Source organism: Grammomys surdaster, unplaced genomic scaffold, assembly GCF_004785775.1.
Source record: "Grammomys surdaster isolate TR1022 unplaced genomic scaffold, NIH_TR_1.0 129, whole genome shotgun sequence".
Lineage (NCBI taxonomy): Eukaryota > Metazoa > Chordata > Mammalia > Rodentia > Muridae > Grammomys > Grammomys surdaster.
The window spans coordinates 237875-300617 of NW_021604587.1; the positions used below are offsets into that span (position 1 = coordinate 237875).

General features: G+C 41.2%; 4 protein-coding genes across 5 annotated transcripts; 1 reads left to right on the plus strand and 3 right to left on the minus strand.

Moving 5' to 3' along the window:
* Positions 1-2812: 2812 nt before the first annotated feature.
* LOC114609659 (cystatin-9-like) lies at positions 2813-6494 on the plus strand. Its single transcript, XM_028754048.1, has 3 exons — positions 2813-3073; positions 5201-5305; positions 6206-6494. The coding sequence occupies exons 1-3, from the start codon at positions 2864-2866 to the stop codon at positions 6290-6292; spliced, it is 402 nt and encodes a 133-aa protein (XP_028609881.1). The 5' UTR covers positions 2813-2863; the 3' UTR covers positions 6293-6494.
* A 10644-nt stretch (positions 6495-17138) lies between these two features.
* On the minus strand, positions 17139-20953 carry LOC114609550 (cystatin-9-like). Of its 2 annotated transcripts, none has more exons than XM_028753912.1 (3): positions 20674-20953; positions 19117-19230; positions 17139-17423 (listed from the first exon to the last, which is right to left on the minus strand). In XM_028753912.1, the coding sequence occupies exons 1-3, from the start codon at positions 20911-20913 to the stop codon at positions 17346-17348; spliced, it is 432 nt and encodes a 143-aa protein (XP_028609745.1). In that variant the 5' UTR covers positions 20914-20953; the 3' UTR covers positions 17139-17345. The 2 variants fall into 2 exon arrangements, with proteins under 2 accessions (XP_028609745.1, XP_028609737.1); XM_028753904.1 differs by having other exon boundaries at positions 19117-19226; positions 20670-20953.
* A 7673-nt stretch (positions 20954-28626) lies between these two features.
* On the minus strand, positions 28627-40542 carry LOC114609690 (cystatin-13). Its single transcript, XM_028754087.1, has 4 exons — positions 40411-40542; positions 35928-36279; positions 31535-31648; positions 28627-28788 (listed from the first exon to the last, which is right to left on the minus strand). The coding sequence occupies exons 2-4, from the start codon at positions 36153-36155 to the stop codon at positions 28705-28707; spliced, it is 426 nt and encodes a 141-aa protein (XP_028609920.1). The 5' UTR covers positions 36156-36279; positions 40411-40542; the 3' UTR covers positions 28627-28704.
* A 12895-nt stretch (positions 40543-53437) lies between these two features.
* On the minus strand, positions 53438-60180 carry Cst8 (cystatin 8). Its single transcript, XM_028753964.1, has 4 exons — positions 60085-60180; positions 58786-59113; positions 54316-54429; positions 53438-53605 (listed from the first exon to the last, which is right to left on the minus strand). The coding sequence occupies exons 2-4, from the start codon at positions 59014-59016 to the stop codon at positions 53522-53524; spliced, it is 429 nt and encodes a 142-aa protein (XP_028609797.1). The 5' UTR covers positions 59017-59113; positions 60085-60180; the 3' UTR covers positions 53438-53521.
* Between the last annotated feature and the right edge of the window lie 2563 nt (positions 60181-62743).

Genomic DNA, 62743 nt, shown 5'->3' on the forward strand with positions numbered 1-62743 from the left:
ACCCAGCCACCACGTGGTAGCCCAAACCACCACATGGCAGAACAGGCCTTTCCTCCACTACTTCTAAATCTGCCATTAATGCCTTTTCCCCTAACAGGAATGCCTGGATCCACAGTGTTTGTGCTTTTCAACCCACAAATTTTTGCTTTTTGTTTAAATGTCTCCTTTTCACTCATGATATATTCTCAACATTTTTTCAACTTTTAAAATTTCTTCAAGGTTTGAAAGTCATCTAAATCTACTTCCACAGGTTAAATCAACATGCTGATCACCACCTTCCAACTTGTAATTAACAACTAGTTTCCTTTTACAGACAAACCGTTGCTGCCTACATAATTAATATGATTTTCTTCCTCAGTCAGCTAAAGCAGACTCAAAGGTGACTTCTAAGACTAAAATTTTCTCAAACACCTTTGCTTTCTAGGATGTCAATGACACACCATGACGTACCTGATCCCAAGTAGCCTAATGCTTGCTACACACCCTTTACAGACATCCCCCTGCTGGGGTGCCGCTTCCCTGTTGTGATTATTCTACAGGTGCTCCCACAAGTCCAGCAGAGACTTGTAGAGCCTCCTGGAACCTGCCTAGGATGCCGTGCTGTCTTCTTACAGCCACACCACCTGACTGCAGATTCCAGAGACACGCTGAGATCCAGAGACGTATGCCAAGATCCAGAGATGCTCACTGAGTCCTATGGACAGATTCAGACCTTCCAGCTACAAATGAACTCTTTTGCCAAAGTCAAGTGGCTAAAGTGACGAGTTAGTGAAGAAATCATAATGTCTATTTAGATTAATCAGATGTCATTACTCTCAAATTGTACAATATATATTTAATTGATTCACTGATCCCTTACCTTCCCTACCCCCCCCAAGTCCCCTTACCCTGTGACGTGATTACACTAATACCTCTGGCCTACATAGTGCTTTCTTTCAGCTTCCTCATACAAAATTTTCACAGTGACCCCCTTTTTTTAAAAAAAGTAAAGGGGAGGAGATGTGGGACTGCATAAGGGTATCCTGTATCATGATGGAGCAGGTGCCTAGAACCCCGAGACTCTATAGATTCTAGGTGGGATTCTGCATGAGAACCGGCAGGAGTTTGGCGCCCCCCCCCCCCCAGAACCCAGGATCCTGAAAAGCAGTCAGGTCTCCATAGAATTACATAGGCCAGGCTATAGGCCTCAGGCCCTAGGGATTTACATACTAATGAAGGCCAGAGGGCAGAGCAAATTAAACATGCCTCCCCCAGATCCTCCCCCAATCCTTCCCCTTTCTCCCTCCCTATATAACTTGGGACTGCCCTGAGTTTTTGGGGGTACGCCTAGATCCATCTATCATCCGCCATGACAATAAACCTTTTTGGAACCAAGGACTTCCTCGTGTTACTGGGGCCTGTCGCAGCCAAGGCCCCCAGGCTGCTGGAACTATAAGATTTCTCCCGAATGTGAGACCCGCCACGGTGGTGGAAGCCCCTCTGGGGCCTCACCACTGTGGCAGCCCTTTTAAATTTTCCCTACAAGCACTTATTCACCCATTAAGAGTTAGGTTTTCAGTGCTTATTGAAGCATACAACAGGAATAGTTATTAGCCCTTACTTAAGCACAGAACAGTAATGAAGAGTTAAGTTCCCAATGTTTAATAAAGCACAGAGACTTAAGGAGACAAAAAGCCATCAGCTTCTAGCCACAGTACAGTTAGGAAGAGTTACAAGGCCTGAGACCATCAGTCTTTTGGCTTTTGTCCAACTCTGTGTACCACCTCAAAATGCAGACTATGGACACACTGGTTAAAGTCAGCACTCACAGTCCCCAAATATTACAACCAGATGCTAATGCAAGCTGAAGGCACACTCCACCACGAAGACAAGGTCTCAGTCTTATTTAAACGAGTGTGGTGTTCACATATTCCTGTCCAATTTGCAGAAAGAGTTGAAAACTGTGACTATACTTCCTGAGCTTTGATAATTATGGCCACAAGAGGGCACCAGTGGCCACAGAACAGGCACACCCCTAACACCCCTAGGCAGCTCCTCTTCTCCCTCTCCTTTTCACATCCGATAGCTCCAATTCTAGAAGGCACAAATGCCCACCTCTCTATAGAACCTCAAGAAGAAATGGCAATAACATAACCAAGCAGGATGCCAGTACAGTTCGGTGAGGCCACTCACTCCTGGGACTAAGAAGCTGGGCTTAGATAAAAATTCACAGGAGTGCTCTTGACCTTGGAGTCCTTAACTCTAGACACCTCAGTTTTGGTGCCATCTTCCAGAAGCCTATACCAGAATGTTTGTTCAGACTGCAAGGTGATAAGGGAAGTTCCCTATCACAGAGGCACAGCAGAACATTCCTTAGGAACATCAAGCCAAGAGGGGAAACAACTGCTTCCCCCGTGTCACGCTGCAGCATAAATAAAAACCAATTCAAGCTGCTCTCTCTGTCTTCCTGAGTCATTGTCTCCCTCTACTGGCATGTCCAGAAATTACCTTTCACTAACACTAGTAGTTACCAGTCTCTGAGCATCTGACCATGGGGTGTCTTCTTAAAGGCTCTTCTATCCAGTGAGTCACAGAAGTAAATGTGGCGGGACTCAGATCAGGGCCCCTCAACCTCTCATCTTACTTGTTCTATCCAAACTACTCTGCCTGGCTGCTTTTGCTCCATCCAGGACAGGAAAAAAATGGACAGCTTTAACTGAGGGAGGTGGTACCAAGGGGGAAGGAACTCACAGTAAGAACCAAGGGAATCCCCAGAGGGAGGAGTCCAGGGCCCAGGGAATTAACTTAAGGGTTAGACTTAAATGAGCAGGGCTGTAAGAGCAAAGGCAGGAGACAGAACTAGCTCCTGTGCGCAGCGGGAAAGATGGCTGTGCCCTGGAAAATATTACTGGTACTCTCAGGTATCTATGTCCACGCAGCTGACGCATGGTGTTCGGAAACGGATAAAGTCTACATCGATAAGCCAGTCAGTGACCCTCACATAGTGAAGTTTGCTTTGAGTGCATTCAACAGTCAGAGCAAGGATGAATATGCATACAGGGTGATGCACATCATGAGTTTCTTTCAAGTACAGGTGGGTGACCTTGTCCACTATACTTGCTGTTTCCTGATGAAGCAGGCAGGACACTTAGTCTTGGCTAGATATTTGCAGTCCATGGCTGAGTTACATGTGAATCTTTTGGCTTGTATGGTTAGAATGCTTTCTTTACTTACACATTTTTTTTTTTTTGAGACAGGGTTTCTCTGTGCAGCCCTGGCTGTCCTGGAACTCACTCTGTAGACCAGGCTGGCCTCGAACTCAGAAATCCGCCTGCCTCTGCCTCCCAAGTGCTGGGATTAAAGGCGTGCGCCACCACCACCCGGCTACACATTCTATTAAATTAAGTCTACTCATAAAAATTTACTATGCAATATTATCGTGTTTTATGATAGTACTTACTTAATTAAAGAATACATTTTAGATTAGGCGTGGTGGTATACAAATATAGTTCCAGCATTTTGGAAGTGAGAAGAAGGATCTGGACTTTAATACCAAAGTAGTAGTAGTAGTAATAATAATAATAATAATAATAATAAACACTTTACAGGATAGGCATTTCTAGGGAGATCTTTCTATTAAACAAAGAAAATAATTACACAAAAATCCCATAGGCAAAGACTGAAAATATGTCAAAAGCACTGTTAAAAGTTTTTGCTAGCATATATTTTTTATGTGTAATAACAGATTTCATCATGACATTTCATAAATGTACATAATGTATTTTCATCCTATTTGCCTCCCATTACTCTGTCACGCCCCCTCCCATCCTTGCTTAGGTTTTTTCTCATACCTTTTGTCCTTGTCTATTTTGTTGTTGTTATTGATAATCAAATGAGCTTAATTGGAGTTTCTTACAGAAATATGCTCAAGTAATATTCAGATGAGTCTATGAAACTTGCAAACATATTTAAAAATTAAAATGCTTGGAGGGATGCAAAGGGATTTGTCAGTAAAGGGCTTGCCACACAACCCTGAGAACTGGAGTTTGGATCCTCATGTAAAAACCCCGACTCAGGGATGTAATCCTAGTGTAGGGAAGGCAGAGACAGAAAAGCCTGGAGAGGGCATGTTGTTGACCAGCATAGTATAGTTCAGCCACAGCTTCAGTGACATATCATATGTCAAAAAGTATGACGGGGAGCTGCTGAGGAACACTCCAGCTGTCAGTCTAGGCTTTATGCACACACGTGTGCATACACATGCACAAACAAGCAATTGGAAAAATTGAGAAAGTGAAAGGAAGAGAAACAAAGGGTAGGCTGCGAGGACTTACCGCCTGTCAGGACAAGCTAACTGTCCTGAGAACCACTTGCCAGCTCAGCTCCTTCTCTCAGTTAATTTCCTCCTACTCTGAGTTCTTGCCAGATTCATGTAGCTCATTGACTACCATCCTAAAGTGGTGATGGATCCCCACAGCATGTGGAAGAAAGGCAGAGGGACTTGCACAGAGCTGAGACCTCTGGAAATCTCTTTCGAGCACCTAGCTGGCCCTGTTAGGTCTCTTAGGCTGGAACCTCACCTGTGAGTTCCAGGTAGAACTACTTTGCTAGAGGCAAAGTTGGTCTTGTGAGAAGAAAGGACGGGATGAGTGGGAGGCTAGGCAAAGAAGCAAAGGGGATACAGTGGGGAAAAAAGCAGGAGGAAAATTTTAGAGTTCATGCTATATAGAAATTCACCATATAAGCCATCATTCCAATGCTGTGTGCTAGTGCATAGTGATTGTAACATGAGAATTTTCTTAATAGGACAGATGACAGCATCCTGCAGATCTGGCTTCATCTCTTTGAGTTGAACTATCAGCAGAGTCAATACCCTACCAGAGTCTGACCTCTGGGAATGTAGGTTAGTTCAGGCACATACAAAGAGTGAAACCTGGGTTTCCTTTGGGTGAATAGAATATAAGGATTTGAGGTGGGTGATACATAACAGTATGTGATTCAGGTGCTCATTTCCCCTAGCCTCTACCGGACGGCCTCCTCCTATATATTAACTCTCTATGTTAGAGGCCATCCCCTCCAAGACTTTCACCTTTAAGAAGGGTATAGTAGGTCTTGGAAAAGCTCCAGACTCAGGAGAAGCCAGGTCTCTCCCAATACTGAGACAGGTCTATGAATGGGCAGAAATAAAGGTCAGCTCACTTCGGTATTTTTCTGTCTTCAGGAGAAACCAACACAAACTTTCTTCCTGAAGCTGAGGCTGACAAGAACCATCTGTAAGAAATTCGAGAAAAGCCTAGATGCCTGCCCCTTATCTGAACTGGAAAATGTAAGACAGAACATGAGTGTCTATCCTTTCACAGTTGTGAGTGCTGCAAAGAGTCAGAGGGGGGAATACAAGAGTGGTGACAGAGCCATGCTTAGAGACCCGAGGAAGGTCCAGTGGCAAACTGCTCAAATCCCATCTTAAGTCTTAAGGGCTAAAGAGTCCCAAAAGGATGCAAGCTACAGAGACCTGGCCAACCTGTTTTCCCAACTCTGGCCACTCCCAATAGTAGCTGCCTGTTCCTTAGTCACCATGGCTTCAGAATGCTCATGTCTTCTCTAGTCCTGCATGTTGAGCCTGAGTAACAAATGCTCTTTGTCTGGTCTTCATTCTCCTCCCCTGGATTCAGGGGAAGGAGCCTACTGAATTCTGATGCTACTTCACTGACACACAGTCTGAAGAGGGAGTAAGAGAAGGGGCTCCACTATCTTCCCTTCAAGCCCTATCTCCTCATGAAGCCCCAGCACTTGTTCTGAGAAACAAGAAAAGGAACATCCTAAATCTAGGAACAGCCTCACTCAGAGGTAGTAGACCGCTTGCCAAAAATAATTAATAGCTTAACTATTGACTTATATCTGATAGTAGTCAATACCTTCTGGGACAGAACATCTCCTACTGGTCCTAGGATCTTGCATCACAAAGCAACAGTCCAAAAGGTTCTTTGGGGGCACTTAATGGGTGCAAACAATAAGAAAAACGCTGCTGGATCAAAGGGAAGCCCGGATGTAGACAGCCCACCCTCAAGCAGAGTTTGAGTTGGTGGTTACACCTGTAGACCAGAGCCCTCTTCTTCCAACTGCTAGCTAAAGAATGGGATACAGTTGAGTAGAGAGTGTTCCTGACAATAAACCACAAGCTTCCTGAGCCTCCCCCACCCTCTGTCTCATTTGATTGTTTCCTTAGATTCTCACCTGTTCCTTCAGCATCAGCAGCCCAGGCTCAAAACAGTTCAACGTGTTGAAAATGTCTTGTTCTGAGGGGCTTCTCTGACTGGGATCCACCACAAGGATCTGCCTACAGCATCGATCCAGGCCTGCTCCTTTTTCTGAAGATACCTGCCATTCATAGGAATCAGCAATTATGGGCTTAAGAAGCTCTGCAAGTGTCTGCAGTTTCATGTCCTGGCATTTTATAAATGTTCTTTTGTACAGACTCATGATATAGATTAGATCATTAAACACCAGCATGTAATAACCTTTGTGGGCTATGGGCATGAGGGTGAAAGCTGAGCACTTAGTGGACTTGTGTCAGCAAAATAGTTTGGTGGCCATCCTTCTAGACCTCGGGAGTTGTCCCAGATACCACCATTAAGGGCCATCTGACCTCTGGTCTCACAACATGACCCATATGGCCAGAGATATATGATTGCTTACCTGTCCTTCCTACCAGGGGATCACATGTACAGTGTGGTAGAAGGCAAGCCTCAATTCCTCTCAGCACAGATGGTCTCTGCTCTTGAGGAAATTCCTCACGTATCTTTTCCTAAGTCTCTGAAGTTGGTACAGGGAGGGTGGACTGTAGCTTCCCTGTTAGGGGAGTAGTGCCCCAACAAAGAACAGCAGCAGCATCTCCTTGTTACTGCTTAGTAATGGACAATACTGGAAACTACTGCCCTTGGAAAGGGAACCACATCTAATAATCTTTAGGGACATGTCATAATTCAGATTTGAGAAACACTGATGAACTAGAAACCACTAAGTCCTATCTGAGACATCTGTACCAGGGTCCAGCACACACTACAAAGAAGCCAGAGAATAACTATTCTGACACTTTGAGTATCTGGATATTTATGCCAACTATCTCCATTTTGCCTTTGTATCTTGTCAATCATAGACTGTGTGGAAATTGATGAGAGTGGCAGTGTTTCAATAGGACTGTTGAAAACTAAATAGTGACCACTTTGGCCTATGACCGCAGTTGCCCATCTCTGACACTGAAGAGACCCTTACTGTGCACCTGTGCCTGGTATTTGCAAGTACTGATTCTATCTAAAGCACCAGCACCTCCCTGATCTGTGTCAGGACATGGCACCAAAAGAATTCCATCAGCAGGCCATTTATACAATGCAGGTGTAGAAAGGTCAAATCTGGAAGCCACATACCACTGTGAAGAAGGAGGTAAACATCAGCCTAACAATTGCAGACCACCCAATTCCACAGAAAACCTCATATTAATCACCATGTTTTCTAGCAGGATAAAGTTCTGTGAGCTATACTCTGGACTCCAGAAGGAGACCTTCATACTCTCTACACTAAATAGCATATTCTTTAGATATTACTTAAGATTCTTTTCCATGGATATGTCTTCACTGTTTATCTGCACCTACTATGGTGGTTTGAATAAGAATAGCCCCCATAGGTTCATATATTTGAATGCTTAGTCATCAGAAAGGGCAACTGTTTGATAAAATTAAAAAGATTAGGAGGTAGTGACATTTTGAAGTAGGTGTGGCCTTGTTGGAGGAAGTCTATCACGGAATGTAGCCCCTTTCTTTGCTTCTCCCCTCCATACCTCTCTCTTGCCCTTCCCCATATCTCTCCCTCCCTCTCCCCCACTTTCTTTGCCTGTGGATCATCAAGATATAGGTTTCAACTACTTCTCCAGCATCATTCCTGACATGCCTCTTGCTATGCTCCCTACCATGATGATAACAAACTAAGCTTCTGAAACTTTAAGCAAGCCCACAATTAAATGCTTTCTCTTACAAGAATTGCTGTGGTCATGGTATAGTTTCAGAGCAATAGAACAGTGACTAAGACACTAATGAACTATAATCCCCTATATGCTTATTACAACTGAGTGTTTATTCTTCCCCCACTCCCAGACTACTGACCTAGTTGCATAACAAGAGTCAGAAATTTTTTGTTTTTCATTAGCCACAGGAAATAGTGATAGTTCCATTCTATGAGCCATGCTTAGAGTAACTCAGATTCAAGAGACACCCTGAGGTAGATGCAGTCCACACCACAAGTAGGAGTCTCTCATCTGAAAAGTCATTGAACAGAGCTTCACTAAGTTCTAGATGAGTAAGAATAAGAAGAATGTACCTAATGATAAGGAAAATGGAAGACTTCTCATCCACTAGCTATCTGTTTGCAGAGGAGTGCCTCTAGACAGGAGTTATGCTGCTTTGAACTCAAATACCCTGGTTTCTCAGTGGCATCGTATACCTGGGAGAGCCACAGAGTTGCAGTTCTCAAGTCAATGTTCCCAAATGTAGTTCGGGTTTTTCTAGTTTTTGCTTTTATAAATTATGGTGTGTGCTGGGTATTTCTTCTTGTATCTTCTTGTGAATGTATTTGATTATTGCCTCCTCTATCCTGACCCTAGATTAAAAATAGATATCGCACTCCCCCTCCCAAGGCTCAGGGATCATAGTAGAGGTAGAGGCAGAGAGATTGTAAAAAAGCCAATATAATAGATGACTGCAGCAAAACAGTGTTTTCTGGATGTGGAGGGGATGTTGTATATATGGACTCACAGTAGTGGTGACAGAATGCACAAGATCAGCACAAGATCAAGCCAGCCAAAATCTCAGCATGGGTGAAGGCCGAGTTCATGAAATCCCACTCCTACCAGAAAAGACACTAGTAACTGATGGCTGCTCAGGAAAGTAGAGGCAGTTTTCCTCAGGGTTGTAGCCCTTCGAGGCTGCCTCTGCTCAGGTCTTACATCCGTGCACATACTTATAGCACTAAGTGGACACAATGGATTTTTTTTTAAAGAGTGCATGAAACTGGGAGGTTAAAACGGGGATGAGGGTAGAGGAGGAACTGGGAGGGAAAGCATGGAGGTGTATTTAATCAAGACATATTATATGTCTGTATAAAATTCTCAAATAATTTTTTACAAAGTTTTTAAAGTAGGTTCACCTGAATGCCATACTCAGAATTCTTTCATAAGCAAACTGAAACTTTACTCAAGGCCATTTCTTTTCTCTAATATATATTTTAAAATGTGACTTGTACCAGTCACAAATATCTAGGCAGCCAACTCATTGCGTAACCAGGGACTTCTATCATTCCACATCCAAAAAAAAAACCCAGACACCTATAAGCAGGAGATAATGTAACTTGTTTGGTAGAGTGATTGCCTGGCATGCATTAAGCCCTGGGTTCAATTCCCCATACCACATAAACCAGTCATAATGACAATCCCAGCAATTACAAGGTTAACACAGAAGGATTAAAAGTTCAAGGTCATTCTGAGTTACATAAGTTACAAAGCCAGCCAAAGCTATATGAGATCCTGTGTCAAAAAAGAAAAATATCCGAGCTGGAGAGATGGCTCAGTGGTTAAGAGCACTGACTGCTCTTCCAGAGGTCCTGAGTTCATTTCCCAGCAAGCACATGGTGGCTCACAACCATCTATAATGAGATCTGGTTCCCTCTTCTGGTGTGTCTGAAGACAGCTACAGTGTACTCATATGCATAAAATAAATAATTCTAAAATATAAATAATGAATAAATAAATAAAAATTAAAAACAAAAAATTGGCTAAGTGTGTCCATTAACACCCAGTGACAACTACCACTATCAGCCCTAATCAGAGAAGCTTCTATTTTCCAGTCTTACGCCACACTCTGATGAGAAGTGTGAGCTGAGTGTTCAGTCTTAAACAAGACACATAAACTATACCACGGCTCAGAAGAGGGAATAGAAAATTGTTAAGAAATGGAAGATAGGAAGAAGGGCTATGAAATGCCATCTTTTGGACTGACACGGCCATTACAATCAACTTTCAACAACTTGTATGACAATATTGAATCTGTACAAGAATGGATCCATCAACAGCCAGGCAAGGATAAAGAGGGACTGTGGGGTCCTTATTCCTCACTGCTAAACTATAGCCTAAAGATATATTTAGGGAAACAGAAATTCATTGCTTTCAGTTGTGTACCCACCGGTAACCATATCTGGCTCCAGTGCATAATTCCAATCCAGTGGTCACACAGATGGTTTAACTAAATGGTCCCTCAGCAAAACTAAGAGTCATGAATCTGTGGAAAGGATGGGTAGGAATGAGAGGAGCTGAAATGAGTGGAAAGGAGATAAGAGAGCGTGTAGGGAGAAAGTATTCAAAATGTCTTGTAAATAGATATAAAATTGTCAAAGAATTAACTATAATGATTTTAAACATAAGAGGTGAAATTTATGATTTTAAGATAATATGTATTTTAAATAGTTATAACCAACAAAAACAACATAATATCAAATTAAAACATGAACTCACAGGTTGGGTATGGTGGAACATGTCTTTATTTCCAGCAGTTAGGAAGCAGAGGCAGGAAGATCTCTGTGAGTTGAAACCAGCTGGTCTACATAGTGAGTTCCTTGACAACCAGGACTCTGTAGAGAGACCCTGTCTCAAACAAACAAATAAACAAAAAACAAAATAGAAAACATGGACTAATATAAGAAATCAATAAAGTCAGTTACGTTGTCTTTAAGTAGCAAGCAATCAAATGTTACTGAGAATGAAAAAGGAGACAATCCAATGAAGGAACAGTTTGTGCCAGTGCACTGGAAGACTCTAGGTTCTAAAAATGTCCAGTTCCCCAAAATTGGTCTCTATATTCAACAAAATAAAAAAAATTCTTTGCGTGTATGAATAGGAAAACTAACAAATATTAGATTTTTATAAAACTCATTTGTCCAGGCAAAAAAAGAGTCAGTCACTGGAAAAGAAGCAAGATGTGCAATTGATGAGGCCTCACTGATGCAGGTAAGCAAGTGCATGAAACCTTAGATTTATGGTACCCATGTCATTGTAGATCATGAGAAACCAAGTGTCCATAGACAGTTTAGGGGAAACTGGGCTTCTCCTTTGCACCATCAACAAAAATTCACTCAAGGTGTGCCTGAATTTGTTTAAAAAAAAAAAGGCAATAATTTTAAAAGATAACTCAGGACTCTTTGTACATGTATTTGCATTTCATTTGCACTTCTTACACGTATAAATTGTCACAATAATAAATGATGAGAAAAGTTGCAACATTTTATGATAATTACTATATAAATGAATTAATAAGCATTTGAAAAATACAGATTAAATGATTCTGGAAATATAATACTTAGGAATAGCTCAAAAGTCAATTGAATATATAAATAATAAAAGTAATGTTCCTCAAAAAACTCAAAAATAAAATAAGTTTCCTAGGTCCACCAAACACTAAAGGAGAAAATAATCTCAATTTGAAACAATCTTGAAATCAAATTTTCTTTGATTTCAAGGAAAACAGGAAGAGTGCAGTATTTTCATATTTATAGAATACCATAAAAATAATTTTGACAGTAAATATAACAATGGCCATATTCTAAATAAATAAAGGGCATTAAGAATTCAATGATATTCAGTGAAATAAATGAAAAAATCACCAGAAAAGTATTAACAAGAAAAATTCAACAATATATAAATCAAGGGAAATAATATGACCAAATATGGTCTGGAAAAAAAAAAAAGAATCCCCAGGCTCAAGAATTAAGAACATGATTTATTCTTACAGAGGATCTGAGTTTGATTACTAGCATCCATGATAGGCAGTTCCCAACTACCTGTATCTCAAGCTCCAGGAAATGCCTCTGACCTCCTCAGGTACCTAGACCACATACAAATACACATACATACATAAGTACTAATAGTAACAACAACAACCACAACAACAATAACAACAACAACAGCAATAATAATATTAAAAGGATTCTATAAGACTCAGAGAAGATTGTGAAAGAGTGTGCAAAGAAAAAATGTAAGAGCCAGAAAATAAGGAGAAGAGAAATGACATATCTTCTGGGGCAGATGCAATCACTCCAATGACAAATGCAGTAGCTATGGATGCCTGCCCTGGGTCTACACAGGGATAAGCCCATTAACAGTCAGACATGGTCACAAGAAAGACTCAGGGTGACTACTCCTCACTGACAAACTATTTAGTAGAGATAGATTTGGGAAGATGAAGAATCATTGTCAGTTATGTATCCATGGAGGCCCCATAGGGCTTCAAGAAATCATTCCAATCTAATTGTCATACAAATGTCCCTGGCTAAACTAGATGGGTCACAAAACAAAACCAGAAGTTATGATTCTGGGAAAAAGATGGGGATAGTGGAAAAGCAGGGGGTGGGGGTTGACAGGGATGTAAGGAAGATAAGGAAAAAGTAAACAGAACACAGAACACTTGTATACAATTTTCAAATAACAAAATCAATACAAAGTAAAAACATTATCATCTATTAACAAAATAAAAGACAGAAATTACCTCAACCTCTACATGTTCAATGAAAAAATGATAAAACTCTAGCAATGTTGATAATAAATCTTTTCAGAGATTTAAAAAAAAAAAAAAGCAAATACGTAGTACCCTAGCACACCATGTCATGCCGGATCTAAATACTCCAAATTTCCTCCAATCTTCTATTACACCCTGTCCCCAGAAGGCAAACACTTGGGACCACCTATCATATAGTGTACAAACAATCAAATAGTTATCCATAGCCAAAGTAGTGTTTCTTCAGCTTGTTTCCCCTTCAGTCTTCAACATCTTACTGGTCACGTTGCTTGTATTGACTAGTTTTCTGTCAACATGGCACAAGCTAGTCATTTGAAAAGAAGAAACCTCAATTGAGAAAATGCCTCCATCAGATCTGGCTGTAGGGTATTTTCTGAATTAGTGATTGGTAGCGGATGGGCAAGCTCATTGTGGATGTTGCTATTACTGAGCTGGTGGCCGTAGGTTCTATTAGAAAGTAGACTGGGCAAGCCATGAGAAAGAAGCCAGTAAGCAGCATTCCTCCGTGGCCTCTGACCCAGCAATTGTCTCAGGTTCCTGCCCTGCTTGAGTTCCTACTTTGGCTTTTCTTAATGTACTATGACTTGAGATAAATAAGCTAAATGAACCATTTACTCTCCTAGTTGCTTTTGGTCATGATGTTTCATCATGTCAATAATAAGTTTAATAAAGACAATGCCGGAACACAGCTTACTCATTGAACATTGCCTGATGCATATTTTCTTCCTGGCCTAAATGAGTACTATAAATTTTATTTTTTGTCTAAAAAAAATCTTTGTCTTTGTTTTTGGCAGATGTGGGATCTAAGGAGGCTTCCAGCTACATAATAAGCACCCACTGAGCAGGTGATGCTCCCACAGAGCCCACTGTGCTCAGTGCTCTCTTGATGCAGTTGGAAGCCATGGGTGAGCTCCCTCCCATAGCAGGTCTCATTGATTTCCATGTTGAGTTCCCTTATCTTTATTGAGCATCTCCTTAAAGATGTCCCATTTAAAATTAGGTTGCATCCAATACATAATTGGGCTCAGCCTTACAAACTGCAGGCTTTAATACCTTTGCTAGACCATATATACACCTGATCAAAGGAGCTTTTCTGTGTTTTCATCAGCTGCTAAACCTTTCATGATCTAGAACCTGGAGACTGCACATGAAAGAACATATTGGAAAACTTGAACTTAAAAACCACTGTAAAAGAGTTATGGGCATGGCCTAGTAAAAATAAACCAAAATAAAAAAATAAACCAAAATAAAAAAATAAACCAAACCACTTGAATAGGCTACATTGAGTTCTTCTCACCACTCACACTAAAGCAAAACTTCAGGAACATAAGCCCTTGGCTCTCATCTCTCCACTCAAGAGAGCCCTGAAGATTCTCAGTACTGACGTTCATTGACGACCTACCTCAAGGCAATACTGAAGAAAGATTTTATTTTTCCCTAGAAGCAGAGAATATCCTAGACATGAACCACTACTCAAGATTATAGAACAAACGTTCTGTCCAGTACCCTCATGAAACACTTGCCCCCTTTCTTCTTAACTTCTGCTTGTTTCTATATTAAATGGTAGGCCAGTGCTATGCTTGGAGTTTCACACTCATGCCCTCAACAAGAAGCATGATTGAATACAAAAATGCCCCCATTCAACCCAAAGCCCTTCCTAATTTTCAAGACACTCTAGTTCCCTCCATAATAGTGTTTATTCAATTAGACAATCCATTGTTTAAATCTAACAGCAAACAAAAGAGAGAGACTGGCAGGGCAGTGGTGGCGCACACCTTTAATCTCAGCACTTGGGAAGCAGAGGCAGGAGGATTTCTTAGTTCGAGGCCAGCCTGGTCTACAGAGTAAGTTCCAGGACAACCAGGGCTACACAGAAAAACCCTGTCTCGAAAACGAGAGAGAGAGAGACAGAGAGAGAGAGACAGAGAGAGAGAGAGAGAGATTGATTGAGATTTGATTGAATATTTCTAGAAACTAAGAAAGTTAAAAGAAATAATTTGACAATAACACAAATACCCTATCTGCGAATAGCTTGTGACCTGCAATGGTTTGATAATGGGATATTGTATAAAAACTCCTGGGCTGGAGAGATGGCTCAGTGGTTAAGAGCGCTGACTGCTCTTCAAGAGGTCTTCAGTTCAATTCCCAGCAACCACATGATGTCTCACAACCATCTGTAACAGCGATCTGATGCCCTCTTCTGGTGCGTCTGAAGACAGTGACAGTGTACTCACATACATGAAATAAATAAATCTTAAAAAAAAAAAATTCTAGTGATTCTTTCCTGGCAACCTGTGACTCCGAAGGTACAGGAACCATCTGTTGGAACTCTTTAGAATGATTAGTTTAATTTAGAAAATTTAATAATAGACTGTTCCAATGATTATCTCCATTTCTCAATAAATAGGAAGAAAGTAACAATGTGGATTTGGGATTCTAACAGTATGACCATCAGTAGCAGGTCTTTTTGAAACACAACCATCTTTCTTGATCATACATGGTCTATATCTACATTCTACATATAAAGTCAGCTAAGGGAGATGAGAGGGGCATCACAGGATCACAAACACCATGGAGGTGACTCTGTTAATGTTGACAGTCCCTACTGAATCATAGCATGTAGTGGGTAGGGTCACTAGTTCACTGGTTTTGGAAAGTATCATAGTTCATACTGCAAGTAGACATAGACTCTTTGCTAAAGGGGTTCCAAGGCTTTCTAAGTTTATCTTGCATATTCTCATGTCTGAGAGATCACAAATGCTTAGTGGTACTGGCTTATGCCACTAAAACCTGTTGTCCTTGGCATTGCCTTGGACAAAGTTTCTATGGCTATAGAAAGCTTCTTTGCCATGGAATCACAAGAACCAATAACAATTCAAATTGTTTTTGTCCGGGCTAGAGAGATGATGGCTGCAAAATAGTAAAGAGTACAGGCGTTCTGAATTCTTGCTTAGGCTTCGAGGCTAAGCACTGCAAGGGAATATAAATGAAAGAAAAAAATATCTATCTGGGTTCCCTGAGGACAAGCCTGACTGCATAGGGGTTGATGTCAAAAGTATCCCCTCTCCAGGAAAAAGACATCAGGATGGGTATGGCCCTCACACCTCACTGGACAATGAAAGGGGGACCGAAGCCATTACAAAGTCCTCTTCAATTACTGGAGTTCAGGCCTCTATCCCCGCCTTCGCAAGATTAGAATCTCCACAGCCTTTCTTTACTTAGAGAAGGGAGGAAATGTCAGGGGCAGCCCTGCTTATACACTGAAGGCCTAAAATCAGCCATTGGCCTAAAATCAGCAATAGGCCTCTCATACATGTATACTAACACCAAGTCTTGGGTCTCAGTGGAAAAACATTAAAACAGATGGCTATAAGCTAATGTAAACAGGCAGTTTTTGTGGAAATTTACAAGCCTGAGTAGTCATAGACCTTATAAATAGGTAGCCTTGGTAGACAATACCAACTTAGATAAGGATAAGCGAGTCATAGGCAGAGTCATAGTGACTTGTCCCCTGAACCTTCACCCAGCCGATACCTGGCTCTGAAAGATATCTGCATTCCCCCTGAACACCCACACTCCAGTGTCATTCCCTTCCCCACATCCTGCCTTTCTGTGTTTATAACCCCTGTGTGAATGAATTATGATTTGAGAAAAAATAAATTATTTTTAAAAATGTTATCCTTAAGTCAAATTTATATATGAAGAGTTAATATTTTATATAATAAAAAAACAATAATATTTAACATAAAAAAATAGTAAAGAGTACTGGCTGCAAATCCAGAGGACCTGAGTTCGATTCCAAGCACCCACATGATGTCTCACAATCATGTGTAACTCCAGTGCTATGGGATCTGACCTCCCCAGGGACCAGGCACACAGAATGGCATACAGATATACATTTGGATAAAATCCATATGCATAAAAATAAATGTAATAAAAAAACATCAATTAAAAAGAACAAGATGTCTTTGAACCATGTGCATACATGGGTGCAAGTGCACACAGAGTCCAGAAGAGGGCCCTAGGATTTGAATTCAGGTTCTTTGCAAGAGCAGTACATGTTTTTAACTGCTGAGCCATCTCTCCAGCCAACAACCCAATGAGTTTTAGTAAGCATTAAAATGTCCTCTGCTATTAGTCTCGGGAATTGAGGTTTTCACATTCAACATTCTTAGCTATTTTATAGATATCTTGACTGATTGAAAAATCAAGGAACAAGTAATTATTTAGTAAATATAAACACAACTTGTTACTTTTTTAAAAAACCAGGGAATCATGCAAGCTTCTTTCTAGAAATCAGAGGCTGAACACATGTGCTGAGGTAAGAGTGTCAAAAACCTGGGCCCTATCTTGAATATTTAGTGACCTAGGTGACCACAGTCACCATTGTACTTCTGGAATTGTGTGGCAACAGTTCTTATACAGCTTACTTACTTATGTCTTCTGTGACTGCCTCAGGAGCATCAAAATGTGGGAAACATTTTAGAAACTCAAATTGTCCCCACCACTGGCCCATGGTACTTCCTCTAAAATCACACACAGAACATGTTCAGAAATGCAATATTTAATGAGCTATTCTAAATGATGAAACAACAGCAATATACATTTTTCCTGGCTATTATCCATATGTCCAGTCTTGATACTACACAATGTTGCAAAACAAGGAACATGAGCACAGAGGTTCTGCTAAGGATAACCCCTTCGTGAATGCAGAAAAATACACGGCCAGTCTGTGGATGACTCCAGTCAGAGGAACTATGAGCACTCACTCTTGAAAAGCTTGAATTCTGTTACCCAGGGGTAGATACCGACAGTGAACAGGCAGGTGAAGGTCTGAGGAAAAATAGTAAAAAAAGACAGTGAAAAAAGAGGATGAGAAAGTTTGTGTCTTGTACACTGAACAGCCTACATTTCACCCTTTCCCTTCCATAGACCAGGAGGTAGTAGAAGGAGACAAGTGTCTTCAGACTGCTCAGTGAACCCTTCAAGAATCTTGACTTGTGTCTTGATCTGAAGCACCATGGAAACCCAAGGGTACTTGATGCAACTTCCCCTCAGTAGAGACCTCTAGAGGAATATCTAGGATGCTCTTGTGTAATTCACATACCTAACAGTAATGGTAGAAAGCATTCTGTCAAGATTACCCACTGTGATAGTTAATTAGTTTTAATTGCCAACCTAATACAATTTAGAATCACCTGGGAAGAACATCTCAGTGAGAGATGACCTAGATCAGGTTGGCCAGTGAGAATGTCAATGGGGAGTTGTCTTGATTATATTAATTATGGAAAGACTCAGCCTATAGTTGGTGGCATCATTTCCTGGTTTTGGAACCTGAAATATATGAGAGTGGGGAAAGTGAGCTAAGTACTAAAAACCTGCATATACTCAGTTTTCTTTATTTCTGACTATGGATTGCAGAGAGAATTTCTTGTGTACTGTATTGATACACCATCTGTCATTAAAAGCGTATAGGAAAGGGTAGACTAGAAAGCAGGATATCCAGTAGGCAGAGAAGATTCTGGGATAGAGCCAGGTGTAGGAGGAGTCTCCTCAGGACATGAAGGAGAATAGATACATGAGAGCTGAGTAGAGGTAACTAGCCACATGGCAGAAATTAGATTAGAATATACAGGGATATTTAGTTGTGATCTAATCAAGGAACCTACCAAAGCTTATGGCCAAGGTTTTTGTAAATATAATTGAGTCTCAGAGTCATTATTCCAGGAGTTTGGAGCCTAGAGGAGAAAATCAGCATCAACAATGGATGTCATATGACTAGCTGCCTTAAAGTCTCTGCTGCCTTGAGGTCTCTGATATGGTGAACATAATTGGAGTTGTGAATAAAATAAACCTTTTCTCCAAAGAGATGCTTTTTTGTCAGGGTATTTTAACAAGGCAAGATAAATGAAACTAGAACCAGCCACCTTTAGATTTAGCCTATCAGATAATGTGTTAGCGAAGCCTCTGAGAAGATGTTCAACTGATGCTAGATGGGGTTGACCTCACAGTCAAGCTTTACCTTGTCCTGATTCCCCAAGAACAAGTGCCCCAAGGCAAGTCGGAGAAGGGATGAGAGTGGGGCTCCTCCTCAACTTTCACTTTCAGACATTGTGTCAGAGTTGGACCCTAAGAGCTACATATTCAGGCAAAAGTTATGTTAGAGCCTACCGGACTTCTTCTGCTGAAGCCAATGGAGGAAAATGAAGATGAGGCAATGGGCAAGCCTTTGTATATCCAGAACACAGGGTCAAAAGAAATACAAGCATTGCAAGGCTGTGGAATCTAGAGAGCAGCTACAGTGAATTAGTGGGTAGTGTTGAGAATTCAGGTTGGTTAGGCTCTGTATGTGCCTCACTAGGATGCCTGTCACCTCCACATTGTGGCTTACAGAGTCCCAAAGAGCTTAGCACCTGCACATCCTCAGGTCTCTAGGCATGGCTCTGTCACTTGTTCTTATACCCCACCCTGTCTCCCTGCAGCACCCACAGCTATAAAAATTAAAAGGGTTGGTGTCCTGCCTTACATTATTCAAAGCATGGCCCTCCTGAAAGGGGCAAATGTCGAGACTCTCCTCAAATTTCTTGCATATAGTTCTACGCAGCTGAAGCCTCATGGAAAACACGGCTGGAAAATCTACCTGTAAACAGAAAAAAATTAAAATTAGTAGACCCACTTGCCATGTAAGGGGCTATGTGACTGCACTCAATTATAGGAAGAGACCCAGAATCTTCTCCGTTTGGAGTTCCTAGAGGCCTGAAGACAGAAGCCAGGGTAATAGTTTCTAGATTAGAGAGCTAAGATTCAAGAGCAGGTACCTGTTAGAAAGCAGAGATGTCAAGATGAGTCCATACTATTATCTCTAGACTTTGTAGCCTCCATTCGATGACAGAAGACCAGACTCTCTGAAAATATCTGACCCTCTATATCTCCATTCCCAGAGTCACAGGACATGTTTTGGGAGGGTGGCTGCTCTACCAGTGTTTGCTGGAGAGTCAGCCCCAATACATGGAGCCATATTTCGAGATACTTTCTCAACTGAACTACAAGTCAAACACTTGCAGTATAAGCACATCCCAGCACAGTGTTTCAAGAGAAGCCTTGTTTGTTTTACAGTGTGTGCTTTAGAAGATCAGTCAGGAGCTGCATGGAGATCTCAGAGACCTCAGCACTGGGCAGGGCTAGAGTCCCTCTGCTTTTTTCTTGCCAGGGAAAGGGGGGATGGAATGCCATTCCCCCACAGCTAAAATTGCAAAGTTGGAGGTGAGCATTACCATCCTGACTCTACTCCACAGGAGCATTATAGAATAACAGACAAGCTCTAATGTGTTGGGTGGGCAGAGTGGGTCAGCCAGGATCCCAAGGCAAAATGGAATTGAGAGGAGGAACTGCCTGGAGCTCTCAAGAGAGTTAGTGGATTTCTCTGTGCTCCATGTGCACCCAACTTTTTTGTTTATCTTTATTCTACTCTCTCAGTTTTTACCAACTATCTTTGGGGAAAAAATGTGTCTTTAATATATTTTTAGCTTTATTTATCAGCATGTTTTATGTAAATCTTCTTCTTACTAGGTTATTTGCTTAGAAGTATCTGTTCTGGGGCCAATGAAATGGTTCATCAGATAAAGGCACTTACCACCAAGCCTGACAGCCTGAACACAATATCCAATATATACATGGTGGAAAGAGATTACTGACTCCCCAGTTTGTTCTCTGACAATCGTGTATGCGCACACACACACACACACACACACACACACACACACACACACACACAGAGACAGAGAGAGAGAGAGAGAGAGAGAGAGAATGAATGAATGAAATATAATTTAAGAATCTTTTGAAAGACATACCCAAGCTAAAATTCTCATTTAAACAGTGTGTCAAATCAAAAATGACATGTGTTTTTTGTATGAAGACAAGAATTTATCTAAAATTTTAAAAGTTTGTAAGGAAAACATATGTTAAACATTGAAACTGACTGAATTAGGTTATGTATAAATTGCAAAAGGTGGACTGCCTTCTCCCATCCTTCACTGACTAGTAGGTACATCCTGACAAGATAGGCAAGGATGTGGTCACTTACCATCTCCCTCCAGGAACTCATGATATGTTTCATCCTGTAGGCATACTCATCCTGACTTTTCTGATTGAATGTGTTGACAGCAAATTCCACTGTGGGAATGAAATTAGTAGATCTGTCTGTTTCTTCATTGGCCTTCAAGACAGGGATGTTGAGAACCTGAAAGCTCAGCAAAAATAGCAGCATGGTCTGAGGCAGAGAATTCTTTCCCAGTGGACAGGACATGGCGCCAGAATTCCACATCCTCGGCTTTGTCTGTCTTAGCCTGTCAGTCCCACGGGAGTCTATCAGGCAGAACTCCAACCCATAATCTCTTCAGCTTGGGCACAGACTCCTCCTAAGTTATCACATGCACATGCACACACAAACACCCACACATCATCTTTCATTGCTGTCCAAGCATTTTCTAAATGTCCCTAAGGAAAAGGCAGCAAAGTCAACATCTTCAACCATAGTAACGGTGCCTGGTCATGCTCTCAGAGAGCATCTGAGAAAGACAAAGGGAGACTGTGAAATTAAGAGAAATACTCAGGAAGTTATGATACTTTACAGTATACTGCATGCCTATAATCCCAGAATTGGGGAAGAAGAGACATAAGAATTATGAGTTCATGGCTACCCTTGACTATGTCCTGAGACTCTGTTTTCAAAAAAAAAGAAAAATCAACCAAATCACAAATGGAGATAGAGAGAGAAGTTACCATAGTTATCATCCATATGCACCTGCCACTGAGTCAGAATATAAAACAGAACCTGTAACTATGCTACAAGAACATAGCAAGCCTCAGCCATGTTAGGAGAATCTAAGACATCCTTAATTTCAAAACGCAAAGTTAGAAGACCAAGTAGGACAGAAACCAGAGAGATCAGGCAGATGCAGTCAGCCAACTTGTTTAAGTGATTTTACAGACTGTAAATTACCCCACCCAATGCAAGTATAAAGTACTTTCTACCTCTTTGAAAATAATATAAAACTTATAAGCTTCATGCTCTCTATGTCCCATCTCTCACTCTCTTCTGCTTTAGGGCAGGACTTGGAAGAAGGAAGTCCCATAGTTGTACACAGAGCAGCTCTGAACAGACCACCAAGGAAGGCTACCTGGGTTGAGCTATATGTACATGAATGCAAGAAAACCTTCCTACACTCAATCCTGTGGGAGGGTTTATTTCTTATTCCAGCATAATCAATTTTATCCCAAGAGGGAACTCTAACTTGAGTAGGCAACTAGTCCAAAGAGTAGAGAACTGCCCTATTCACATACATGAACCTGTGTGAACTTCTTAGGCCAAGACAAAGGACAAGGATAGGAGGCTACTCACTGGCTCAGACTAATGAGCATCTGGTTAGAAATAGAAACACTTATCATAAATCCAGCTGTAAGGAAGGGGATTACACAGAAGCCAACAACCACCACCACCCCTAGACTCCCAAGCCTAGCAGAACAAGATGATATAGGCCTCAGAACCAAGACAGGATGAAATTCATTGTATTCAAGGAGCCTGTAACTCCACTGTGGCTGTGCTTAGGACCTGGGGCTAAGATCTGGGACTAAGTACAGGACCCTTTGAGGTGTCCCTGGAAACATCCTCAGGGATTGTGACTCATCCCAGATCCTGGGCCCTTGATTGTCCATGAAGTCCCTTCCTCCTTTATGGAGTTCAAATTGCATGCACAATGCTGCCAGTTTTAGCTCTGATTCCCTAAATCCTTCATACAAAGAGGTCATAGATTAACATTCTTTAGCTTCTGTTCCATACTTAATATCTAACATCAAGTCCAATAGCAATTGATCAATTAGGTCCCTTCATTGTGTCTGTCTTAATGCTGTCATTATCCCTGCAACTAGTGTCTCTGTATACCCACCTCTGCCCCCCACCCCCACAGGCTGAATGTACCAGCTCATGTCTCTGCTTTTAGGCCCTTATTTGGCATAAGTCATTCAGACCCAGGGTCCAAGCACCTGCTGATGTCATAGTACCACATGCTGCCATGCTCTGTTTTCTCTCTATAGGCAGAGGCTCAACTGAACACTCAGGACCATCCTGGAAGGGCCTTGCATTTTTATCTGCATCCTCTTGTTTCCCCGGCCTTGCTCTCTGTTCCCTAGTCTGTACTTTTTTTCCTCTGTCACTTTGGTTTCTGTCCCTTGAGCTTTGTTCTGGCCTCCAATTTTTTCCCTTCTTTTCGCTTTCAGTTTTCTCTCGGTGGTGATTTCTTCACTAGTGAACTCTCATATCCCTCGATAACATCTTGTTTAATATAAACTCTTCTGTCTTCATACTCGTTTATGTTGAGTGGTCCCATGCTATGGTTACACACAACCATAGCCTGTCTCCTTCCTGGAGGTAGAACCCATTTTTTTCTTTGCTTTGCCCTGGCTGTGTATGATTCCCATATTCTGTTTTTTAACTATCAGACACTGTCAACTATGTGACAAGAGCCATTGTCAGCCACTGTCTGTGATGTGAATGTGGTCTACTGAACCACCGTCCTCCTTTGTTTACACTTTGCTGATAGCTACTTTCAAAACACAAGAGTAGCACTGAGTTATTGGGAAAGAGATCTCATGCCCCCCTCCCCCAACATCCAAATAGTTATCTCTTTTGTTTTCCTTTGGAAATAATATGCCAAATACTAGTTCAGAATGCCCAGTTATGGTCTTTGTAGCCTCTAATGTATCAGCATACCTCAGTGATTCACAGTAGCTCCATCCTCTAGAGATCTGTGGGCATGAGCATGCAGGCTCTTTTACGAACCTTGGTCTCCACAGAAAGCAGATCCGGGAACACCTTCACTCAGAAGTGAGAAGTGCTCCATTGTTCAAAATAAGAACCATGGTCTTTCTTCTCTAGCACCTCAGCAGTTATACTTGTCCTATGATAATAAAAAACTAAATGACCAAAACCAGCAAATTCCCCAGTCTTGATACTCTACAGTGGGGGACATGCAAGAAAGACAGAGCTCCAAGTTCTGAGGCTTAGGCAGAACATTCCCTGGCCAACCTGAAAAAAGTGTTAAGGGAAGGGGAAAAGCTTTTTAGAGAGCTGGCAAACTGAAAAGATGGAGCCTGTGGCCAACAAAGACCACTTGTCTGGAAATTGTGGGTACAATATTTGCATAGGAAGTCAGCAAAATTGGCTCAGCAGGTAAACACTCTTGCTGCCAACCCCGAGGTCCCAAGTTCGATTCCTGTGGTGGAAGGACAAGCAAATTCCCTCCAAGTTGTCCTCTGAGGCATATCAAAGTGTTCATGCTCATGCATGGGTCTTGTACACATAGTAAATAGACAGAGAGTCAAGGAGTCCAAAACAATATACAGGGAGTCTAAAAGGTGTGTCAGAGAGGCTGCCTGGCAGCAGGGTGGCTAGAAACTTCTGGAGTTCCTATCTACTGTCTGTTACCAAGCCAGAGCTGCTATCTCTAGGATGTTCTGAGTTCTGTGAAACTGAAGGGGGAAAAAAGGCCGATTAGAAAGTCTCAAGTCCTCAAATTTTTAGTTCCTTTCCCAGGAATGGCTGACTCTGTGGTTAATTGTTAGGAAAGAAAAGGCCTCTTTTCTGTGGAGAAGAGGGAAGACAGCAAAGGAATACTTTCCCAGGAGATAGATAATGAAAAGCTACTTTTCCAAGGTGGACAGGAAGATAGAAGCAACTTTCCCAAGGGCATAACAGAAAACACTCTCTGCAGAAGAGTTTTCAGTTCTTGGGTAGCTTCAGGTCAAATGTATCTTTTCCAATAAAGCCTGCTGGAAACCTACAATATATAACACAGCCAAATGGCCTTCAGAATGATTAACTTTTAAAGTCAGCTGAAAGCATGTAGCCCAGAGGGTTCGCTCATCTCTCCTTGTTAGCAACCTTCTAGCACAGAACTGTCCTTTAAAGGTTCAGAACCCATTCTATCTCCATTCTCCCACATCCACATACATATTTACCCAAGACTTAGAACAACACTTAGGTCAAATTTAAAGAGCTATCTGAATGACACTCCCCTAGAGATGATAAGTATTTCAACCCAATGACATGAAACAGAATTCCTCTACAGTCCCGTGATCCTCATGATTACAAACAAGATGATCTTTTCAACAGGTCATAGCAAGACATTTTTGCCTCTCACATATGACATTAGTTAATTTGAAATCAGTGCTCTGAAAATAACTCATCTTTCAAAATAGGCCATTTATGTTAATGCCATTAAGAATGGGCATTGAGGGACTGGGGACATGACTCAGTTGGTGAGTGGCTTCCCTTGAAAGCTTGAGGATCCATGTTTGTATCCCCAGCCAGGCATGGTGGCACATGCCTATGATCCTATCCATGGAAAGACAGAGACAGGAAGATTCCTGAAGCTCACTAGCCAGCAATGTGTTGGCAAATTTGTGAGCTCTGGGTTCAGTAAGAAACCTTGTCTCAAAAAACAAGGTGGAGTATGATAGAAGACAATCCACAGCAACCTCTGGCTTCCTTAGGCATGTATACATATAGGAGTATCACAAAACAAGACATACATGTGCATATACCACATATCATCCTTCATATATACAAATAGGAATTCATGTCAAGTTAGAACACAAGTGGGTAATGGAACTGTAAAAGCACTGAGTTTGGCTGACCCAAATACAGTGTACCATCTGATGGAGATGGTGTGTTGTAGCTCAGGGGAAAAAATAGATGAGAGAACTTGAACTGAGAGACAGGGCTTCATTTTCTGGGACTGAGGTCACTACTATGCAAAACCGAGTAATACACTGAAGATTGTCAGGTATGTGTGCTTCCCTTCTGTGAGGGTCAAAGCTCATTCCTCCTCCAGCACTATTTCCATGGCCCTGTGCATACAACTTAGGGAGAAGCACTACAACCCTGTGGGCCCTGCAGGTTGGATTCAATAGAATGAGCTTTCCCCACAGATAATTATGGATGATGCTGCAATAATTTTCCCAAAGGCCTGTGACTGCCTCTCTGAAGAGATTAACCCTAGTCTCCCTCAATGCTCTATCGTATCAGTACATGTACCCCAGATAATATGAAAGCCAGCAGGAACATCAGCCAAAGATTTGAGATGCCAAGCCCTGTGTCCCCTGCTCAGTGGGGAAACCCACCAGATGTCTATGTATATGCTCACAGATATAAAAATTTGCACAAACCTCTGACAATGGGCAAAAAAAAAAAAAAAACACCTTGTTGGTGGTGTTGTTCTGTTATCAGTCAGGGACAGCACATATGGCTGTCCTTTGTTGATCCTAGCTGGATACTTGCCTGGCTTGGTGACCAAAGCTGTTTTAAGCCTAGGACACATAAAAATCAAATCAAATCCAGGCAGCACATCTCAGGGAGAGGAAGACAGACCATGGATGCACAGAGCCTTGCCTACCAACACACTCAGCACAGTGTCAGAGCTGGAAGACAGAGATCTGTGGACCACCTTCCCTCCACAGACCTGCCTTCTGGTACACTATAGACACCCAGTTGCCAGAGAAGAGTGTCACTCAGAGGCCCACAAGCCTGGCAGCCCATGTGGTCAGCCGACAGCCACCACAATGTGTATGTGGTGGACAGATGGGAAAGAAAGAGAAATGGAGCAGCTTGAGCATTATCGAGAGAGATGGAACTGGAGACTCAAGAGTGGAGAGGAGTGGCCTGTTGTGAGTGATCATCTCTGACACCTGGGCCCTTGCTGAGCTCCCAGCCCAAGATACTGCTGAGGGCTATGTCTGGGTCCTTGACTATGTAGCAGGAGAAGTCTATGTCAATGTCTCTGGCTCATATTATCACTAGGGAACACGAGAATATACCTGATTGAGGGAGCCATAGGGGACCACATGTATGTCCAAGGCTGGTGCACAATTAGCCTCACCCCTCACTGGCTGTGGTGCTCTGGAGAGCTGGCCCCATCTCTTACAAATGATAGCACTCAAGAGAGTGGGCCCTGAGCAACACAGTGAAGCTGGCCCTGATGATGAAGGCACTGGTGAGTCTTTGCTAAGGGTGTGAGAATGGGAAGAGTTGGCCCAGCCCCTCAAAGGCTGCAGCGCTTGAGAAAGGACTCAAGCCTTCAGTGGACAGCACAATGGAGCTAGCTCTGGAAGCATGGCTGAGGGTGAGCTGGCCCTGAGAGCATGAGTGTAGAAGAACTGACCCTGCCTCCTGCCAATGATGCCACTGGGTGGCTTAGCCAAACAGTGCTGGATAGCTCACACCGCTGGCTCAGATAAGAGAAAGCCACCATGCAACCAGCCCAGGATTGAGGGCTCTGAATTGACCTACCCCCAAATCAATATCATCTGCAAATGGTTGGGACATGTGAAAGGACTAGTCCTGCTGATCCAAAGCTGCAGGATCTTCATGACACAGAACAACATCAGGATAACCTGAAGGAGTCCTAGTGAGAATCTTATATTGATGGTGTCACAGAAGCCAAAGATCTGGAAGGAATCAGTGCAATGACTCATGTGATGAACATTTGCAAGTGAAGATACTGGAATGTGTCACAGTGTGCACACTGTGACATACTACAGCTTCCATAATGAGATGTTTTGTATGCTTTCTTTTTTTGTTTCTGTGTGTTTATTTGGGGGGCAGGTTGCAAGGGTGAAGGGTGAATATGAAGGGACGGGGAGGTGAGTGGTACTGGGGTGCATGATGTGAAACTCACAATGAATCAATAATTTTTTTTTTTTTTTACAAAGGATATGCTGTGGGACATACTGTCACACTCTACAGTTTCCACAATGGATAGTTTTCTTTTGAAGGAGAGGTTACAAGGGCAGAGGGTGGTGATGAAGGGATGGGAAGATGAGTGGGATTAAGGTGCCTGATGTGAAATTCACAAAGAATCAATGTAAAGATAGAGGGGAGGGAAGCAAAACAAAAGAAAATGTGCACAGCAGTTGGAAGGAGGTGAGACCATGAAGAAGTGATAAGGAGCGGTAGAGACAGCCTGATCTCAGGGCAGGGAGCCTAATTCTACAAGAATTCCTCTGCTAAAATCTCAAACCCTGTTCCCAACCACCACAGAACGGGGTCCAGGAAACGTGCCATTACATTTAACCCTTCAGCACAGCCAAGCACCAGGTCAAAGGAGGCAAAGGTGAATTATGTCTGCTGTCTGACCCCATAGCAGGATTCCATGGTGGTAACCTCACTCATCTCACACAGAAGACAGGCAATTTTAGCGGATGCTGCTCACCAGGAGCTATGTGTCACCTTAATTGTCTCTCTAAGCTACAGAAAGACATTGGAGGCAACAAGGGCTATCTGCACCTGTAGATCTAAACCGGTCATCGTCACAAATGAATTGCAAGCCTACTGTGCTGTGAGTTATATAACTGGTCTTCTGGTTGACCAGTCTGCCCAAAGCTGCCCAAGAACACACCACTCAATCAGAAAACCATTGGAGAATTCTTTGTAAATATTACCAGATTGTGACTTAAACCACTCAGGACCGAACAGAACTTGGAGGCTAGAGGCACTATAACGCAAAACAGCAACTGTCTTTCTCCATCTTCCCAAACCCTCATTTAAGATAATAAAGCCTACTCTAGAGGATTCCTTAGCCTGGTGTGAGCTAAGTAGGAACTGTCTTTCTCAGGTGAAGCAACCAGAAACTTAAATGAAGACATGAATGATAGCCAAGGTGATAATGCAACTGGCTGGTGCTTTGCTAGTGCTTTGCTAATTCCATGAATACTATGTGAACTTCATGAGTGAAGAAGGGACTCCACAGAGCCACTGTGGACGGTGGAAGTCATTTGTGCCTGGAGATTTGTTAGGCTAGAGGTAATATCCATTTATTGCCTGCAGATTCCCTTTCCTCAGCAATGATGGAACCACCTAGAGAAGGCTACCCAGCCCCAGAAAATAATATCTCACCTCTCAGCACTAGTCCTTGTTGCCTACACACACACACACACACACACACACACACACACACACACTTAATAAAGTCAGCACGTCAACTGTGGTGGTCCATTATCTTACAAGCATCTTTATGCATTTAAAAGAAAAGTGAGAGTGGTAAGGCATGCTGGATGCTTATTAGATATCTTTGCATTGTTTCTTCAGCATTTTGAGTTCAAACTTCCATGGTTTGGAGCTAACAATAAAAATGCAAAACACCATCTGAAAGAGACATAAAGGACAGTTACTTGGGGAACTGTGGAGAAGGCATAGCAAAGTGCCTAAATTTGGATCCCCAGCACCCATGTAAAAAAGCTAGACATAGTTGCACATCTATAATCCAAGCACAGCAAGAGCAGAGACAGGCAGATCCTGGAGTTCCAGTGGCCAGCCAGTGTACTAATCAATGAGTTCAATGTTAGAACTTATCTCAAAAGATAGGGTAAAGAATGATATTCATGTACACTTGTCCACAAAAAATATATATTACACACATGCACACATGGGTACACAGACACACAGGCACACACAAGCGCAAACACACACACACACATGAGAGAGAGAGAGAGAGAGAGAGAGAGAGAGAGAGAGAGAGAATTTTTAGTTTGAAAGAAAAAGGGAAAATCCCACAACTCCCTACTTCCATGTCCCAGGATTTGACTTACAAGAACTAAGGGAGTGAGTCAACTATACCTACTGCAGTACATGTATGGCCAACCTTGAACCTTCAGGCAGAGGAGCCAGCCTTCCTTACAGAATCAGTCTGAATCCAGAAACTGATCAATCTGACAAATCCGCTTCCCTCTACAGCCCACTTTCCTATGATCCATAAAGACCATCTGCTCTGCCTGGGTCCCTATTGATCCTGCCCCATGGAATCAATAAAATAAGACTAGCACAGAACCCTGTGCTTCTCAGAAGAAGTAAAAAATCTGTCCAGACACCAAGCAGAACAGCCTTCAGGTGGAAAATCACACTGAGATGTGTGACCTGGTCTCAGAATCTTGAAGGAGTAGGGCTCCAGGCTCATGGTGGGCAATGGGCACTTTTGTTTTTCTACTCTCTGTTCTAAAAATTCATATTAATGTAGAATAAAATGTAAAGCTGAAATACTTCTATAATATTGATATGACATGAACGACAGCCTCAAGCAAAGGAGACAAAGAAATTGCACCGAAATATGCACAGTGCACAGCAGTTTAAAAAGCAAGAAAAAGGAAAGTTCCAATTTACATGAAGCTTCAACAAGGTCATCTTGACACAAATGTTACCCAAGGCTAATCCTGGAAGGAAGAACTGGACATTCATCAAAGGTTCCAGGAGAATGTAACGCCACTTCTATCTCTAATGTATTTCATGAGAATATGGTTTTAGAAAACAATGACAGGGTTGGAGATTTAGCTCAGTGGTAGAGCACTTGCCTAGCAAGTGCAAGACCCTGGGTTCAGTCCTCAGCTCTGAAAAAAAGAGAAAAGATTAATATACACGTATAGAACATAATTCCTTTACACAGCATAAGTTGAAATATAAAATGTCTTTGGTTATTAGACATTAGTGCTGATCCCATTGTGACAGACTGGCCCCTATGAACTCATCTGGGAACAAGGCCTGGTAACACTAGTGCATAACTATCATTACCTTCATCCATGACGAGACAGAAGACTGAACATGGGGTAGTATGTTGGACATGGAGACTCATTCAGACAGACAGCCCCACAGACTCCCAGGGCTTCCATACAACAGCAGACTTAATAGAATCAGATAAAATGATTTCTTCCTGACATTCCCTGAATCAAGAATGTCTATGAGATGGTCAGGACCTGCCCTTCACTGGCTCAGTACATAGCACTCGGAGTAGGGTATCTACCAAGATGGCCACTACCCAGGGCTAATATAGCAGGGTCTACTTATCTCTTCTTTAAGATGGTAGTGTTGCAGAGATGTCTCAGTGAATAAAGTGCTTGCTGAATAAGCATGAAAATCTAAATTTAGATCTCTAGCACCCATGGAAAACAGCATCATAAAGCTATGACCTCAGCACTGTGTGAGAACATAGACACACTGATCCTGGGGGCTTCCTAGCCAGCCCATCTAGTCCAAATGGCAAAACCCATCTTCAGCGAAAGACAATGTCTCCAAAAAGTAAAATAAAGAACAGTAGAGGAAGACACCCAGCATTAAACTCTGGCATGCACAAGTATATGCACATGCACACACACACATACACACACACACATGTACATACACACACAGAGAGAGAAATGATGATGATGATGATGATGATGATGATGATGATAGAAATTAAAGTGGTAGATTGCCTTAGGATCATCTCTTTATGAGAAAGTTAATGAATATAGAATGGTGAATATATATTAGTTTGGCTGAGATGGCGCTTGTTTTAGCAAGGACAGATTCATATGCCAGGACACCTCTTACTCCTGGAAAAAGAACAGGACAGATTTTTGCTCTATGACTTTGTGACAGAGGAGCCCCAAAGAGAAGAAATGTAGTTTGAGTAGCTCCAGCTTTATCAGCCAATCCTCTGTTTAGTACTACATGTGTGAATGTGACTAACCCACTTGTCTGGAACATTCCTGCCAGTACATACCATAGGAGCAGAATGGCTGCCCAGAAGAACCCTGTCCAGAATGCAAAATAGCAATGTATAATGAACTGGCTTTGATTTAAGCCTACTTTTATGTGTCATGTATACATATCTCTATGTGCACTTATGCCTGTGTCTCTCTGGGTAAGTGTACATATATGTATGTATACATCTTATAGAATGGGGTAGGATGATATCAGTGATAGATAATAGAAACATCTCAGGTTTTCAGTCTGGCTGCTACCACAGTCTCAAATGAACAAAGCTTAAATAAGAAACTAGCAAATTTGTCGTAAGTGTCCGATTAATGTTCTCTATCACGTAGGTGGGACCAGGGTAATTTTCTCTATGTCAACCACATACCTTTTTCATTTTAGGATCATGTTGAAACAAGCAGTTTTCATCATTTCCTGCAATTTTCTTGCACATTGTTCGGGCAATGTTTACTTCAAGATAATACTCCAGACTATCTGTAATCTGTCAACAAGTCATGTAAGTTAAATCTCATAGAAGAAAACAGGACCAAGTATCTCCTCTGAGGAGCCAATATGCCATTGGTTATTTAGGGCTAGAAAATATTCCTGCTCTTCCTCAGTGCTACACCTCCTGGCAGAAGTTTTGAGATTATTTGAGAGAATTCTTAACTTGACATCTGTCTATCTTCTCTCTCACAAGTGTTTCATTTTTATTTATTGACATCATTATTGTTACTATGTGTATATATGTATATGTTATATGTATGTATTCATGTGGGTTGGTTCATATGTACATGTGAACATGCACTGAAAAGCCACAAGTCAGTCAATGTCAGTGTCTTCTTGGGTCACTCTTGCAGAACCTGGAGCTCATTGATTTTGCTAAGCTATGTGGCAAAGAAGCTCAGGGATCTTCTTATGCCTGCCCACTGCCCCAAGTGCTGGGGTTGCAGATATGCACTGCAATTCCTAACATTTGAATAGATTCTGTAACCCAAACTCAGGCCCCCATGTATTTGCAGCCACCACTTTACTGACTGAGTCATCTCCCTAACTCCTGGATTTTTAATTTTGTAGTAATAACAAGTATCCCCAGAACAAAACAAGGAAATTACATACAAAGAGCATTCTCCAATGAAAATTAACCATTTATTTATTGGAGCTTGGGGTTAGGTCACCTGTGAAGAGAAGGTATTTAATTTTTGAGGTTTCTAAAGACTCCACATTCACAGATCAGGGAGCTTAGCAGGATTCTTCTAACTATATCCTACCATAGTGGAGTTCAGAAGGACAAGAGGAAGCACACACACACACACACACACACACACACAAAAGCAGGAGACCAAGTGTTCAGCCTCAAGACCTTTAAGAACAAACCAGTGTCTGAGGGAATTGCCTGCTAGCTTAGCAAAATCAATGCGTTCCAAGTTTGGGAAGAGTGATCAATGAAAACAGCAACATTGACCTGTAGCTGCCCAATAAGCACTCACACAGGCACCCACATGCACAGAACAACAACAATAAGAATAACGTCAGAGAGAGAAGTCAGTCAAATATCAAACATAAAAATTCTCTTTGTAGCATAAAATTCTCCCTTAGGGCCACGTCTTCATACTCTCACATAAGGGATTAAATTTCCAAAGCATGTTTTTAGGAGGACATATTCAAATGATAGCACTTGTCTTTCTCAGAGGCAACTATGAGAGAGCCGAGGAACTGACAGACGAAGGGAGAGAATAAAGAATTCTACAATTGTTGAGGGCACAGAAGGCCCTTCTACCCACAGAGAAGCACTCAGAGACCTAGGAATATTAGTTATGCAGGGGTGTCCCCTCAATGAAGTAGATAAAAATCAAATGTCTGCATTCCATCCAGAAAGCTGAGAGTGGATTTTGTTAATTATCCAGTGACCATTTTGCTATCTATGGAGAAAGAGCTCACCCACATTTTACTTCAGAGGAAGATCTCACCCAAATTCCCCAGAATGATTATTCCAGACTTTCCCCCGCTTTAGGGGAGATGTCACATATACTTTATGGCCTGCTTACCTCGATGCTATCATTCAAAGACCACACTAGATTTTAGGCCTTAAAACATGAAACCCATGCTCAGGATCAAAAGTACTTTGTAAAAATTTATTTGCAGTCACAGCTTAAGCTTTATTGTGCACCTGGAATTGAATTGATTGTTGCCTGGAAACCTTTTCCCAATTTGTACTGTGTTTTAAATATACTGATAATGAACTTCCTGATATTAGATTACCCAAAGTCTGTTCCAGGTTGGTGAAGTAGATGTGCACACAATTTCATCCTTATTTCCTCAAGGGCTTACTTCCCTGTCTGGATAGCTGCAGGAAGCCTCTCAAACAATGACTTCCACCATGACTGAAGGCTTCAGCCTCTGTTGTACTCATCTTTCAAAAGTCTAGAGTTCTGGTAATTGTTTTGTACTTTTAAAAGTGTAGACATACCTAGTGTTCATTTGATCAATAAATTCATGATAGGTGGAGGAAGGATTCTCAAGCCAGACACAAAATCCAAACAACATACAAAAAGAAAAGGCTAAGTGCTGTATGTTTTCAAAAGTCTACAGACTGTATAAGCAAAATTAAACTGCAAACAATACAAGTGCAGCCATATACATACATGTATATGTGGGTATATGGCACATTTTTTCATGGTATTAGAAAATACAAAAGGATATATTTTCATATCCATCAAACAGACAAACATCTAAAAGACAAGATAGTTCCAATATTGATATGATGAATGGCAAGAGTCATTCCGGCAGCACTGGTAGGAGCCTGAATTTATTTTAGTCCACAGCCTAACTGAGGCCCTGTGTTCAATGTCTAGCATGACAAATAAAATTTAAAAAGAATAGATTGAATAGTAGCATTCAGAGGCAATTTGCTATTATTTACAAATACATTCTCTAACCAAAGAATTTAAACTCATAGTATTGACTATGATGAATGCAATGGCATCTTCACTGTTCTATGCTTTCTATTAACAAACCTACTGATCTGCTAGGCTATAAAGCAAAAAAAATAATCATGGCAAATCAGTTTTCATATTCATATATATATATGAAATGTATATATTCACACAAAGTACAGCATATGTGTGTATGTGTGTGAATTTCTGTGACATTATGAGTGCCAAAACAAACAAAATACAGCATGATTTCATGAATACAAAATAAGTTTAATTGGACCAGTGAGATAGCTCTATGAATAAAACCACCTACCACCAAGCTTGAAAACCTGCGTTTGATTCTCAGAATCTACATGGTGGAAGAAGAGGACTGACTCAGACATTGTTCTCTTTCCTCCATCCCCCCACCCTTCACCCTATCTCATATCTCTCTTTCTACCTCACATACAGAGAGGGGTGGAGAGAGATAAAGGGAGGGAGAGAGGGAGAGGGAGAGGGAGAGGGAGAGGGAGAGGGAGAGAGAGAGAGAGAGAGAGAGAGAGAGAGAGAGAGAGAGAATTTTGAATCTTTCCATAATCTATGTATATGGAAAAAATATCTGGAAGGAGAGGGCAAACTACTTTAGTGGTACTCTCAGAAGTAAGCAGACAAATTGGAAATTCAAGAAACAGTTTTCTCTCATTTTTATTGTGTGTGTATCTGCATAAGTGTGGGTATGATACTATGTATTTGTGGATATGTTACTATGTTTTCTATTGTGTATCGCTTTCACACCACCATAAATTAAGAAATCATAAATTAAATTATAATAATTTAGGGAACATCTGTGCTTCTAAGTTAAAATAATTGCAAGCAGTGTCAATTCACTCAGCCACCAACCAATCATGAGCCTAATGTATATTCCCAATTGTTCAGCAAACAAGAGACAAGGGGCTTCTTACATGCTGGTGCAGCTCCCCACTGCTTTTCCAGACTCCTCTGACTTTGGACCTTTCAGGTACCTCATTTTTCCCTTTTGCTGGACTCTTCTCCACTATGGAGCATGAACCAGAACTTGCTCACCCTATCCAGTCACTCAGAGTCATATCCTGATTACAATCACAATGATCTAGGTTTATGTCTTGACTCCCTTACTTATCAGCTATACAACATTGTATTCTTTCCATTCCTCAGTTTCCTCTCTATAGCACAGAATAGCTCCTACCTAGAACTGTGCAAGCTGAATGAATGAGCCATGAAAAAAAGGCCATTCAACATGAAGCAAATGTTCTAGTTGAGCCAAAGTAGTTCCAGGCTTCTGTACAAGCTTGTGTGTATTGGCCCTCAACACTGCACAAAACCTATAGATACTCTTTCTGAGCTCTGAACTATGCTTTAAATTTTTTTATCTTTATTTTCTGTGTACAATTGTTTAGCTTATATGCATATAGGTGTACCATGTACATGCCTGGGGACTTCAGAAGCCAGAAAGAGGTGTCAGATCCCCTAGAACTGGAATTACAAAGAGTTGTGAGCCACCATATATGGATGATGGTAACCAATTCTGGGCTATCTGCAAGAGCAGAAAGTGCTCTTAACCACTGGGCCATCTCTCCAGCCCCTGACCTAGAGTTTTAGTGTTACTATAACCAATTTTAATTGATATTTGAAGATTCTTCTACATTTCAGACTAATAAATAGCAAAATCCAATTAATTTTCACTTCTAAAATGAAATAGTGTGTGATAGATAAAGGCATCCTATATCCTTGTTTCCATTCCTATGTAGTAACTATCCCTCAACACTAGTCTCTGCCCCCAACAGAAAGCTAGAGGATAAAGGAGCAAGGAACAGACAGCATACCCACCTGCTCCTGAGATTTTAGGATATCCACCACCCTGAAGTTGTATTGGTCATTGCTGGCCTTGTTATACTCTTTCATGGCATACCAGAGTGCATGCTGCACATAGACATAGGATTTGGGGATGTCTTCGAATGGCCTCACAATCTTTGGTGAGCCCCAGGCTTGAACTCTTCTAGATACAAACTGCATTGTGATCACCAGGAACAGCACGGTCTGTAAGAATCTGGCCATGGAGCTTCAATCAAGGAATGTACCAAGATCCTTTTTTCTTTCTAGAGCTGGTGTAGATGTAGCCAGCAAGGCCCCTGCTTCCTCTGCAGGTCAATGGATCCTTTCTCTTCAACTCCTAATACTGCTGTGGGTTACAAGGAAGAAATGTCTGTTGACATCATTATGATATCGTACTATATTGAGAAAGGCATATTTGATTTTCATCCCCATTTCTGCAATTAGAACCCTAGGTATCCCTGAGTGATAACATGAGAAAAGAGTATCTATACATTCCATGGCAAGCCCTTCTCAGGCATGCATAAGATACTCTAAGTGAGCCCTGTGGCAACAAAAAGATCAGCTCATTGTCAGAAGAACCAAGTAAGTTGGACCTTGCAGTTCATCTTTGACCTTGAGGGGATGAAGGCTGAATTAATCAGCAGTAGTTAATGATTTTATCAATTGTGTGCCTGTCTCAACTCATTAGGGAAGCTTCCAGATTGGTGAAGACATGGGGCAGGGATGTGGATGAATGAAACCCCAAGTACCATTCTTTTTTGCTGTGCACAACTCTTCATTGAGCTGTTCATCTGTTCCTTAACAATTATCCATGCCTAACAATTATCAAATTCACAGGGGAGAATTTGATTGCAACTAAATTAAGGTGTGGAATCTTTACCCGGTAGACAGGTTGTGATTCGCTCATCTTTGAGTGGATCAGTACCCTTTATTGCTGGAGCAGGTTAGTTTTTCTCAGGAGTGACTTTGTGTACCTTTGTGTCACTTGCTCCTCCAACATGCTATGATACAGTGCAAATACCCTCACCAGACATGGTCCCTCAAATGTGTACTTCAAACCACAAACCTCAGATCCTCCTTAATCTCTATTGTTTTCAATTTATGCTATCCGGCCATAACAAAAAATGGGTTAAGATACCCAAACCGGCAGAGGTTGTGGGGACCTTCCTTTCATAGCCAAGTTTAAAAAAAAAAAATGTGAGCTACCCCAGGAACCTTCCACTTGTGATTGACATCTATGAAAGCAAGTCATTTTTCTGTTGTCTTAGGCTGGTACCAGGTAATGTTGCAATTTAACTGAATCACTGGGTGTTTATTTGATGCTAGAAGGAATTAGAATATTTCTTGGAGATCTCACACATGGGGTTCTAGGGGTAATTTGTTAATTAAACGAAAGAATCTGGCTCATCCCAGAGATGTCCCCCATCAACTTCCCTGGAGACCTGGGATGGGGGAGTTTTGAGGAGTCTATGAAAGTGACCCTAGCTGAGATTCCTACAAGTGGGGCACATAGAGACTGAAGTGGCCACCTCTTGTAGCAAGGCAGGACTTCCAGTGGAAAGAAGGGGCATTAGCACACCCACAAAACCTTCAACCGAAAATCTGTCCTGCATACAAGATGTGTAGGGATAAAGAAGGAGCACAGACTGAGGGAATGGTCAAACTATGACTGGCCCAACTTGGACTCATCCCATGGGAGAGAGCCAACCCCTGACTCTATTAATAATACTCTGCTATGCTTGCAGATGGGAACCAGCATAACTGTCTTCTGAAAAACTTCATTTAGCAGCTAATTGAAATAGATGCAAAGACCTATAGGAAAACATCAGGCCAAGTCTTGTGGAAGATGGAGGACAGAATTTGGGAAGCTGGAGAGGGGGGTCAAGGGCACCACAAGAAGACCTACAGTGTCAGCTAACCTAGGCCCATGAGGGCTCACAGAGACTGAACCACCAATCAAAGAACATGCAGTGGCTGGACGTAGGCCCTCCACACATTAGTAGCATGTGCAGTTTGGTCTTCATGTGGGTCCCCTAACAATTGGAGTGGGGGCTATCTTTCACTCTGTTGCCTGCCATTGGATCCCCTTCCCCTATCTGTACTTCATGATTGGGCCTCAGTGGGAGGAGAGGTGTTTAGTCTTGCTGGGACCAAATAACCCAGGGTGATAATCAAGGGTAGCTTCCCCTCCTCTGAGGAAAAGGGGAGGAGGTAGTTGGGGGAGGGTTTTGTAAGGGCAGGGCTGGGAGAATAGGACTGGGAGAAGAAACTGGGGTGTAATGTGAATAAAATAATATTATGAAAAAGTACACACTGCAACCAGAATCTTATCATTTCTCTCTCTCTCCTTCTCCAAAGAAAGTTAATAAAAACTTTACTATTATAATTCAACCCATTTCCCCATGTCAATTATTTGTTTTCTGGGAAATTTTAAACTTCTATGTTCTTGCCCACTCCCAACCCCCATGCTCCCCAACCCCTATCCCCCCTCCTTTTTTGGTGGAGTAAATTTCCTTGTTCTCAAGGTCACAATGAAAAAAGAAGTCTGATCCTTATGCACTGACATCATGAAACACACTTTCTCAGCAAGAATATTGTTTCAAATTTTTTCATTTTTCAGGCACAGATATGGCAACCCCCACCTGAGATTTCACACAGCTTCAAGAACTGCATCTTTAGAGTCTTCCTCATTGCCTTGATGGCTTATTAGAACTCAGATCTCACTCTCCTGAGGCTCATCAGGCCCTGAGCCTCTTATGTTATTTATTCACTGTCATCTTCCCTGGGTGCAGTATACTGAGTAACCCCTTTACAAAAGAGAAAATGAGGCTTATTAAGAAGCCAAGAAAATGCATAAGGCTACTTGATGGAGGCTTCCAGGTCTAACCACTACTGGTCCCACATTGTTAACCTACCTCAATCTAGGAGACATGCACACATTAAGTCTCAGCCAGGAATACACATTTGTTTTGAAGGATATCCAATTTTTACCAGAGAAGAGAAACCAAGTTAAAATTTCTAAGATCTGGACACGCTAGTTAAAGCATGTAGAGTATAGACCACGAGCAAACAAATACCTTAAGAGACACTTCAGAATTTTTAAGAAATGGAGAGACTATATTTAGGTTGGGCATAGAATTTGATGACAAAACTAAGAGACAACCAACACCTGTCAGGCATTAAAAATGAATGTGATACATATAACCAGCATATTTCTGAGGTCATTTAGCCATTCTCTGATAACATCATTCTGGCCCCATGTATCCTCTCCATAGGCAATGCCAATCAACCCATGCTGTAGGCTCTCTCAAGTGAATAACTAAGCCAGGCAGATACACTTGAATTAAACCTTTAAGAGAATAATCAAGTGTAGCATTGTATCTCACTCTGGTTTGAGTTGTACACAAAAAAATTGTAGTTCAAAGATATTAATGGAAAATTCCAGAAATAGGTAACTCATGAGTTCGAAATCATTTTATTGTAGAACACTACACAGTTGCTCTATTTTATTGGCAGCTCTTATTCACCTTTGCATGTAATTTAAGAAGTAAACTTTATCATGTTATGTCTATATAGGAGAAGGAACAATATATATGACATTGATACTACTTACAGTGCAGGCATCCACTGTAGAGAAAAAGGTCAAAAACAAACCCCTATATTTTAACAACCAAGCTACAACTATTTTGACCCTGCTTGTGACTTAAGATGTTTTATAAAAACATCTGAAGCATAATTCTCAATGACCCTCAGCATCTGGCATAAATAATCTCAAGAAAGACAAGTTGTGTTGTAAAATTTATTACTTAATAAGATAATGAGATGTCCACCTAGCTATCTGTATTTACATCTCACACAAATGGTCAGTAAGACCAAGGAAGTGGCCCTCAAATACCATAAAACTTTTACATCCTATCAGTCATGCACTTTCCTGTTTGTGGTCTCATCTGCTACCCACTTGTACCATATTTCTATAAGCTTTCTTTCTATTTGTGTCCTTGGTAAGTTTTGTTTACTAATATCCACTGGCCTTGTCTATTCCATCTTGAACAGCACTGACTGGTCATCTTAGAATATTGTCCCCACAAATAAGTAAAACTGGTTTACTGACGCACCACTTCCTCAGATCTCCACTGTGAACCCCTTAACCTACCATCAGAATGAAGTTGATACAGTAGGAGGCACAAAATGTGATCCCATGTTCCAGGTAACATGGTCTCTCCACCTCTACCTCACTTGCCCTGTATCTTAAGCATCTTAACAAGCCCCATTAATCACCTTGCTTCTTATTTGGTGTGTTAAAGGAGAATCTGAACCAACTGTTCAGTACATCATTCGGTTTTCTAATCTCTGTATTACTTTCCTGGTCTTGAAGACCACCCTGAACTCTCTACTCTGTACCATGTCTAAACCAAGTTCTCAGACATGTTGCTGGTCTCTGGGCCTTAAAGTGGCTACTCTATCCCATAGAAGGTACCTTTTTTGTAGTGAAGACTAAGATTAAATGGCCTCTAGCCCCAGGTTGTTCTTGGCCACCAGCACATTCAGGTCATGCTCCTGCTCCCAGATAGGCATCTGTTGGGGTTTGAGCCCCAGGTGCTTCTGGCCTTTGACTTCACTCTCCTACCAAGTGGTCATACCTACATCTCCTTTGTGAGGTAAGCTAGCCACTCTGATGCTGCTCTAGTCTGGATACCTCAGACTGGTCCTATCAGCCTTTTCCTCACTGCTCTTGTGTTGTGTGGCACTATTTCAGGGTTATACGGGGGGGGGGGGGGAAATGCCATACTATCCCAGATAGGAAACCAAAAGCAAACTAATATAAAAACACTACCAAAGGTCAACTTGGTGAGGCAGTGAATTTTACTGGGGTTACTTGCAGAAATATAAGTGAGGGCTTACTCGCAGGAGTACAAATGACTCAAAGCTGCATCAGCTTTTGTTGGTCTTTATGATAGTTATCTGTGATAATTTGAATATGCTTAGCCCATTGGAAATGGCACTATTAGGAATATCAGAAATTATTACACAATTTCTTATTAGTATATTATCTGTCCTCCCCTATCATTTAAGCATGGCTATACCTGATGGCTGAGTAATGCCTTATAATTGAATCTTGCCACCTGTTCTGAACATGTATCATTACACCGTTTGTATTATTAGCATGTATAGTGCAACAACCATTTGTACTCATGTCTTCACACATGCTTAATTTCTTACCCAGAACAAATTCCAAAACAAATTCCCCCCAAAAAATAAATCAATCATTAAGCATACAAATTTTGCAAGTGTCATTTCCAACCATGATAAAGAGTTTGTACATGGTGGGAGTAGGAAGAGAGATAACACTGAGAAACAGATACAAAAAAAAAGAAAGAAAAAAAAACAAAGGCTGAGTGAACCAAAGAGACAAGAGAATCCATGATTAGTTCCTGTGAATTCAACTTCTGACTCAGAAAGTGAAGTTGCTATACACACACAAAGTGGCTAGCATATCTCATTACCACAGGAGATCTAACAAAGGAAGGTGGGAGAGATGTAGATAAGAAAACCTCTAGAAGGAAGGAAAGAAGGAAGGAAGGGAGGGAGGAAGGGAGAACAAAAAAGGAAGAAAAATATAAGTGGGTAGGTGGTAGGATCAAAGGCTAGCTTTGAGCTGAGACAAGGTGCCAGGTGGGACCACAAGTTCCCTGAGGAGAATAACAAAGGAACCTCTACTAGGACCTCTTCCTATGCTTCCTACACCTGTACCTCCTAAGGCTCTGAATGTTCTCTTTCTTCAGATGGGCTCTGGAAGCTGAACTTTATTGTACCTCCATTTCCTTTTATCTTCCCTGCCAAGTAGTATCTTCCATGAACTACCACTTTCCAGTTATGGGCTCTAGTCCCCTGAGCAATTGGTTGCTGAATTTCAAATCTTGCAGCAGACTCTGCAAGCAATCCTCAGGAGAGCATGTCACTGTGAACCATACCTCCTCTGGCCCATCCTGGCTTGGGTACTCAAGTTCTCACTAAGCAATGGCAGTTGTGTGTGGTAATACTCAAATCCTTGAGATGTGTCCTTGTCACCTGGCGATTCTGCCAACATTTTCTATTTTAAGGTACTAATATACTTTGAAATGCATTCAGATTCGTAATTATTACAACTCCCAGTTGAACCATGCCTTGCACATTAAACAGCAACATTATTAAGCATTATTAAGCACATTATTAAGCATGTAGTAGTTTACATGTTTGGTGGAGTTTTGTCTCTATGCCCCTGTTCTAAACACAATGTCAGGGACTGGCCAGATAGAGGAAAGGTGGTGGCACTCACTGTTCTGGTGACTTACAGGAAAACCCTTAACTCTTGGCTTTTTCAGTTTATTAACAACACACCTAAAAATATTTTAGTATCTCTTTTTTGAGAATTATTCCACATCTTTCTTGTGTCATTGTATTTTCTGGCCCATCCCAGAATAGGACTTATTTTTAACCAACTTGCCACGTATATCCACTCTTGGTCATTTTGTTTTTCAGTTATCTTTTATATAATTTATGTTATTGGGCCTTGGTTCCTGTCTTTTCATAGGAAAATTTATCCCATTCATATCTTTGTGACCACTACTGTTCTTTTAATTAATTCAGAGCTAATTATAATTGTTGCTTTGTATTTTCTGTCCCAGGAGTGGTACTCATAGAATTGATTGTTTCATCCTCTAATGAACTGGAAATCCTCCATTGTACTTTTTTATTATATTTTAATTTTATTTTATGCGAATGAGTATCTTGCCTGCATGCTTACCACGTGTATGCCTGGTGACTCCAGGGTCAAAAGAGAACATCAGATTCCCTAAAACTGGAGTTACAGGCAGTTGTGATCTGCCATGCAGGTGCCAGGAATTGAACTCTAGTCTTCTGAAGAAGCAGGAAATGCTCTTAACCTCAGAACCATCTCTCTACCCACCCCCAGATACCATTATGTTTTTTTATATTTATCTAATTATTGTGTATTATGGAATCTTAAGGATCTTAAAATGGAGGAAACTGGTATAAACACAAAACTACTTGTGGGAGAAAAAATGATATGAAGGAAAGAGGAAACATGCCAAATGACAGAGGAAAACTCAGAGCTCAGGTTGCATGACTGCTGACCTTGGAAGCAGAGGCTGCCTTCCTGCAAGGCCTCTAGCTAGAAAAGCAAGGATAGGATGGAGCAGGAACCAACAGCACTGTTTACAAAATAAAAGCCAATACTTCTTGTGCTAGTCAGCAAGATTGGCTTATTAGGTTGGGTTTAGGTGAAGTGTCAAAACATACAGTGAGTAATTGATAGACAATGTTTCTTATTGCATCAAAAAGAAGGTAAAAGAAATTACACCAGGGGAAAGTAACAGGTGGCTGTAAACATAACTTTTATTCCTCTGGTATAATTGTCATCTCAGAGGCTTACTGCCACTGTCTGCTAACCTAGGCCTAGGTCTGGAAGCTTCTACTCTCTGTACAATTTTATCTAGGTCTAGAATGTTTTCAGCTTCTGAGATTTACAGCTGAATAAGTTCATCCTTTCTAGCTCTTTCTGCACTCCGGCTGGCTGGGAACCTCAGCTGTTCTCTCATGCTGACTGACTCAAACTGTCTTCTTTCAGCTTCTGACTGAATTGCTTTGCTTGACCTCATACTAACCTTAAGCAATTTGTTCTAATCCTCCGGCTCCTTCTTATTCTCTGGCTCATTCTGTCTTCACCTGTGTCTAGCTTGTTCTCTCTCTGCAACCTGTCTCTGTACAACTGTCCTGGTAAAACTGCCTTCTCTCTTTTTTTTTTTCTCTCTGCTCTACTCTTTCTTAAGTAGCCTCTCTTTTCTCTCTGTTCTGGTGAGAGTTGGGAATATCCTATTCAGTCAAATCTTTCTATGATTCATCACTTTATCTGCCTCTCAGTTAGGCATCACTTTCAAACATGGGTGCTTCCTTCTACAACTTAACTTTACTTTCATTGTTTGGTATTATAGGTATGTAATAAGGGCTTGTCTTTACTTCAGCCAGAATAGCCATGTTACTGGATTAAAATCTCTCTACAGGTGAACACTTTTATTAAAAATTTCCAGCTGCACTAAAACTGGGAGGAGTACAGCCGTGTGAATTTTATAGGAAGTTGAATAGGGTCAAGCTTTAGGTTAGCTGTTCAGGCCATGATTGGCATTCTATCCAACAAAAAAAGGGCATGGGAGCATGCTGTCTTATACAACTCAGTGCAAAGTTTTGAATGTGGAAGACAATTAGTTTTGTCTTCCCAAGAGGGATGTGTTTGTCAAAGGTGTCAGAGAAATTGAAACCCATAACCATTGCCTGAGCTTGGGTTTCTCCTGCTGTGATGAAACATGAAGACCAAAAGCAACCTGGGGTAAAGGGTTTGTTTAGCTTATGCTTCTACATCACTGTTTGTTATTGAAGGTAGTCAGGACAGAGACTCAAGAAGGGAAGGAATCTGGAGGCAGAAGCTGATGCAGAGACCATAGAGGGGTGCTGCCTATTCTCTTGCTTCACATGGCTTGCTCAGCCCACTTTCTTATAGAATCCAGGACCACCAACCCAGGGATGGCACCATCCACAATGGCCCCTCCCCCACCAATCACTAATTAAGAAAATGCTATACAGTCAGATCTCATGGAAGCATTTTCTCAATTGGAAGTCCTTCATTTCTGATGACTCTATCTTGTGTCAAGTTGACATAAAAAGGCATCTGTAAGTACCTGTTCTTCACAGTCTGAGACAAAATAGCATCACCAATGTTAAACCCTATCAAAGGGGAACCATGTAGAAATGGTGAGTCAGTATTGTGGTGGACTCTAAGGTGGAGTCAGGGCCCTGGTGCTCTCTTTCCTATGTTTTTGTTATTGTTGTTGCTCCGGTTTTGTTTTGTTTCTCCTTCTTCTTTCTCTTGTACTTTTATTTTTACTTTTAGAGACAGGGTTTCTTTGTGTAGCTCTGGCTGTCCTGGAAAACTCTTTCTCTGCAAATTAGGCTGGCACCAAACTTAAAAACCCTCCTGACTCTGCTTCCCAAGTATTGGAGTTGAAGGATGTGTGCCACCCCACCTAACCCCTCTTTCTTAATTTCTATTTGTCTCCAGTCCCTCCATCTCTTGACATAAGCAACTGAAACATTTCCATTTTCATATAGAATGTGGAAAGACAGATCAAAGCATGATCTTTACTGCCAACTAGGGCGCTATGGAGAATTTTCTCCTTTGCAAACATCTACTCATCTCCAGCTGAAGAGCAAAGTTAAAGCTCCTGACGTGATTAATTGCTATTTCTGTCTACCTCTCCACATAGCTCGGTCCCTATGATGACATTCCCCAAAGCACTCCACAGTCCACCTTGAGCCTTCTTCATCTGCAGGACCTAAAATATGCTGGATTCAAGGATGCTGTGTCATTTCTCAAAAGCAAAGTGGTCTCATGAAAGTTTCTCCAGTTGAGACCACAAAATCAGCAGCATTGTTTTTGGTTAACACTTTTTAATACCCAGTGAACCTGGGATGAAAAGGGTCACATCATTTATTCCTCATAGATCTATCCTTTACTGCACATTTTGTTTTACTCTTTTATTTTTGTGAGCCATGGTTTCTCTGTGTATCCCTTGCTGTCCTGGAACTCACTCTATAGACCAGACTGGCCTTGAACTCACAGCCTTCTGAGTGCTGGAATTAAAGGCATATGCTACCATGCCCAGCACACCAGTCACTTCTTAAATAAGTGCTTGGCCATAAGAGTAGCTGCAGCCAGAAATAGTGCCTAGCCCAGCAGGATCATTCTACTCCTGAGCACAGAAACCTGGGCTCCTGATAAGCAAGCTGTCATTCTTGTCAACCAGGTCTACAGAGCAGACTAGATTCTATGATTTGTAAACCCATCTGGGCATACAATACAGTTATGGACCCCATCTTAACAATTGGGCAAATTCTGAGAACTGTATCTTTAGGTGATCTCATTGTTGTGTGAACATTTTAAAATATACTTACACAAACCTGGGGCTTGTCAATCCATTACCACTGTATCCTCTTGGTACATGTAAAAGATGAGGCAATCAGATGTGTGTATGGTTGCTTTCAGTGTCACAAGGCAGGCCATTTTACATAAATTACTTTTCAACATATAGGAGACTCTGAAGTAATAGTAACATCTACTAAATACAGAAACCAGTAGCAGTCATTAACCACCATTATTAAGTATGTACAAGAACAGTGCCGTTGATTCTTCCCACCACAGCCAGCATCACCACAAGCATGAGTACAATGAATATGTGATGTTACAAGGTTCTGAAAGCTATGATATCACTAGACAGGAGAAAATTTTCAGCTCGATTAAAGTGACTAAAGAGACTACCATCTGATGTGGGGTCTTCCATATACCTAAACATCCTTATGTGGTGCATGAGTGAACTCTAGTCTAGATAGACCCAGAATCTTGCTACAGATATTGCTGAGTTGAGAAAATTCTCAGAAATGTTCATTTTGTCATGAATTTTCTTCACTGGAAGGAAGCAAGAGGGTCAGGAGGGGTCCCTCTCTAGGACTTCAGAGCATTCTCTGACCTACAGACTGGATCAGCTCTTAAGGGTGAAGCTTGCTCCACAGGGCTTTATGGTTGCAAAGAGCTAGAAAGTCAGAATATGCTAAGAGGCTAGGGTACAATAACCCCCTCCCCTGAGCCATGGATTAGTTCTAGAGTTTGGCCCCATGGGAATGGTCTTTCACAGCCTCTACCATGCAGAGACCCATAAACAATTGTCAAAAGAGGGTACTCTGAACTAGAGTTGCTCCTCACACTCTCAGGAGCTACTATCTATCCCTAAGTCTTGGTTACTATCTGTACCTGGTTCACTGACCAACTACGAATCAACTGTTATGTCTAACTGCATTCATCATAAGAAAAACTCCTTCCAAGGTGCTCATGGAGGACCACCTACTGCTTTCAGCCCCATCAACCCCTTAGAACAATCAGTCCTCATGTTCACACAGTTAATAGATGACAGACAGGGTTGGGTGAAGTGATCAAGGCCTTATGCCTTTGAGATTCATGACTTCCTTTTATCTGGAAAGAAATATTAAAACCTTTTGTCAGTCTGACAAGGTGGATAAATCCTGGCTCATATTGAGTGCATGGCCTTCTGAATCTTCCCTAACTACATTTAAAGTAAGTTTGTCACTCAACATAGTATGTGCTCACTTATAAGTGGATATTAGCTGTTAAGTAAAGGATACTCACACTACAATGCAATCTACAGACCCGGAAAAGTTAGGTAAAGAGGTCTTGTCCTGTGGGGTTTCAGGGATTCATGGATCTTACTGGGAAGAAAAAATAGAATAGACTTTGTGGGTGGACTAGGGGATGGAAAGAGGAAGGATCAGTGTGTGGAAGGAGGAAAGGACAGACTACAGGGAGAGACAACTGGAATAAGTAGGCATGGGGATGGGGCAGTATGTCATCTAGTGCAGTGGAAACTTCCTGGAGCCTATGAGGGTGACACCAGCAAGGGCCCTTAGTAATGAAGGATATGGAGCCTGAATCAGCCATCTTCTATAACCAGGTCCACAAAACCTATGACTCACAACCTGACCTGCCTATAAGATGTGCTGGGGCAATGGTGACTCAGAGCTTATGGGAATGGCCAACCAATGACTGGTCTAACTTGAGGTCCATACCCTGAGAGGGACTTCATGCTTGACACTGCCTAGATGGTCAGGATCTCTAAGCTGGAAGGCTCAGTGACCTAAGGTTGCACCAAACACAGCTGGGAAAATATGTGATTCTAATGTGATCTGTGTTTAGCCCATCATCATCATCATCATCATCATCATCATCATCGAAGCTTCCTCTAGCAGCTGAGGAGAATGTAGAGACCCATAGCCAAACATTAGTTAGAACTCAGGGAACCCTGAAGAAGAATTGTAGGAGCCAGACATGTTGTGGACTCCATGAGAACATGGCTCACAGTATCAATTACGCAGGGCTCACAGGGGCTCATAGAGAAGGAAGCAGCAATCACGACACCTGTAAGGGTCTGGGCTAGGCCCTCTGCATACATGTTTAGCCTATGGTTTTTGTTGGACTCCTAACAATGAGAGTGAGGGTGTCTCTCATTTCCTGTTCATAGGCTTTTTTTCTTTTGCTGAGCTGCCTCATGAAGCCTTTATACAAGGATATATGCCTAGTCTTAATGATCTTGTTATGGCAAGTTTGGTTAATTTCACTGGTAGTTCTTTTTTTTTAAAGGTTCCGGAAGCCAGCCTTGGCTTGGTGGGAGGAGAAGGTGATCTTCTTTCTTCTCCTCCTTGTTGGTTCTTCCTTGTCTGGTTACTATCTAAGAGCAAAATAACTGATGACACTCGGGGGACTGGCAGAATTCTCATTGCAGACTTGACTATCAGAAAGGGATGTAATACCAGTCCCACTATAAAAAGCGCTAAATAATCATTGATATAATTTTAGGAATTCTTATAAGATCATCATTAAGACTTAAGTCATCTATTTGTCTATATAGCATCACTACAAGACAGTATATCTCCACGGGTCTGCAGAGATCTGCTCCAAAGGGGTGTGCTATTGCTTAGTGATTGTTACATATGTTTAACAATAACAATAATAGGAAAAGCATATTAATAGCAGGTTCTTTCCTAAAATACACCTGCCACAGCCTTGCTGGATAGGTAGGGCACACTTGTCGCAGATTATATAATAATCCGGGGCAAGCATTTCAGGATGATAAACTGCTAATTATTAGCTTGTCCCATTATGGCTCCTGACAGAAAGAAGCAGTGGATCTAGGGGAGAAGGGAGGTGGACAGGAACTTGGAGGAAAAAGAGAGAAGGCTTCAGTTGGGATATATTGTATGAGAGAATATTTTTTTAAGCCTGACTGCATAGGAGTTGATGTCAAAAGTATCCCCTCTCCAGGAAAAAAACATCGAGATGGGTATGGTCCTCATGCCTCACTGGACAATGACAGGGGGACCGGAGCCATTACAAGGTCCCCTTCAATTACTGGAAGTCAGGCCTCTATCCCCACCTTTGTAAGATTAGAATCGCCACAGCCCTTCTATACTGGAAGGGAGAGAAGAGAGAGAAGGGAGGAGATGTCAGGGGCAGCCCTGCTTATACACTGAAGGCCTAAAATCAGCCATAGGCCTAAAATCAGCAATAGGCCTGACATACATGCATGCTAACACAAAGTCTTTGGTCTCTGTGGAAAAACATTGAAACAGATGGCTATAAGCTATTGTAATCAGGCAGCTTTTGTGGAAATTTACAAGCCTGAGTAGTCATAGACCTTGTAAATAGGTAGCCTTGGCAGATAGTACCAACTTAGATAAGGACAAGTGAATCATAGGCAGAGTCATAGTGGCCTGTCCCCTGAACCTTCACCCAGCTGATACACTGTTCTGAAAGATATCTGTATTCCCCCTGAACACCCACACTCTGGGGTCATCCCCTTCCCCATGTCCTCCCATTTTGTGTTTATAAGCTCTGTGAACAAGTAAAAATTATGATTTGATTTAAAATATATACATATATACATATATACATATATACATATATACATATATATATATTTTTTTTTTTAAGGTAGGATCCAGCTCAAGGGAAGGCCCCAAGTCCTGACACTACTTGGTGGATGGGGAGGGGGATAAAATCTGGAATGTAAGAAAAAAGATTAAATAATTTTTTTGAGACAGGGTTTCTCTATATAGCCCTGGCTGTCCTGGAACTCACTCTGTAGACCAGGTTGGCCTCGAACTCAGAAATCCACCTGCTTCTGTCTTTCAAGTGCTGAGATTAAAGGCGTGCGCCACCACTGCCCGGCTAAATAAAATTTTTTAAAAAAGAAATTGGGTTCATTATATTGGCAAAGAAAGTCAACAAACCAATATTGAAATTAAACAATTATTATAATCCAACTGACATAATGTTGGTAGATTTTACAGAGTAGCTGCAGGATATATTCTGTCATCAGAATATGGCGCATTCTCAGTCATAAATCAGGGCCACAAAATGATTCTCAAGCAAGTTCTAAAAAATCTAAACATTCAATCTATCACTATGGAAAATTTCAACAAAATAGCCAGTCTTTAGTTTTGAAGTACACTGGTGACTTTTCAGCCAGGAGAAAGCTTATAGATGAAATCAAAACCTTGTGAGATTGGAAATAATCCATGTGGCAGCAGATCCCATACAGACTGTACCGCTTATCAAGAAAACACCAGAGGTTTGGAGTCCAGGTCTTCTGAATTCTGACCTCTGTTGGTACTAGAGATCATTTCCAGGACTTTGAGGTCTCCCAATACATTGTCTTTCCTTTGGTGACTGTAACGGCCGTTTCTTTTGTAACGGCCGTCAGGTTCTGTTACTTTGTAAAGGCCGGCCGGTTCTGCTGCTCCGGTCAGCAGGTCAGGGTCTAGCAAGAGAGAAAGTGGGGACGGAGGAAGGGGAAAAAAGGGGCGAGAGACGCAAAAGATAGATACAAGCCAGAGTCCGGTGGAGTCTCTTCAAGTCTTCTTTATTCTCCTACTACTTACTACCTCTACCTCCTACTTTCTATCTCTTCCTTCTACCTCCTCCTTTCTATCTCCTCCTCGACTCCTCTACTCCTCTACTCCCCTATAGAAGGGAAATCCTGGGTATTTATACCCTTTACCACGTGACTTGCCCTCGTGGACAATCTCAACTGAAGCCACTACGTCACGTGCCTTGTAGCCACGGATACCAGGAGCACCTGGCAGCTGGGGGCACTAAACAGTGTAACAAGATGTTTATCAGAGTGCGCTCAGCTATTGCAGGCTGTTGAAACAAGTCTCTTGTCAGGGTATATGGCTCGAGATGGCTGTAAAGATGATAGCCACTTTCGGCTAAGAGTCGGCTCCCAACAGGTGACAATGCAAATTATGAATATCTCTTTATATGAAATTTACAGTTCTTCCTTTCTTACCTCCCCTAGTTCTGTATAGCATGTGGATACGTTTGAGACATTGGGCTGGCATGTATTCTTCAGAGAAATATCTTAAACAGATCATCCTTTAATAATCAGTGTAACAAACTAAAATTTCATGTTAAAGAGAGAAGTGGAGGGAGATGGAGTGGGGGAGGAACTCTGTGAGAGACTGGGATGGGGAGCAGCATTTGGGATGTAAATAAATTAGTAAATGAATAAAAAGTACTTAGATGCTTTTCTTTCTCCTTTCATCTTGATTTCTGCTTCCTTGTCTGTATTTGTTTATCCCACTGCTCTAGTGGTTGGAGGATAAACACACACTGGTGACACCACTGCAGCACCAACAGTGGATGACTTCCTAGTATATACGTCACATGTGCCCTAAAAAATCACAGTAGCTTTTAAATCAGATTCTGTTTCTACTCTTCTTTTATGTACCAAGTTCTGAAACCTATTAGAACAGAAACTGTTTTTATCATCACAAATCATCATATCTAAAAAACACTGCTTCTCTAAAAGACAAAGGTCCTATAAAGACAATAAACAATTACCCCTACAAAATAATTATGGTAGAAATGTCTTTGTTCCTTGTTTCTTGGGACTGTGCACTCTTTGTGTTCACCAACATTGAAGCAGTTCCTATGAATAAATATATTTCAGAGCTCAGATTCCATGTTTATATTTAAATGTAGGTAAGCAAACTCATTTTATAAACTTGATTTTTATTTATAAAGCAGAACTGAAAAAAATGTTTCCTTTGAAATTATTTTAGAAGGAGGAAAGTAAAGAAAAACACACTTTTATTATATTGTATTATATTATATTATATTATATTATATTATATTATATTATATTATTACAGACACACTTTTATTTCACAAATTTCCCATGCCCTTCTTTGCTTATTCCCTACTTTTCAAGATAAGAAAGTTTTCAGCCACCCACAGTAATGCTATTTAATGGAGACATGGTCAGTTTCACAAAGAAACCAATGGACCATGTCATTCATTGCTTTGGCAATGGCAGTCTTCTGGAATTTTCACTCAGGTCTGTTGAATCTTTCAGCCATCTGACTGTGGTTCTTTTTAATTGCCAACTTGGCTCAACAAACTGTATTACCTGATTTATTATTTTTGAAGAATGGCAGTTTAAGAAGACAGGAATACTTAGCACAGGAACACAGTGAGCCTAGCAGAAAAAGACTATCTGAATTGCTTTTTTATTTTAATTTTGCACCATATGTAGACATATCCTTTTCTCTGCATTTGAAAATATACATTATATAAATTTCTTGAGTAAGTCATTTTTAAAAATTATCTCTATTATTTTTGAGATTATAAAATATTTATATCATCCCCCCTCCCTTTCACCGCATATAACCCTCCTTGAACCTTTTCAAATTCATGGCCTCCTTTTAGATTAATTATTGTTATACATTTACAAGTATGTAAAAACACATACATAAACATATAATAGTGTATGTAACTACAATAAAAAAAGACATAAATGTGCCACTCAAAGCCCTGGGTTCCATCATCTGGACTACAGAAATGAAATAAAAATGAAAAGGTCATTTAATTTTTTAAAATGGTGGTAAAATATGTAAAACACAAAATTTATCATCTAAACCATTTTAAATGTATGGTTCAGCAGTGTCAAGCAAAGTAACTATTAACTTCTATTCTCTATTACCAATTGGAAATGTGTCTTTTAGAAATTACTTTTATTTTCTGGTTATGAGTGTTTTGTCTATATATTTGTGTGTGTGTGTGTGTGTGTGTGTGTGTGTGTGTGTGTGTGTGCAGCACTGCACATCTAGTACCCATAGAAGTCAAAAGAGGGTGTTCAATTCTCTTGGCCTGGAGTCAGATGGTTTTGTGAGCTGCCATGTAGGTTCTGGGAATTGAACTTAAAAAAATGCAAATGTTCTTAATCACGGACCCACCTCTCCAGTCTCAACATGATTACTTTCTGCCAAGGAATTCTGTCTCCTGCCATCACCCATGCTTACCCACTTCCTTTTTATCACCATCTTCTGTCTGCCCTCTTTGCAACATTCTCCTCTTTCCCACATGCACATGCACACACATGAGTGTTTGCACACAGACACACTCAGGCAAACAGTTCACTTCTATCTCTCACTTTCTCTTTCTGACTATTTCTTACATCAAACTAAGAAACAAATGTCCCCTAATTCATAAATCACTGTTCCCCCAAGGATAGGTTGCTCCTCTGACATGATGATATCACAATTAGAACTCTTAGACAGAAAGAAGCCTCAGGTCCAGTGAGGCATCTACAAGAAATCTGTTGAACAACACTCACCACATTCAGTTCTCTGTAAGGGATTATTATCCAAAGAAAATAGATTCCTCCTTCCATTGGCCATGGAGAGCAAATTTAGTCCACGTTCTGGTGGAACTTCAAGCTGGCTGCAGGTTTAACCTGAGCAGAGCCCATATTTCATCCCTTCCCTATATTATAAAACTAAGAAATAATAAAGCAAGTGAGGCACACACATGAGGGACGTGTGTTGGTGACAGACTTGAACCAGATGTTGCTCTTTATTACAGAGAAAAGCAGACACAGAAGTGGGAGGGGTGTTCCAAGGCACCCTTAGACATCTTTACATTCTTTATGCAACAGGTTGAATTCACCATTCCAGGGAAGAGCTCCTACCAAAAAGCTGCAATTTACTTTCTGAAAAAGACAGCAGCAAAGAGCATCAGTAGCATGTTAAAGGGAAAGAAACTGCCCTGGTCTTAGGCATCAGTCTAGGAATATGCTAGAAGACATGTCCTAAAATTCCAAGGAGTCAAGCAGGAAATATAAACATAAAACCACAACCTGCCAAATAACAGTAAATGTCAAAGCAGGTATGTGAGATGACATCAGGACATGCTCAGGGCTGACATATTTGTCCTAGTGAGTACTTACTACTGTCTAGATGTAATAGCCCTTTTAAAAGTTGAGTGTTCAAAGAAAACTTGGGATGCCTTCTGGTCTAGATATTGCCTAATCTCCAGCATTTGGAATAGGCCTGCTGCAGATGTACAGTACCTGTGCTCTAAGTGAAGATGACTGTCCACCAACAGACTTCCTTCATATCTGTACAGCATGAATGATTTACCTCATCAGCTGGACAAATTAGTCTCAGTCCAAGAGAACAAACTTTCAGCAAACATATTTCAATAGTTTCTTCTGCATTAAAAGTCCAGAGTTGATGGGAGCCTTGGGGTTGGGAGTGACCTTGATAATATGCTGCATCTTCTAGTCTAACGGTGGGAAGGTGGACCTTCTGGGACTCCACATGGGGAGCAATCCATACCCCCTAGAAAGTCTGGGCACCCTAAGATTTTCCAACTACCTTGAAGCTTTGATAACCCTAGATGGTACTTGAAGTTACTTGCCTTTTTCAGTTTGGAGTTATTTTGAGGGATGCAGTTTTCAGTATTATTGAAAGGTTTTTTGCAATTGCTGCGGCAGATCTGAACGTCAATGTGGTATTCCAAGCGGTCTGTGATCTGTCAATAAACAATGGGGCAATTTGGATTTAAAATGTTTTGGATTAACTCCTAAATGCTTTGGGAAACATGTAAATCCTTCGCTCTCTCATCTATTTTTCTCTTTCCACAAATGCATGGTTGGGGAAAAAACAGTGTCATTGCTGAATTCCATCGTTGCTGAAACAATTATATAATGCCACTCGGAGTGAAACTCTGAAGCTCCTGAAGGCAGGTCCTCCTAATGTCATCTCCTGTTCCATAGTCTAGAGCACAGGTTCTCAACCTCAGCATCACCACCCCTTTGAGGGTTAACCGACCCTTTCACAGGGTTTGCCTAAGAGCATTAGAAAACACCAATATTTACATTATGATTTATAACAGTAGCAAAATATAGTTATAGTTATGAAGTAGCAACAAACTAATTTTGTGGTTGGGGGTCACCACAACACAAGGAATTGTATTAAAGGGTCACAGCATTAGGAAGGCTGAGAACTGCTCACTGGTCTAGAGTAATGCCTCATGACCCAAAGAAGGTCAAGGCAGAAAGGGAAAGACGGTTTCCAGAACCATAAGCTTCCTTGGGTCCCGATGAGGATAGCCACTCAGCATACTGGGCCCAAGTCCCTTTCCCAGATGCCCCATTCAGAGCTCTGTGAATTTCCCATGTTTGGAACCTCCCTGGACCAAATCCAGCTCAGCACAGGGTCCTTAGTGTGGAAAAGTAGTGGGAGAAGTAGTGGGTTTAATGAAAGAAATGGATATCTACTCATTCATTAGTGTTCGAATTCTCTGAAGACTCCTTCTGATGTTCATTTAAACCTCTGTCTTTGGTTTGAAAGGACTATAGCAGATATATGGATCTTTATCAGGTCTCTCTACAAACCTTGATAAGGTTGAATTTTATTTTTCCTGTGCTCTAAAAGTTAGCAAAAGTGACTCTGGCCTGTGTTGGAGGAAAGAACATGACAACAGAATGTCATCTCCAGCAGAGCTACACGTTGGGTTTGGGAGCTAGTGATGGACTTAGAGAAAGCTAAGAATATGGAATGGACTATCCTATCCATATAATACTTATCCAAAAATCTGAAATCATAAATACTCCAAAATATGCAACTTTTAAAGAATCAACATGTGGCCATGAGTAGAAAATTTTACAAGTGACCTTATGTCACAGGTTTTGGCCAAAATACACCCTCTAAATATTTATTTTGTATCCATAGATTAGCATAGCTCACAGCCTAGGTCAGAGACACTTCTGTTTAGAGTGACTGAGAACTCATGCAGGGACTCATACTAATCAATGTGCTGAGAATACATGGTTTTCAGTTCTCAGCCCTAAACAGGACATCTACATTGCCCCTACAAAAGCTTAGGGAACATCAAGGAAAACACAGAAAGAGTGTAGGAGCCAAAGGATAGGGAGGAGTATTGTGAAGTATTACCTTCTGGACGTGACAGTCATAGCTATTGTACCCATGAACTAACAGCAGTAGTAGCCATCAGCACAAAACCAGCACAAGGCTAGGCCCATCCACACTCCATCATGAAGAGGAGGAGCTCCTGAGGCTCCACCCCTCCCTGGAAACCTATGGGCAGTTAATGGCTAATGGGCTAGAGAAATCATATTCCTCAGTGTTATAGCCTCTGCTAAGTTTTCTTTGCTTCAATAACTCTCCATCCTTGTTTATCCAATGGGACCCAAAAACAAAAAGAGATGAAGATAGCAAGGGTATTGAAGGAAGGGCAAAAATGATAATGGGGGATACAATCAAAGTACATTATGCATACATACATACATGCATATATACATACATACATACATACATACATACATACATACATACATACATACATACGAGGATGTAAAACAATAAACAGAAAAAGTTAATGCAGGCATAGTAAAAATAGCTACATGTAAGGCATGTACATGGAAAGTAAAGACATTTGGTTTTAGATTTGAAACCTGTTTCCAGAATGTCTTCTTATGTGTGGACAAATATTACAAAATCCAAATAACCTGAAATTTACCTTGTCCCCAGCATTTCAGGTAAGAGATCCTCACTCTGTAATGACTTTTGCCAACTCTCATTATGCTGGCTCTGCAAGCCTCAAGCTTTAACGTCTCTACAGAGGGAGAAAGAACTCAGAGAATCCTCAGTTCTCAGTAAGGGTGTCACTCCCTTTTTATTTTCAAGAGCATAAAAGGCACAGAGAGATTGGGTGTGTATTTAGCAGCTGATGCTGCTTTTCAAAGGAAAACTGTCAGTACTAGGGCTCACATGACATGCCCACAAGGCTCAGACATCTGCCATCTTTGTTAAGCCAGCCTGGAAAAGTGAGGGCTTTCTTATTTCTGGCTACAAAGAAATGAGAACCTAAGCCAACAGGCTAGACCATGCTGTCATGTGGACATTCTGGCCGTATCTTCACAGCTTCTTTTTTAAAAATAAGTTAACCAGGATGCTATTTTTAAAACTCAAATTTGGGAGCTTGGAACATAGCACAATAGTAGAACCTATGGGTAGATCATCATGAAGATGCTTGGCTCAACCACCAACACAACAACATCAATAATAACAGAGAAAGAAAAAGAACCTTGACACTCAAATTTAATCACAGGGATCTTAAGTGCTTCCTAACTTAATATGTATGTGTTCTTACAATAAATTAAAAATCTTGATCCTCTCTTAAAGCCATGCATGGCATTGTACTGTGCTGGAAGCCTCACCAAAGGAATCTAGCGTGCCTGGCTGCACTTTCCACCCTCGCATCCCTGATCCTTCCTGCTTTCTTCTCAAAGCAGATGCTATCAGTATTGTTCCCAAACACTGTGCTAGGCTCCTGTGGTTATTGCCTGAGTGTTCCTGTTTTTAGCAGGGATCAAGGACTCTTGTAGCAGCTCTCAGCCATGAACAGAAGGGAACTTGTAGATAAATAACCCAACCACCCACATGGTGGCCCAGCTCTGAGTGCACTCTGTATGTCTTCCCAAGGTCAGGAACACCAATTCTATCAATCTCATTAACTCAGCCTTGTGTCAGCCACCTTCTACTGCCCTTTCCATTCTAACTTTCTAACTTTCCAGTGACTCCTAGATGGTCTCCAAAATATACTATCTGCCCTCAAATCCTACCATGGCTCTCTGCTTCTAGGGAGACCCACCTCCCAACAGCCTCCCCCATACCATTAACTCTTGCTCTGACATCAGACTGTATCTTCAAGGTCACTCCCAAAAGTGACAGTTCTTGCCAACACTATGTACTGACATCATCTGGAAAAGTTGATCACCTACTGAGTCCTAGACTGCACTCAAAGACTCTCATTTTATTATATTTGGTCTGTTCAGGAAGGTACTAACACATTCTATGGGGGAAAAGCATTGTCTAAGAGGAGTTCCTTTGACATGCTGCTTTCCTGTGCTGTACTACAACACAGAATGAGAGGTTTTCCTTTCAGTCGGACTTCTGGTTCCCTAAGGTCTGTGATTAATGTTGGCCATTCCACCATCTCACCTACTGTAACTAAGACAAAAAATGGCTTCTGAGAAACGTACTACTAATAAATGTATGTGCTACCAATAAAAGTGAAGCAGAGGCTGTAAAAGATGGGTTGTGGACTATGACCAGTCAGTAAAAGATGCTACATCATCAGCATCCCATCCTAGAAATACAATGTAAATGACATGTTTTCCTGAGATAGAGAGGGCATAAGCTCTGATAACAGTGACCTAGTTGTTGAAAACCTCTTCAATTCAATCACATCATCAAACAAGGCTGCTATAATGACAACACTGGAGAAGCCTTCTACTAAACAGAGGAGTAAACACTGTGCTGAAAACTCCAGGAAACACTGTGTCTATTGGATTTCATGTGTACCCTGCTCCCTAGAGCTGGGAAGTGCACGGCTCTCTGAAAAGGGACACACCTTTATGATAAAACCAGAATGTCTTTTCTTCTACTAAATGCACATTGGATTAAAACATTAATGTACATAGCTCAGCAGCTAAAAGCACATACTGCTCTTGAAGTGGAGCTGATTGAAGCTTCCAGAACCCATATTTGTGACTCTCACCTGCCTTAACTCTAGATTAGGGGATCCAATGGCCTGTACACTCAACTCCTCCCACCCCCAGCACACATGGCCATGCACATAATTAAGAATAAATTACGTAAAGAAAATAAGACAGGCAAATGTGAGTACAATATGTGTAGAAAGTTCATGTGTGTATATTGCTTTTGTCACAGTGGTTTTGTGCTTAACAAGTCACACATTTAGGATTGTACTGTCACCTTTTCTCTCATTTGTCTACTTTCATAGCCTGTCCATAACTGTGCCACAGTATGTAAACATGCTAAATGAATAGAACTTTCTTACCTCGAGTTTGGCGTGGAGTGTCTTGTCCACAAGGAAGACATACTTGTCCTCACTTCCCTTGTTGTATTCTTTCATGGCAAACCAAACACATTGCTTCACATTGGCATTGGAGGTATTAATGGATTCAAAGTACCTCTGTGTCTTCACTTCATTCTTGGACTGATCCACACCAACTGCCAGGGCCACTGGAATGATGAAGAGGATCAAAGAGAGCCACAAGGGTTTTGTCATGGTCCCTCAGTCAAAGGGTACAAGAGATGTCCTCCACTTCTCCTTGGGGCTTGAGCTGCAGTGGAGCAGCCACTGATGCCTCTGTAGGTCTGTCAAACTAAATAACACAGAGAAAAAAAGCTCTGTGAAGATTATGTGTAAGTCCAAGGGGATAATTTGGAGGGTTAAGACACTTGCTGATGAACCTGAAGACTTGAATTCAACACCTAGGACCCAAGTGTTGGAAGAAGAGAAGCAACTCTTACAAGCTGTCCTCTGGCCTCTACAAGCATGCTGTGACATGTGTGATACACACACACACACACACACACACACACACACACCTCATCCTCATATAAAAAGATATGAAATATGCAAAAAATTATATTTGCTTAGAAATAGCAAAGCCTTGCAAGGGGAAAATGTTTTCTTTAAGAAACAATGATCACACTCAAGGAGACTGAGACAAGAAATGTTAAGTTAAAATGAGGAGGATTATATGAGACTTTTGAAATGAAGTTGTAGCTACAAGAGTCAGTAATGAAGGTGGCATTGGTCCAAGGTTAAATACACGTTAGTGGGTAGCTGTCCTTGCAGGTTTATCGTCTGTGGAAGGTTGAATGGCTTTTGTACAAGATTATGGTCCTTGGAGAGTCTTTAAGAACTGTTTTTGTTCTCAGGGCACAAAGCACAAGGTCAGTCTCACCATCAGAGTCTCCAGCTTTATGTTTCATTTATATATCTGGTTAACAAAATGATTCTGTTTGATTCTGATACATTTTGCAGTTCAATGATCTTACAAGAACCCACCTTCTCAGTATCAGCATAGCTGGATTTGAGACATAACTTTTTGGGACACCCATAAGAGACATTTCTCCCTTGTCTAAAAAAGAAAAAACCTGTCAGTAGCACCCCCAATTACAGAGGCTCTGCCACTGGCCTTGGCCTCTTACCATCCATTCACCTAGAGAAACATCCCTCCAGGAAGACCCTGATGTGTTTTCATATAGCCTATGCCTGCTACTATCTACTCTATCCTGTAAATTGGAACTATAATAGGTGGTGTACCCCAGTGTTCTCTAGCCCTACCTTTCTGTGACTGTCCAACTTGCTCGTCCTGCTGGGCTTCTTCCTCACTCTGGCCACCCCAACTTGTGGTTCTTCTGGGTCTCCAGCACTCTCAGTCATGCCTAGTCAGGCAGTTATGTAAGTCCTGACCTTGAAGCCCAGGCTCTACACGGAGGCAATGCTTTGTGATGCAATATAGGACATGTGACTTCGCCTCATAGCAGTACCCTTCATCTTCTGGCCTCTGGTCTTTGGGACCAAGCTGTTTAGAGGGGAGGAGACAGCAGGCAAGCATCTTCCACTTGAGGAATTTGTGTGCGATTGTCTACCTCATTCTACCAAACACATGGCCCCTGGGCTCCTGTGCTTAGGCCATCAGCTTCTCCCTCTACTGTTCTGCCAGATCTGAGCCCAAGAGGACGGAGGCAGGCTGCACATGTGTAACATTGTAGGGGTCCAAAATTCATGTCTAGTAAATTCCTGGGGGTGATTATTCACCCCCAGCTGCAAAGATTGATAGTATTTTGACCATAAAGTATAGGTAGGTTGTAAAACACTGGAGTATATACACCAGACTCTATTTAAACATTCTACCACTAGATTGCTTGGTGACTTCCCATTCTCTGTTGTGGCCAACAGTAATGTAGTGAATGTTTTCTTCAGTATCTGTGAGAAACCATGCAATGGACTAGATGGGGAATTGTTTATAACAGTTGCAGAGAAATGTACATTAACTATCCATTGCCAAATCTCTAGTCAGTAAGAGTGGATTCATGGTTTTTCTAATTTTACTCCATATAAAAAGAAAATGTGGGACTGGAGGGCTCTCAAAAGTTAAGAGTATTTGTTGCTCTTCTGGAAGACCCAAGTTAAATTCCCAGCACCCACATGGTAGCTCACAACCGTAACACTAATCCCAGGGGATCCGACCCTATCTTCAGATTTTCTCAGGCACCAAGCACACAGGTGGTACAGAGACATACATGCAGGCAAAAGACTCAAACACATAAAACAACAAAATTAATAAATTTTTTTAAAAATCAAAGAACTTGGGGGAATCTTAGAGTGCCAGGCTTCATTTTACCAGTAAAATCAGAGGTCCTGGAAGGAGAGTCCGAAAATGAGTCGTTTTTATATTTCACCAGTGGTGCCAATGTGCTTCCAATTTTGAGAACTGGTAAAGTGCACATCATATGCATCTAATTTTGGAGGTGTTGATATGAGACCAAAGCCCTGCAGACCAGAGGCAGGCCAGATCACATTTCAAGTAGGAAGATAGTGAGTTGTGTCAATCTTAAACCTCTTAGCTTTAGCCTACTTATACTTTCTCAGTTCTCTAAAATAGTTATTGACTTGATTTCTTCTAGGTTGTTTATACGATTCCCGAAGATAGGCATTCTTTTCACATTCTGTTACTAATATCTCAATCATGTTAGCCATTTTCCAAGTGTAGTCTTTGTTTTCTTTTAAATTAATGTCAAGAACCTATGGAGAAATTAATAGAATAATTAATGTTTAATTTTAAGTATGCAGAGTAAGTCTGTTTTCCAGAATATGTCGCATCTTAGTACTTTATCCATTTTACTAATTTTTGTCAGTATTTTCCATTAGAACTTTAATTTTTCAAAACATAATGATTTTTTAAAATATTTCATCATGCATATCATGTTTTGATATAATCCACCACCACTGCCTCCTTCACCTTCCCTGAAACCCATCAATTCATCTCCCTCCCTCCCAACTTCATCCCATTTTATACCATCATCATCATCATCACCATTTTTATGTGGGCAACTTTGTCTCCCTCATTCTTTGTAGCTTCTAGCTTTTGTGACATTTTCTTAAAGTGTCTTCATAACTTAAAACAATAACTTTGATTTTTTTTCACATTTAAATAACAAGATTATCAAATATACTCTCAATATACTTTGAGACTGTAAAGTGGTACAATCTTTTTGGAAAGCAACTTGACAAAATACTTAAAACTCTTAAAATCATCCATGTTTTCAATATTTGTCTCAACAATGTCAATTCAAGTCATGAAGCAAAAAAAAAATTACCTTGAAAGACATTCAATACAGCCTTGCATCCAACAGTGGAAGCCTGGCAACCATCACTTCTACATACAAATTACCTATTTCCCTCTGTGGCAAGAGCAGCTATATTCTAGAATTTAGATTATAGTCTAAATTCTAGACATTAAGCAAAACTCCAGAACACAATACACTTGTGTACTCCAGTGTTCATGTTTGGCACAGAATCACTGCTCTCTAGATATGTGCACTTTGTATCTTTGACTTATGTTCATCCTATAGATCCATTCTGTGTCTTTGACTCACAACTCTGCATTTTCTGTTTCCTCCCCTCCTCCACATGTGTCTTGGCTATTTTTCTATTGCTATGACTAAAACTATGACCAAGTCAATTTATTAAAGAAAGCATTTAATTTGGGGGCTCGTGGTTCCAGAGGGATAGAGTGAGTGTAGGAAATCATCATAGCCAGTAGTTTGGCAGTAGGATGGTGGGCATGACACAGGAGCAGGAACTGAGAGCTTACAACATCTGATCCACAAACAGGAGGCAGAGAGAGGGAACGAGAGAGAGAGAGAGAAAGAGAGAGAGGGAGAGAAAGGGAGAGAGAGAGAGAGAGAGAGAGAGAGAGAGAGAGAGAGAGAGAGAG

Coding starts and splice junctions, on each gene's coding strand:
- LOC114609550 (XM_028753912.1), bottom strand. CDS start 20,913: ATGTGGAATTCTGGCGCCATGTCCTGTCCACTGGGAAAGAATTCTCTG. Junction 19,231..20,673: donor TGAGTTCCTGGAGGGAGATG/GTAAGTGACCAC, acceptor TTCTGTTTACAG/GTAGATTTTCCAGCCGTGTT. Junction 17,424..19,116: donor AGGGCCATGCTTTGAATAAT/GTAAGGCAGGAC, acceptor ATTTTTCCTCAG/ACCTTCACCTGCCTGTTCAC.
- LOC114609659 (XM_028754048.1), top strand. CDS start 2,864: ATGGCTGTGCCCTGGAAAATATTACTGGTACTCTCAGGTATCTATGTC. Junction 3,074..5,200: donor TGAGTTTCTTTCAAGTACAG/GTGGGTGACCTT, acceptor TTCTGTCTTCAG/GAGAAACCAACACAAACTTT. Junction 5,306..6,205: donor CCTTATCTGAACTGGAAAAT/GTAAGACAGAAC, acceptor TTGTTTCCTTAG/ATTCTCACCTGTTCCTTCAG.
- Cst8 (XM_028753964.1), bottom strand. CDS start 59,016: ATGACAAAACCCTTGTGGCTCTCTTTGATCCTCTTCATCATTCCAGTG. Junction 54,430..58,785: donor CACTCCACGCCAAACTCGAG/GTAAGAAAGTTC, acceptor GTTTATTGACAG/ATCACAGACCGCTTGGAATA. Junction 53,606..54,315: donor ATAACTCCAAACTGAAAAAG/GCAAGTAACTTC, acceptor TGTCTTTTTCAG/AAAGTAAATTGCAGCTTTTT.
- LOC114609690 (XM_028754087.1), bottom strand. CDS start 36,155: ATGGCCAGATTCTTACAGACCGTGCTGTTCCTGGTGATCACAATGCAG. Junction 31,649..35,927: donor TCCTAAAATCTCAGGAGCAG/GTGGGTATGCTG, acceptor ACTTGTTGACAG/ATTACAGATAGTCTGGAGTA. Junction 28,789..31,534: donor ATGATCCTAAAATGAAAAAG/GTATGTGGTTGA, acceptor TGTCTCTTTCAG/ATGGTGTTTTGCATTTTTAT.